Below are 72,089 nucleotides of genomic sequence, written 5' to 3' on the forward strand. Positions count from 1 at the left end.
GTGTGGTTGTTAGGAGCTCGTGGAAGAAGTGTTTTTTTACATGAGAGAGCGTAGTGATGGCGAATAGTCAGTGGTGCAACCTGTGGATAGACGTGTTTCAATGGGTACCACCAGTGCGGAAGGCACTAGGTGATTGGAAGTGGCTAATGGAGGAGTGGTGGTGTCTCCGGAGGCAATCTGTTGTCGAAGGTGGTGTCAGTCTATATGTCCATTCCGAGACACACATAGACAGTTGGAGAGTGTTGTGCAAGAGGCGTGTTTAACCAGACGCCAGCTATAAGATTTTCTCTGAGTGAATTTCGTAAGGGGAGGATATCAGTGATTCATTTCTAAGTCTGGAGCGTAGCGTGACATTGTTATAGTGCAGTTGGTTACAGATTTTGAAATAAAAGTGATTTTATTTGATATTGAAACAACATATGTTATGGAAGGAAGGAATGTTGATTAAATTATGGATTTTACGAGTTATATAACCATATAACCATATAAAAACTACAGCACGGAAACAAGCCATCTCGGCCCTTCTAGTCCGTGTCGAGCTCTTACTCTCACCTAGTCCCACAGACCTGCACTCAGCCCATAACCCTCCATTCCTTTCCTGTCCATATATCTATTCACTTTATCTTTAAACGACAACATCGAACATGCCTCAACCACTTCTGCTGGAAGTTCATTCCACACAGCCACCACTCTCTGAGTAAAGAAGTTACCCCTCGTGTTACCCCTAAACGTTTGCCCATTTAACTCTGAACGCATGCCCTCTTGTTTGAATCTCCCCCGCGCTCAATGGAAAAAACCTATACACGTCAACTCTATCTATCCCTCTCATAATCTTAAATACCTCTATCAAGCCCCACTCAACCTTCTACGTTCCAATGAATAAAGACCCAACTTGTTCAACTTTTCTGTGTAATTTAGGTGATGAAACCCAGGTAACATTCTAGTAAACCTTCTCTGTACTCTCTCCATTTTGTTAACATCTTTCCTATAATTTGGTGACCAAAACTGTACACAACACTCCAGATTTGGCCTCACCAATGCCTTGCACAATTTCAACATTACATCCCAATTTCTATACTCAATGCTCTGATTTATAAAGGCCAGCATACCAAAAGCTTTCTTCACCACCCTACCCACATGAGATCCCACCTTCAGGGAACTATGCACCATTATTACTAGATCCCTCTGTTCTACTGCATTCTTCAATGCCCTACCAATTACAATGTATGTCTTATTTTGATTAGTCCTACCAAATTGTAGCAACTCACATTTATCAGCATTAAAATCCATCTTCCATCTTTCTGCCCACTCTTCCAACAGACCTAAATCTCTCTGCAAGCTTTGAAAACCTACTTCATTATCCACAACTTCACCTATCTTAGTATCATCTGCATACTTACTCATCCAATTTAACACCCCATCATCCAGATCATTAATGTATATAACAAATAACATTGGACACAGTACAGATTCCTGTGGCACAGCACTAGTCAGCGGCCTCCAGTCTGACAAACAGTTTTCCACCACGACTCTCTGGCGTCGCCCATTCAGCCACTGCTGAATCCATTTTATTACTTCAATATGAATACCTAACGATTGAACCTTCCTTACCAACCTTCCGTGTGGGACCTTGTCAAAAGCCTTACTGAAGTCCATATAGACAACATCCAGCGCTTTATCCTCGTCAACATTCCGAGTAACCTCTTCAAAAAATTCAATAAGATTTGTCAAACATGACCTTCGACGCAAAAATCCATGTTGACTGTTCCTATTCAGACCCTGTCTATCCAGATCATTATATATACCATCTCTAAGAGCACTTTCCATCATTTTACCCACCACTGACGTCAAACTCACAGGCCGATAATTGCTTGGTTTACTCTTAGAACCCTTTTTAAACAATGGATCAACATGAGCGATACGCCGATCCTCTGGCACTATCCCCGTTTCTAATGACATTTGAAATATTTCTGTCAGGGCCCCTGCTATTTCCACACTAACTTCCCTTAATGTCCTCGGGAATATCCTGTCAGGACCCCGAAACTTATCCACTTTTATATTCCTTAAAAGCTCCCGTACTACTTCTTCTTTAATCATCATAGTTTCCATAACTTCCCTACCCGTTTCCCTTATCTTACACAATTCAATATCGTTCTCCTTACTGAATACAGAAGAAAAGAAGTTGTTCAGAATCTCCCCCATCTCTTTTGGCTCCACACATAGCCGACCACTCTGATTCTCTAAGAGGCCAATTTTATTCCTCACTATCCTTTTGCTATTTATATAACTGTGGAAACCCTTTGGATTTATTTTCGCCTTACTCGCCAAAGCAACCTCATATCTGCTTTTTGCTTTTCTAATTTCTTTCCTAGGATTATTTTTATATTCTTTATATTCCTCGAGCACCTTATTTACTCCATGAGTTGGGGTGTACATTTTTTTTTCTTTGTTTCATCTGGTCCGTCTATGTAAGGGTGCACAATTTATTTTCTTATATTTATAGCCGTCTATTTTTTATGCTTAAATATATTCTATATGATAGGCACTGGGTGGGTAAATCATTACATACAGATGGTGGAGTTTAATAGATTAGAGGCAGGAATTTGTATTTTACTAAGTAGGATGAAAGTATCAGTCAATAAGTTCAATCTATATGCACATAGATGAGGTTTTAAGGTTTCAGTCGCGAAAATGCAAGTTATATCTTTTACAAATAGTATTAATAGATACAAGTTATATCTTTTACAAGTAGTATTAATAGACCCGCAGCTTAGTTCAAACTCTTGACAACATCAGTAAAATAAGTGATAAATGTAAAGTGTAAAATGTAAAATATTTACAAATGTCAATGTCAATATTCTTGAGTTGCCACTCGAACATCTTTGTTGAACATCTAATTTTTGCTTAATTATATGTTTTTGATTATGGTTGTATGGCTTATGGATCAGATTAGTTTCTTCTTTAAAAAGTTTGGGTGTAATGCAATACAGGTTTTAGGATTGTGTTTTGATGAAGTAAGGTGTCTGGTTTGCTGGTTGTAATGGAACAGGTACATTTACAATTTCGGAGGTTGAAGTTGCTGTTAACATGCTGGATTAATTTGACAGGGGCAAAATAATGAATATTTTGTTAAAGGTGTGCTGGACGACTGATGGTAACATCACAAGAAGGTTTTATTTTTTTTTGGTTCTGGGTGGCTGGGATCAAATCATGCTAGGAATATGGGTATGTTGGGTTTTGAATTATGTCCCATTGTCCCATTCTCTGTAGCTCCACCTTCTTATTTTTCCAATGACTTCAGTTGATTGTAGTTTACACGATTCAATAAGGACTAAGGATTCCGTTATGCCTGATAGTATGTTGGTTTATCATCATGATCGGATCATTCGTGAGGCAGGGGCAGAAATAAACAGGAGTTACAGGGAGATAGTCGCTCCTAAAAGTCAGGAGACATGTAGTTTGGTGACTGTCAGGAGAGGAAAGGGGAACAGACAGAAAGAGCAGAGCACCTCTGTGGCCGTTTCCATCAATAATAAGTATACCGTTATGGATACTGTTGGTGGGGACGACCTACCAGGGACAAGTTGTAGTGGTCGCGTCTCTGGTAATGAGACTGGACCCTTAGCTCAGAACAGAAGGAGGGAAAAGAAGAGAACAGTTGTGATAGGGGATTCGATAGCTAGAGGGACAGATAGGTGGTTCTGTGGGAGAGATCGAAAGTCCCGGATGGTCTGTTGCCTCCCTGGTGCCAGGGTCCGCGATATCTCGGATCGAGTTCTCAGTATTCTCAGGAAGGAGGGTGAGCAGCCAAATGTCGTGGTCCATGCGGGGACCAATGACGTGTCTTGGAAGAAGGAGGAGGTCCTGCAAAGAGGTTTTAGGGAGTTAGGTGCAAATTTGAAGGACAGGACCTCCAGGGTTGCAATCTCAGGAAGGCTACCCGTGCCACGTGCTAGTGATGCTAGAAATAGGAAGATAATTCAGCTAAATACGTGGCTAAGGAGTTGGTGCAGGAGGGGGGACTGCATGTTTTTGGACAATTGGGCCTTGTTCCAGGGAAGGTGGGACCTGTTCCGATGGGACGGGTTGCACCTGAACTGGAGGGGGACTAACATCCTTGCGGGAACGTTTGCTTGTACTGCTCCAGCGGGTTTAAACTAGATTTGCAGGGGGAGGGGAACCAGAGTGTTAGAGCAGATAGTGAGGTGGAGGGTGATAAAGGTTACGCAAGAGCTGCAACTGTAGTGTATGGAGAAAAGCCGGATCGAAAATATAAAGAGGGTTTGATGAAAGAGAAACAGAATAAAGGGTGTAAATGCAGTTAGGTAGAAGGGCTAAAGTGCATGTACTTTAATGCAAGAAGCATCAGGGACAAAGGTGATGAACTGAGAGCTTGGATATATACATGAAATTATGATGCAGTGGCCATAACTGAGACTTGGCTGGCACCAGGGCAAGAATGGATTCACAATATTCCTGGATTTCAGTGTTTTAAAGGGGATAGAGGGGGCGGAAAAGGGGGATGAGGGGTGGCATTACTGGTCAGGGATACTATTACAGCTACAGAAAGGGTGGGTAATATGTCAGGATCCTCTTTTGAGTCAATATGGGTAGAAGTCAGGAACAGGAAGGGAGCAGTTACTCTATTGGGAGTATTCTGTAGGCCGCGTGGTAGCAACAGAGATACCGAGGAGCAGATTGGGAGGCAGTTTTTGGAAAGGTGCTAAAATAACAGGGTTGTTATCATGGGTAACTTTTAATTCCCTAATATTGATTGCCACCTGATTAGTTCCAATGATTTAGACGGGGCAGAAGAGGGATGAACAGAATAAGACATAAATACTTTAGAGAACAGTCAGATAAAACTTCTAAGGATATACTTTCATTAACAGAAACATGACTAACAACTCCAACGAACATATACTATTGTGATAGGAAGTACACGAAACTGAAATTAACTGAAAGCACAAAGATGAAAATGAAGGAAGTATCACTACAGTAGAAACTACCTGTGACGCCACTTTCAATAAATTATGGACTTGTACACCCAGCTCCCAGCTTCCTTTCTTCTACTGCATTCCCCAGTGCCCTACCGTTCAATCTCCCCGGTTATTTCTACCGAGGGCAACACCACGTTCTTCTCTGCTGTAAATTCCATCAGATATCTTTCAGCTCATTTTTCCAGCTGGTGCAGATCCTCGCTGTCCACTACAGCTCCAATCATACTGTCATCCGCAAATATCCAGGAAACAACATTATCATTCAGATGGTTGATATAGACGAGAAACTAAAATGTGTCCAGCACTGATCCCTGAGGGACTGTGGGAGGCACAGGTCTCCAGTCAGAGCTGCAATAATCTACCTCCACTCTCTGGCTTCTGCCACAAAGCCGGTGTCTTATCCTAGTTACTCCGTCATCGTGAATGCCCAGCGACTGAACCTTCGTGACCAACCTCCCACGCGGGAGTTCGTCATCTGGTTACTTACACAGACACAATCACGTGGCAAACTTCATTCACCAAAATCTTGCTTTAAAAGGTGCCATCCATTACTATAAATCCTCGTCATGTTTCATAGTCAGGGTCCTACAATAACATGACGACCGATCCAGTATTATCTGTAGGGCAATCCATAACACATGGGATAGCACAACAGGACACCCAGTCCGAAGCAGGAAGTAAAGGTGATAATGCCTGTGGATTTCAAAGATAGGTATACGGGTAGTAATATTATATTAATAATAATAATAAATAGTAATAATAGTAATAGTAATAATAATAATAATAATACTTGACGAACTTAGGGAGAAGAGCGAGAACATACATTTCAGTCAAAAATCTAAAAGGTGTGAACCCTACATTCGGTGGCATAAGGAAGGAACAATGGGATTAACATGCACGAAGCAGTGCACTCTAACGCCTTCACCCGTGTTTTGGGGGACGTCAGCCAGGCCAGTCTGGAAAAAAATCACGATGATTTACTGCCAACAGATTACTTGCAATAGCAGAGGAAACAACACACTGAAACACTGTCACACCATCATCAAGTATGCCTACCGTGCTATTCCACGCCCTCACTTATGGTCACTACCTCCTCATGGCTCCTTTACCTCGAGGGCCCGGATCAAATCCAGTTCATTGCACAACACTAAATCTAGAATTGCGTTCTCTCTGGTAGGCTCCAGTACAAGCTGTTTTAAGAATCCATCTCGGAGGGACTTCACAAACTCCCTTTCTTGGGATCCAGTACCAACCTAATTCCTCCAGTCTAACTGCATGTTGAAGTCCCCCATAACAAATGTAGAATTACCTTTGCGACATGCCAACTTCCTCCCCTCTGCCATCCGATTCCTAAATGGGCTCCGTATCCGTGAACACTGCCTCAATTTCTGTTTTGCCCGATGTTCTAGTCTATTCAATACACATACACTGTAATTGATTACTTAATGTTTTATTCTATGATATGTATTGCATTGAACTGCTGCTGCTAAGTTAACATGAGAGGGCGCACAGGAACGAGATACACCAACTAGTGGAGTGGTGTCTCAGCAACCACCTTGCACTCAACGTCAGTCAGACGAAAGGGCTGATTGTGAACTTCAGGAACGGCAAGACAAAGGATTAGATACCGATCCTCATAGAGAGATCGGAAGTGGAGAGAGCGAGCAGTTTCAAGTTCCTGGGTGTCGAGATCTCTGAGGACCTAACCTGGTCCCAACATATCGATGCAGCTATAAAGAAGACAAGACAGTGACTATACTTTAGTTTGCAGAGATTTGGTATGTCAACAAATACACGCAAATACTTCTATAGATGGGAGAGCATTCTGACAGGCTCTATCACTGTCTGATATGCAGGGTTGGGGGTTGTGGGGGGTTGCTACTGCACAGGACCGAAAGAAGCTGCAGATAGTCGTAAATTTAGGCAGCTCCATCTTGGGTACCAGCCGACGAAGTACCCAGGACATCTGCAAGGAGCAGCTCAGCGTCCATTATTAAGGACCCCCAGCACCCCGGGCATGGCCTTTTCTCATTGGTACCATACAGAAGCCTGAAGGCTCACAGTTAGCGATTCAGGAACAGCTTCGCCCCCTCTGCCATCCGATTCCTAAATATCACATATACTGTCATTGATTTACTTATTTCTTTCTTCTATATTATGCATTGCATTGAACTGCTGCTGCTAAGTTAACACATTTCACGGCACATGCCGGTGATAATAAACCTGATTCTGATTCTGTAAGTATCTGTTTGCATCCGGAGAGAGTGATGGACATGTCAAGACACAGATGACCTCACGGTTCTTCACTGGAAACAAGAAAGAGGTCAGTTTGTGACGGTTGTTTGTACCATTGAACAGAGACTTCTGAGGTCAAGAGAGTGGAACTGTTCCAATGCAACTGATTTTGCAATTTACAACACTGTCTGTCTCTCTCTCTCTCTCTCTCTCTCTCTCTCTCCCCCTCTCTCTCTCTCTCTCTCTCTCTCCTCCTCTTCTCAGTCTCTCTCTCTCCCCCTCTCTCTCTCTCAGCCAGACTCAAGCCCCTCTGCTTTACAATCATAAGATTCAAAAGAAATCTTATGAAACAAATATCGTTTTCTTTTTAAACGTGATTAATAAGGGAAACTACACATTTTACTTCATCTTCGAAATCTACTTTGCCTCATTTTTTGCTAAATCTGCTGAAAAGCGTCCAAGTAAATTATGAATATATAAAACTTTAATGCTGGAAGTTATTTGACAACAGCTCCCCACACCTGCTGCTCAGCTGCTGTGCAAAAGGGGTTAACTGCATCTGTTATTTCATTAAATGCCAATGACGTCATTTCCACAGAGGGTTTTGGAGACACAAGAGAGTTTCGCTCTATTACTAATAAGCATCGGAATCACTGACCTCTCACTGAACAGCCGCTCCGGAACTCACAGCGGTTCGCTGATCCACACAGCGGGACAGAGAGAGCACATCTGCGGAAGGAAGGCTTGCTCGTTCCGTAATGGATCAGAGTCCGGGAACAGCATCGTGGAATGCGACAGAAGCTCCGAAGAATGTCTTCTGGGCTGCTCAGTTGATCTTTGCGAAGTATGAATGGATGACCTTGGATCTTCGAATCGCGCACGCATTAAAAGTCATTCAAGTGATTTACTACCCTGGTCTCGCTATCATTGCTCTTCCCGGTGAGTGTCTCTTCAAAGCTCAACTATACAATGTTAAATTTACAATTCTAATGTTTATCACCCATTCGAAATTATTGCTACTGTCGCACACTCCAGGTAAGAAATCTCCAAACGTTCAAATTCTGCAACGATGCTGTTCACTGTGGCTCTTGTAATTGTGCGGGTGTAATGGTCAATGATCCAAACAGTAAACTCCGTTCAATCGTTGCTCACATCAGTTCATGAACGAGGTTCTGCTATTTTGCCTCTGGAAGCGTTGCTTCCTTTCAGTCGCTCCATCATCCGCTCGAAAATATCGACTTTTGAATCAAGTTGCTTCAAGCTCCTTGTGTTTGCAACGGAATTTAATCTGACTTCCAAATACGGATTATTCTCGCAGACAACCGCTCTGACTATCAACTACCCGCCATATTCACTGCGCACCCAGCGCCGCCAAGCTCCGTACGTGCCTGCCACGGCATCGAACAGAACATCCCGCCTTCCCACTTCTCCCAGAACCGACTGTCTATTCTAAAACTCTCGGGCTGTCATTTTTACTATATTATCGTTAAAATATCCTCACAATCATTCGCTCTCCTCTGACGATCCACCTCCAATCGATATCTGTATCGAATTTGACTCTATGATTGGAACTCAACAATTATAAAATGCCACTGTCCTTTCTGTGTGTTTTATTTTTTTTGAATTTTTGACCCGCGAAAATTGGCTGTGATCTCAGTAATTTAGAGTAGTCCTGGTACAAAACTGATTCCATTCTCCTATTGAAATTCAAAACCGTCCTCAACTGATGATGTTATTATCGTCGGCGTTTACATTTGACTGTCAACTCGGAGGAAGGGAGGGAGCGGGAAGCACCGGGGAGACATTCTGTAATTGGCAATAATTTTCAGCATCATTTTCGTCCGCCAGATCTGCAACCTGGTTCTCCGCTCTACCTTGACAATATCGTATTGTGCAAAACGCTTAGACTACCGAACTATATATATGTTTGCCAAAGACTTTTGCAGAGTAGTGTATAATGATCAGGGGAGGGAGTCTGCCCTTCATCTAAACAGTCATTGTTGAGAAAATTTATCAACTGGAATTTAAGTTTCTGTAGATTTCCTATTTGAAGTGCCATTTGCATCTTTCCCCTCAACATATACAAAGTTCCCAATTACCAGTGATCGTTATCTGTGTTATTCACTGCTGTTTCCTGTGCGATATCGGCCCGAAAATATTGCGGTTGATTTTTCATGATTTCACTTACGATTTGATTCTAATAATTAATTTTCTTGGTAGACTTCCCGAGGAACATTTATTCACTCATGTGACTAGACACAGAGAACAAATCCGATAAATTGTATGATAATAGAGAATGTTTCCGGGTGTGTCTCCATTCATTGTGATTTATGCTTCTTGCAGTGAACCTGGTGACGATTTTAATCCTGTCCAGAGGAAAGTGCGGTCTCTCCAGAGTTGTCACTCGCTACCTAGTTGCCATGGCAGCGGCAGATCTTATGGTTGTTGTCCTGGACCTGATATTGAGCAAGATTCCGAATATTTACGTGCCAATTGAACTTCTCATCTGGGCTGCGGACACACCAGTGTGTCAAATCCACGCCGTCCTGCTTTACGCCGCCACCGATTGTTCGGTCTGGTTCACCGTCACTTTCACATTTGACCGGTTTGTGGCCATTTGTTGCCAGAAGCTGAAAACAAAATATTGCACCGAGAAAACTGCGGCTGTGATTCTGGGGACAGTGACTGCGATCAGCTGTTTAAGGAACATTTATTTTCGACCCTCGGGGTATTATACAACGCTGATCGCTCCATTTATTTGTATAGATACCGCAGATTAAGTGTCTTTATTTGTCGCAATGTCAATTGACTTATTTCATTACCTTCTCACGATAATGACGGCGATAACGTTTTCAATCGAAAGTGGTGAAAGGGGACCCTGTAAGGCTGCAATTACGCGGCATCACGTTAGCATAGCTATTTTCGAGAGGTTGCCAGGTGCAGGCAAAAACCAAGGGGAAACATAACTGCAACACACATCAAAGTTGCTGGTGAACGCAGCAGGCCAGGCAGCATCTCTAGGAAGAGGTACAGTCGACGTTTCAGGCCGAGACCCTTCGACAGTGGCTTGCTGCGTTCACCAGCAACTTTGATGCGTGTTGCTTGAATTTCCAGCATCTGCAGAATTCCTGTTGTTTGCGGAAGCATAACTGACTGTATTTCCCGTTTCTGACTGCATTAATGGTAAGACTCTTGGGAGTGTGTAGGATCAGAGGGGCTTGGGGTCCGAGTAGACAGGACACTCATAGCTGCGGTGCAGGTTGACTCTGTGGTTCAGAAGGCATACGGTGTATTGGACTTCATCGATCGTGGGATTGAGTTTAAAAGCCGAGAGGTACTGTTGCAGCTTTCTAAGACCCTGGTCAGACCCCACTTGGAGTACTGTGCTCAATTCTCGTCGCGTCACTACAGCAAGGATGTGGAAAACATAGAACGGGTGCAGAGGAGATTTACAAGTATGTTGCCTGGATTGGGGAGCATGACGTACGAGAATAGGTTGAGTGAACCCGGCCTTTTCTCCTTGGAGCGACGGAGGATGAGAGGTGACCTTATAGAGGTGTATAAGATATTAAGAGGCAGTGTTCGTGTGAATAGTCAGAGTCTTTTTCCAAGGGCTGAAATGGCTAGAACGAGACGGCATAGTTTTAATGTGCTTGGAAGTAGATACAGAGGAGATGTCAGGGGTAATTTTTTTTTAGGCAGAGAGTGGTAAGTGCGTGGAATGGGCTGCCGGCGATGGTGGTAGAGGCGGATACAATTGCGTATTTTAAGAGACTCCTGGACAAGTACACGGAGCTCAGAAAAATAGAGGGCTATGTGTTACACTGGGTAATTTCTAAGGTAAGGAGATGTTCGGCACAGCTTTCTGGGCCGAACGACCTGTATTGTGCTGTAGGATTTGTATGTGTCTATGTATTTCCCGTTTCCCTGACAGATGTGAATCGTCTGCTGGAATAGTCTTGCAGGACAACTCTGCGCTGCCTTGCAGATGCTTAACGACGTTTATTATCTACAGCAGCTTATTCTGACATGCCAAACTCTGATGCATTTACATTGCACTGCCCGATATACTGAGACATCTCAGTCGAGCAATCACCAAAAAGTTCTTTCCGTGCGTAACAGAGCAGAAAGTCTTTCTATAAACGGTAGCATCTATTATGGTCCAGAGGGCATGGTGTCAGAAGTGTTTTTGAGTGAGCAACAGAATGAACAGTTTAAGTTGCCAAACTGAACCCGTCATGTCACTATAGTCATCAACCCCCCTGCAGCGCTTGAACCACGCGAACCCGTGCTGAAGACTTTACACGAGTTAAACCGCACACAATGTATAACTCTGCCTAATACTAACGCTTCTCTATAACTTCGTTCCTCTCAGGCTGGATGTATAATATTTCCTTCTTCATCGTTAAAACAAGGTTTGACCTATTTGTTCCCCCTGCTTTGCCTGAATATGTCGTACCCTTGTTGCTTTCGCAGGTTCCTCCCTCCCTGTGGACGATACACAAAAGTCACGTGGGACTTGTACATTCCGCCCCACCACACGAAGACTAGAGGGTATTTCTACCCTCTATATGATACGGCAATATGATTTGTCACTGGGGGCAATAGAAGGCATGGAACCTGTCATAAAAGCACTTTTCGATGAGGAAGGCTTTGTATCAACCTGTAGTCCCTGTAATTCTCTTATATTACCAGTTCCGAAACCAGGTCGTGATAATGAGTGACCTTTTCTTTCAATATTTGAGGGCGATTAGCACGATAACATCCCAAGGGTTTAGTAACGGCAATTTAACTGAACGACATGGGGCGGCAGACAACCCATTGCATAGTGTTCTGCACAATTACCAGCAGTTGTAATAGGATGCCCGGTTGTCTAACACCTGTCGCCGATCCTACAAATAGAAAATATAGAACATATAAACCTACAGCACGTTACCGGCCCTCGGGCCCATCATGTTGTACCCATCATGTAACCTACTGTAGAAACTGCCTTGTATTTACCTAGCGCATAGACCTCTAGCTTTCCATGTTCCATGTACCATATCTAAGAGGTTCTTAAAAGATCATATTGCATTCGCTTCTATCACCGCCGCCGGCAGTGTATTCCACGCACCCAGAACTCTCTGTGTGAAAACTTAACTCTGACATTCCCTCGGTACCCATTTCCAAGCACCTTAAAAGTATACCCCACGTGTTAGCTATTTCGTCCCAGTGAAAGAAGCCTCTGGTTATCCGCGTGATCAATGACCCTCATCATCTTATACATATAATTATGGTAGAAACGTTCAATCCTGTGAAATTGGATCTAGGACCAGATCTATCCTTGTCCATGATCAAGTTGAAACTAATGGTGTTATGATCACTGGAACCAAAGTGCTCCCCTACACAGACTTCCGCCACTTGTCCTAACTCGTTTCCTAACAGGAGATCCAATATTGCATCCCTTCTAGTTGGTCCCTCTATATATTGAAATAGAAAACTTTCCTGAACACTTATTACAAACTCTAAACCATCTAGACCCCTAACAGTATTGGAGTCCCGATCAATATATGGGAAATTATAATCCCCTACCACCACAACTTTATGTTTCCTGCAGTTGCCTGTTATCTCTCTGCAGAATTGCTCTTCCAATTCTCGTTGACTATTGGGTGGTCTGTAATACAATCCCACTAATGTGGCCATACCTTTCCTGTTTCTCAGCTCCACCCATAAAGACTCAGTAGACAAACCCTCTAATCTGTCCTGCCTGAGCACTGCTGTAATATTTTCCCTAACAAGCAATGCTACTCCCCCACCTTTCATTCCTCTGCCTCGATCACATCTGACACATCGGAACCCTGGATTATTAATCTGCCAGTCCTGCCCCTCCTGTAGCCAAGTTTCACTAATTGCTATAATGTCATAATTCCACGTGTCAATCCACGCCCTCAACTCATCCTCCTTCCCCGCAATACTCCTAGCATTGAAATATATGCACCACTCACAACCTTTCTATCAGCGGATTTGCTTGAACTTTTAACATCATTTATTTTCACCCCAGACACATCATCAGCTCTGGCACTCTGGTTCCCATCCCCCTGCAAATCTAGTTTAAAGCCTCCCCAATATCACTAACAAACTTCCCTGAAAGGATATTGATCCCTCTGTAGTTCAAGTGTAACCCGTCTCTCTTGTACAGGTCCCACCCGCCCCAGAATTGGTCCCAATTATCCTGAAATCTGAAACCCTGCCCCCTACACCAGTTCCTCAGCCACTTGTTTGAGGACAGTCTCAGTGCATCTGAAGTGGATAGGATGGAAATGGTTTGATTGTTTGCCTGGAGAGTTGTTGAAAGAAAGTGAAATTTCATTCTGGCAAGTATGAGATGTTGCAATTGGAAAAAGACCTTGAACAGCACAGATGTACAAAGTGATCAGCGGATCAAAGTTGTAACGTAGTTAGACAGAGCGGTAAAGGGCATCTATGGGAAGTTTTTCTTCATCGTTTAGGACACAAAGTATTAAGAGTCAAGAAATCAAACTTATGTAAAAGTGAAAGAGAAAGCATACAACAAAGCAACAATTAGTGCGAAGAAAGAAGATTAGGAAGCAGAGGGCAGATGAAAGAATCGTCGTGGCTATCCCTCGAGGTCGAGGCTGATGGTCTTCGTTCTGTTGATCTACTTACCGGCTCTCAAGTGGCTGATGACTCCAATCTTGGATTTGAAAGTTCTTCCGCATTCAGGACAGGTAGTTGCAGATGGCTTTGGTTGCGCTGCCTCTCTTTCCATTTTCTTTTCTTCTAATTCTGCACATCTGTTGGCTTCGAAAGTTGCTGTTCCTTCACGGATGATGGGTTGCCAGAGTTTCCTGTCCTTGGTATTGGTTTCCCAATTGTTGATGTCGATGTTACATTTTTTCATGTTGGCTTTTAAGACGTCATTGAATCTTTTCTGTTGTCCACCTCTTTTACGTTTGCCTTCTTTAAGCTGGGAGAAGAGGATTTGTTTCGGCAGACGTTCGTCTTTCATCCGAATAACATGACCGCTCCATCTTAGTTGGTTCTTGATGACGTAGGCTACAATGCTTGTTTATTTCTTGTTTGTTTTTTTGCTTGAATTTAGCACACTGACATTGGTTCTTCTATCTTCGCAGCTGATATTTAAGATGTTTCGAAGAAAGCGTTGATGGAACTTTTCAGGTGCCTTCAGATGTTGTCGGTATGTTGTCCAGGTTTCTGATGCATACAGGCGCGTTGGGATCACCACTGCTTTGTACACTAACATTTTGGTGCCTGTTCGGATGTCACCATCATGAGAGACCCTTGTCCGGAGACGTCCAAAAGCTGTTCCAGCGCATTTAAGACGATGTTGGCTCTCGTCATTAAGATCGACATTGGAAGAGAGGTGACTTCCAAGACACGGAAAGCGGTCCACGTTTCCCAGGGTTGTTTCGCCAAATTGAAACGATGGTTCTATCCGATTTGTCTCAATAGGTGACGGTTGATAGATGATCTGCGTCTTCCTGGAATTGATGATAAGTCCAAGTTTCGTGTATGCACGGTTGAAGGCAGTCAGAATCTTTTGTAGGTGGTTTTCTGAAAGAGCTGCAATACTGTTGTTATCTGCGTATTGGAACGCGATGAGGGAACTCGTGGATGTCTTCGTTTTGAATTTGAGACGGGCAAGATTGAAAAGTCTGCCATCTGTTCTGTAGACAATTTCGATTTTTGGGGGTAGGTCGCCCTTCATAATGTGGATGATTGTCCCAATGAAGATGGTAAACAAAGTTGGGGCAATCACGCATCCCTATTTAAATCCTGATCTGACTTGAAAAGGTTCACAGTTACTGTTGCCGACCATGAACGTGACAAGCATGCCATTATGGAGGAGTCTCAGGATTGCCTAGGAGCCTCATGAACCCTGCAGAGGGCAGCTGGAAGAATAATGAGTGGGAAAAGATGAAACACAGCCATTTAGAACAGCAAGAAGTTTTTAAAAAGAAGACAGATTTATAGAGCGTGTGTCAGAGCAGCGGGCGACAAAGCAGATGTAGACAGAGTAGGAGGGGTTTGACTTAACGGGGCTTAGGCGATAACAGTCGTGAAAGGTTAGTTACATGTGAAAAATACGAACAGGAACTATGGAAGTGAGGCTGATGTTCTGTACTGGGTGTCAGATGTGGGAAATCCGGGAGACTCCCATCCTCCCAGACGACCTCATCTGCGCCAGGTGCGTCAAGTTGCAGCTCCTTAGGGATCGGGTTAGGGAACTGGCGATGCAGCTCGATGATCTTCTTCTGGTCAAGGAGAGTGAGGAGGTGATAGAAAGGAGCTATAGGAGGTAGTCATACACGGGCCTTGGGAGATAGATAAGTGAGTAACAGTCAGGATAGGGAAGGACAAGAGTCGAATACCAACGAGTACCCCTGTGGCTGTCCCCCATAACAATAAGTACTCCTATTTGAGTACTGCCGGGGGAAGGCCCAGCTGAGGGAACCAACGGAGTCTGGCCCTGTGGCTCAGAAGGGTAGGGGAAGGATGGCAGCAGTGACAGGGGACTCTATAGTTAGGGGGTCAGACAGGCGATTCTCTGGACGCCAGAAAGAAACACGAATGGTAGCTTGCCTCCCAGGTGCCAGGGTCCGGGATGTTTCTGATCGTGTCCACGATATCTTCAGGTGGGAAGGAGAACAGCAAGAGATCATGGAACATATTGATACCGAAGACATAGGTAGGAAAAGGGAGGGTATCCTGAAAACAGATTACAGGGGGTTAGGAAGGAAGTTGAGTAACTTCGGGATTACTGCCTGTACCACGTGATTATAGGAATAAGATGAGGTGGAAGATGAAGACGTGGCTGAGGGGTTGTAGCAGGGAGCAGGGCTTCAGATTTCTGGATCATTGGTACCACTTTTGGGGCAGGCATGACCTGTATAAAAAAGAAGTGTTGTACTGGGCCCGAGTGGGACCAATATCCTGGCAGGCAGTTTTGCAAAGGCTATTGTGGTGCGGGAACTGAACTGAAGAGACGGAGGAAGGGGCGGTTGGCTCACAAAAGCTTGTAGATAGTGCAAAACGGAAGATAGGCAGGTGATCGAGAAGGGATGCGGTCAGACAGATCGTTTGAGTTGCGTCTTTTTTAATGCAAGGAGTATTATGGAGAAAGCAGATCAGCTTAGAGATTGGATCAGTATTTGTAATAATGATGTTGTGGCCATTACAAAGACTTCGATAGCTCAGAGGGGGAATGGTTACATAGAGTACCACGCTTTCTGCGACTGAATGCATTGAGAATGTGAAATACTGAACGAGAATTGGACATTTGTGAGTTCACTTGAAAAATAAAGAGAGGTAATTCTTGCGTGAATGAACGGAAGGCAGTCGTCTATTTGAGAGATTTGTATTGACAGGATGTTTGAATTAATCGTATCTTTTACAACAGGATATGACGGTTGATAATGTCTGTTTCGTTCAGTGAAATAAATTTTCTGGAACTGATGTGACATTCAGGGGTTGGGTTTCTTTCAGAAAGTACATGATGTATTAGTGCATGTGGGCCGCAAGCACCGGCCTCGTCCTCCCGTCTGTTCTTCAGGATATTTGATTAGGAATTTCACTCTAGCAATTAACTGTTTATTCTCTATACGCCAATAACCTGCAACGGTTTTGAACGCAGAAAAGTGTAAACTTGGATTTTTGTTTTGCCTTACCTGCGTATTTCAATTTTGTTCTTTTATTTGTCTGTTTTGGTATTGAGTTCAGAAGTAGACGCGGATTTCACAGATGCCCAGGTAAATCATGGTAAATGTATCGCGATATGAGCGTATCTATTCCAGGTACGATAAACCCGCTGTCCAACGGTAATTTGGCATTAGGAGTTCGATATTCTCATTTTGGAAGGCTGGTTCATTTGGAGAGCACCAACAGATGCTGCTGAAGACTTTGAAATGTTGACTTTGAGAGTACCATTGGAAAATATTGTTTCGATGTTATTGTAGCATCTGCCCCGTAATATGTCAGTGGGAGTTCAGATTGTATAGCGTGCAATTCCATTCTGAAATTTCGCATTTTGCGTACATCGTCTGCCCGAATTCAATAAATTACCCGAGCTGCAGGGTAGTCAAATTAAAGTTTGTCTCTCAGAACACTGTAATAGCAGAGCGGAGACATACTTGTAAACTGTACTAAAGTTTATACCTTCCTTGCGGAACATCACTGGCCTCTGACCTCCAGGGAGAAATCCCTCCATCTACTACCTGATCTGCCTTCTGTTAGTTAGCTAGTTCTGAGTCCACTCAACCCGGCTTCCCTAGATGCAATGACGTCTAACCCTCTGAACGTGCCACCATGTATAACCCGATCAAACTCTTCACAAAATTAATATCGACTGCTCTGACATCATCTGTATATTATTTCTGACTTTTTGCAAATAATTCATTCAGGCTCATAGGGATAATCTGACGACTATCCCGAACCAGAGTACGTATCTCCAGATACGCATGAATTCAATCTCTCAGCGTGCTCTACAATAGCTTGCCCACCACTGCCGGAAGATTCACTGGCCTGTAGCTCTCAGGACTATCCCCAGTACATTAATTGAACAAAGTGAAAACATTTACCATCCTCCGATCCCTTCGTACTACTCCTGCGGCCATTGAAGACGTAAATATCATGTTCAAAACCGCAGTAATATCCACGCCCGCTTTCACTAAGTACGTTGAGTGCATCCGTTCTAGCACCGGGAAAAGATCTATTTTAATGTTTTACAAGTTTCCAGCGCATAATTCGTAACGTCGGCATGTCCCAGCACTTATGCGTCTTTACGCTGTATCCACATTCATCAAGGTCTCGCGCACTGTTGAGTACGAAGCAAGATATAATTAGCCACCTTCACTGCCTCCTTGCACTCCAGACCCATGCTTCCCCTTTCATCCCTGATCCGTCCCACCCTCTCTCTCGTCATCCTCCTGTTCTTCCCGTACCTTAATGGAACTCTCCAAGGCTGTCTCATGTCCCGTTCTAACTCTTCCAATTACATTGTTCATTTATCTCCTGGCTACATTGTGAATTTCCATAGCCTTGTCTCATCTTTTCTTCTTGAGCCTTAAGTATTTTTCTTTCTTTTTCTTGTCGAGCTGTTTCATATCTCTTGGCAACGAGGGTTACTTTACACTAACCTCTGTTCCCCGCCTCGATGAGACAACTCTTTTCCGGCCCCCAATCAAGTATTCAATTCACAATCACTTGTTGCGCATTTCAAGGCGAGCACCAATTCCAAAATTCCTAACTACTAACACCAATTAGATACATTCCATAATGTCTGCTCCCATTCCAGTGTAATGTTATGGTAAACGTCGAATAGTTGACTTGCGACGAGATCTAAAAGGTACTAATGTCCTGGCGGGATTGTTTAATATAGGTATTAGGGAGGGTTTAAACTAACTTGGCAAGGGGAAGGAAACCAAGGTGTTAGGGTCGAAGAAGAGGAAAATAGAAATAAGTCAAAAATACTGTGCAGCAAAGATGGCAAGAAGGACAGGCCAGTGAATATACAGGATAATTTGCTGCAAAATAGAAATATGGCAAAATCGGCAACAGATACTGATCTAAATGTGCTGTAATTAAATGCAGACAGCATTAGAAATAAAGTGGATGACCTTGCTGCACAGTTGCAGGTCAAAACATATGACATTCTGGCCATCACCGAGTCATGCCTAAATGATGGATGTGATTGGGAGCTGAGTACCCAAGGATACACAGTGTACAGGAAAGATAGGAAGGTAGGCAAAGTGGGTGGCGTGTCCCTGATGTTTAGTAACGATATCAAATCAATAGAAAGAAGGGACATAGGATCAGAGGAGGTAGAATCCTTATGGGTAGAATTAAGAAATGGCAAGGGTAAAAAGACACTAATAGCAGTTATATACAGGCCTCCAAACAGCAGCTGGGATGTGGACTACAAGTTGCAGCTGGGAATAGAAAAAGCGTGCAGAAGAAACATGTCAAGATAATTATGGGGGATTTTAATATGAAAGTGGATTGGGAAAGTCAGGAAAGTAACGGATTTCAGGAGAGGGAGTATGTAGAATGCCTACAGGATGGCTTTTTGGAGCAGCTTGTCCAGAAGCCCACCAGGGGACCGGCTGTTTTGGATTGGGTGCTGTGTAACGAACCTGAGGCGATTAGGGAGCTGGAGGTAAAGGAACCCCTTGGAAGTAGTGATCATAATATGATTGAGTTCAGTTTCAAATTTGAAAAGGAGAAGCTGGTAATAGGAGTAACGATATTTCAGTGGAACAGGGGAAATTACAATGGCATGAGAGAGGAACTGACCCAAGTCAATTGGAAAAGTAAACTAAATGGAGGGACGGCAGAGCAGAATTGGATGAAATTCCTACAAGAAATAAGGAAAATGCAGGAAAAATATATTCCAAGAAAAAATAAAATCGTGAATGGAAAAATGGCACAAATGTGGCTAACGAGAGAGGGTAAGGCAAAAATAAAAGCAAAGGAAACGGCGTAGAAGGAAGCAAAAATTAGTGCGAAAAACGAGGACTGGAAGTCTTTTAAAAACTTAAAGGAGGAAACTAAGAACGTCATTAGGAAAGAAAAGATGAATTATGAAAGGAAGTGGATGATTAACATAAATAAGGATACGAATAGTTTCTTAAATATATGAAGAGTAAAGGAGTGACAAGAATAGATATGGGACCGATTGATAAGAAAGGGATGGCGGAGGAACTGAATGAGTATTTTGCATCAGTCTTCACAGTGGAAGACATCAGCAATATACCTGATAGCCAGAGGTATCAGGGAATAATATTAGGTACAGTCAAGATTACTAGAGAGAAAGTGCTTGGGAAGCTAAGTGGACTAAGAATAGATAAGTCTCCCGGTCCGAATGAGGTGCACCCAAGGGTTCTGAAGGAGGTGGCTTTGGAGATTGTGGAAGGTCGCAAATGTAGTACCGTTATTTAAGAAAGGAAGGAGGCAGCAAAATGGAAATTACAGACCTATTAGTCTGACACCTGTATTTGGAAAGATATTGGAGTCAATCCTCAAGGACGAGGTTATGAAATACCTCGAGGTGCATGACAAGATAGGCCGAAGCCAGCATGGTTTCATGAAGGGAAGATCCTGCCTCACCAACCTATTGGAATTTTTTGAGGTAATCTCGAATAAGATTGACAAGGGAGAGGCTGTGGATGTTGTGTATTTGGATTTTCAAAAGGTCTTCGATAAGGTGCCGCATATGAGGCTGCTTAATAAGATGAGAGGCCATGGAATTATAGGAAAGATATTGAAATAGGTGGAGCATTGGCTGATAGGCAGAAAGCAAAGGGTGGGAATAAAGGGATCTTATTCTGATTGGTTGCCGGTTACTAGTGGTGTTCCGCAGGGGTCGGTGTTGGGGCCGCTTCTTTTTACGATGTATATCGATGATTTGGATTATGAATTAAATGGTTTTGTGGCTAACTTTGCGGATGATACCAAGATTGGTGGAGGAGCAGGAAATGGTGAAGAAACGGAAAGGCTGCAGAAAGACTTAATCAGTTTAGTTGAGTGGGCAAAGAAATGGCAGATGAGATACAACGTTGACAAATGTACAGTTGTACATTTTGGAAGAAAAAATAATCGGACAGATTATTATTTAGATGGGGAGAAAATTCAAAAATCGGAAGTGCAAAGGAACTTGGGGGTCCTTGTGCAGGATACCCTAAAGGTTAACCACCAGGTTGGATTGGCGGTAAGGAAAGCGAATGCTATGTTGGCATTCATTTCAAGAGGAATAGTGTATAAGAGTAAGGAGGTGTTGATGAGGCTCTATCGCGGATTAGTGAGACCTCATTTGGAATACTGTGTGCAGCTTTCGGCCCCCTATCTTAGAAAGGATGTACTGATGTTGGAGAGAGTTCAGAGAAGCTTTACGAGGATGATTCCTGGAATGCAGGGGCTAACAAATGAGGAGCGTTTGTCAGCTCTTGGACTGTATTCATTCGCGTATAGAAGAATGAGAGGGGATCTCATAGAAACATTTCCAATGTTCAAAAGGTTGGACGGAGTAGATGTGGAAAGGTTGTTTCCCTTGGTGTGTGAGTCCAGGACAAGAGGCCATAGTCTTGGAATTAGAGGGTACCCAGTTAAAACAGAGATAAGGAGGATTTTTTTTTTTTTTTTTTTTTAGCCAGAAGGTCGTGGACTTGTGGAATTCGTTGCCACATACAGCTGTGGAGGCCCGATCATTGAGGGTGTTTAAGGAGGAGATTGACAGGTATCTAATTAGTCAGAGTATCAAGGGATATGGGGATAAAGCAGGAAGTTGGAACTAGATGGGTGAATAGTTTAGCTCATGGGGGAGCTGCGGAGCAGACTCGATCCGCCGAACGACCTACTTCTGCTCCTTTGTCTTGAGATCTTGTGAAATCTGCCATCGGATCTGTTTCATTTTCTGGTACTAGATCCTGGATGTACCGTTCTCCAGTTCATTGCCCGCTTCTTGTGCCAGAACACTGTCATATTTTAACCTGAAGAAGTGCCAATGAATATTAAGGAGATTAAGTTGCCTGTGATAACAACCATGTTAATATGGCAGATGTCCAAAATCTATCTCACGAACAGTTCTTTTTTTCGTTTTCTTTTTCTGTGATAGGGTGGGGTGGGGTAGGGGGTTTGGGTGTGCTGTCTCTATAGAATACTCCCAAACGAGTGATTGATCCCTTTCTGCTCCTGAAATCTACTCACAGTCTATCCATAGAATACCAAAGAACCATAGAAACTACAGCACAGAAACAGGCCTTTTGGCCCTTCTTGGCTGTGCCGAACCATTTTCTGCCTAGTCCCACTGACCTGCACACGAACCATATCCCTCCATACACCTCCCATCCATGTATTTGTCCACTTTATTCTTAAATGTTAAAAAAAAGAACCCGCATTTACCACCTCGTCTGGCAGCTCATTCCATACTCCCACCACTCTCTGTGTGAAGAAGCCCCCCCCCCACAATGTTCCCTTTAAACGTTTCTCCCCTCACTGTTAACCCATGTCCTCTGTTTTTTTTTTCTCCCCTTGCCTCATTAGAAAAAGTCTGCTTACATTCACGCTATCAATACCCATCATAATTTTATATACCTCTATCAAATCTCCCCTCATTCTTCTACGCTCCAGGGAATAAAGTCCTAATCTATTCAACTTTTCTCCGTAACTGTGCTTCTCAAGTCCCGGCAACATCCTTGTAAACCTTCTCTGCACTCTTTCAACCTTATTTATATCCTTCCCGTAATTTGGTGACCAAAACTGAACACAATACTCCAGATTCGGCCTCACCAATGCCTTATACAACCTCATCATAACATTCCAGCTCTTCTACTCAATGCTTTGATTAATAAAGGCCAATGTACCAAAAGCTCTCTTTACGACCCTATCTACCTGTGACGCCACTTTTAGGGAATTTTGTATCTGTATTCCCAGATCCCTCTGTTCCACTGCGCTCCGCAGTGCCTTACCATTAACACTGTATGTTCTACCTTGGTTTGTCCTTCCAACGTGCAATACCTCACACTTGTCTGTATTAAACTCCATCTGCCATTTTTCAGCCCATTTTTCCAGCTGGTCCAAGTCCCTCTGCAGGCTCTGAAAACCTTCCGCACTGTCTACTACACCTCCAATCTTTGTATCATCAGCAAATGTGCTGATCAAATTTGCCACATTATCATCCAGATCATTGATATAGATGACAAATAACAATGGACCCAGCACTGATCCCTGTGGCACACCACCAGTCACAGGCCTCCACTCGGAGAAACAATTCTCTACCACCACTCTTTGGCTTCTTCCATTGAGCCAATGTCTAATCCAATTTACCACCTCTCCATGTATACGTAGCGACTGAATTTTCCTAACTAACCTCCCATGCGGGACCTTGTCAAAGGCCTCACTGAAATCCATGATGACAATATCCACTGCCTTCCCTTCATCCACTTTCCTGGTAACCTCCTCGAAAAACTCCAATAGGTTGGTCAAACATGACCTACCACGCACAAAGCCATGTTGACTCTCCCTAATAAGTCCCTGTCTATCCAAATGTTTGCAGATTCTGTCTCTTAGCACTCCCTCCAATAACTTACCTACTACCTACGTTAAACTTGCTGGCCTATAATTTCCCGGATTACTTTTCAATCCTTTTTTAAACAACGGAACAACATGAGCCACTCTCCAACCTCCGGCACCTCACCTGTAGACAGCGACATTTTAAATACTTCTGCCAGGGCCCCTGCAATTTCAGCACTAGTCTCCTTCAAGTTCCGAGGGAGCACCCTGTCATGTCCCGGGGATTTATCCACTTTAATTTTCCTCAAGACAGCAAGGACCTCCTCCTTTTCGATCTGTACTGTTTCCATGATCTCACTACTTGTTTCCCATAAATCAATAGACTTCATGCCAGTTTCTTTGGTAAATGCCGACACAAAAAGTCTATTCAAAATCTCCCCCATTTCCCTTGGTTCCGCACATAGCCGACCACTCTGATCATTGAGAGGACCAATTTTATCCCTTACAATCCTTTTGCTCTTAATATACCTGTAAAAGCTCTTCGGATTATCCTTCGCTTTGACTGCCAAGGCAACCTCATGTCTTCTTTTAGTCCCTCTGATCTCTTTCTTCAGTATTTTCTTGCACTTCTTATACTCCTCAAGCACCTCATTTACTCCCTGCTTCCTATACGTGTCATACAACTCCCTCTTCTTCTTTATCAGAGTTGCAATATCCCTTGAGAACCAAGGTTCCTTATTCCTATTCACTTTGCCTTTAATCCTGACAGGAACATACAAATTCTGCACTCTCAAAATTTCTCCTTTGAAGGCTTCCCACCTACCGATCACATCCTTGCCAGAGAACAACCTCTCCCAATCCACGCTTTTCAGATCCTTTCTCATTTCTTCAAATTTGGCCTTCTTGCAGTTAAGAACCTCAACCCTAGGACCAGATCTATCCTTGTCTATGATCAAGTTTAAACTAATGGTGTTGTAATCACTGGAACCAAAGTGCTCCCCTACACAGACTTCTGTAACTTGCCCTAACTAGCTTCCTAACAGGAGATCCAATATTGCATCCCCTCTAGTTGGTCCCTTTATATATTGATTTAGAAAACATTCCTGAACACATTCTACAAACTCTAAACCATCTAGACCCCTAACAGTATGGGAGACCCAATCAATATATGGAAAATTAAAATCCCCTACCACCACAACTTTATGCTTCCTGCAGTTGCCTGCTATCTCTCTGCAGATTTGCTCTTCCATTTCCCGTTGACTGTTGGGTGGTCTGTAATACAATCCCACTAATGTGGCCATATCTTTCCTGTTTCTCAGCTCCACCCATAAGTACTCAGTAGACAAGCCCTCGAATCATCCGGCCTGAGCACTGCTGTAATATTTTCCCCAACAAACAATGCTACTCCCCCACCTTTCATTCCTCTGCCTCGATCACATCTGAAACATCGGAACCTTGGAATATTAAGCTGCCAGTCCTGCCCCTCCTGTAGCCAAGTTTCACTAATTGCTCTAACGTCATAATTCCACGTGTCAATGCATGCCCTCAACTCATCCGCCTTCCCCGCAATACTCCTAGCATTGAAATATATACACCTCAGAAGATTTTTACCACCACTCACAACCTTTCTATTAGCGGATTTGCTTGAACTTTTAACATCATTTATTTTCACCCCAGCCACACTGTCAGCTCTGGCACTCTGGTTCCCATCCCCCTGCAAATCTAGTTTAAAGCCTCCCCAATAGCACTAACAAACCTCCCTGAAAGGATATTGGTCCCCCTGTAGTTCAAGTGTAACCCGTCTCTCTTGTACAGGTCCCACCTGCGCCAGAAGAGGTCGCAATTATCCTGAAATCTGAAACCCTTCTCCCTACACCAGTCCCTCAGCCACTTGTTCATCCTCCAGAGCATCCTATTCCTACCCTCACTGGCATGTAGCACAGGTAGCAATCCTGAGATTGCCACCCTCGAGGTCCTGCTTTTCAACTTCCTACCAAGCTCTCTATACTCACTGTCCAGGACCTCCTCACTCTTCCTTGCTATGTCATTGGTACCGATGTGCACCACGACATCTGGCTGATAACCCTCCCACTTCAGAACGTCATGCAATTGATCAGAGACATCCTTGACCCTGGCACCCGGGAGGCAACAAACCATCCTGGATTCTCTGTCCAGAGACAATCTCTCCACGGTTTCTTCCCTCGCTGCTGTTGTGTAACTATCAATCACTCCCCGTTTTTCAACGGAACTCTCGCAATCCGACTCTCTCCATTTTGAAACTTCTGAACCCGGGTATGTCTGGAAGCCAATTCCGTCCTTGTGTTTGTCAATTTTCTGTGATAGATTGGAGTGTACTTCAATCGATGTAACAATCACGCCAGCCCATTGAAAGTTTACCCAGTTTCCATGAAGAATGCAATTTCAGGATGACCAGGTAAATGATTGTTTGAATTTATGACAAATCTACTCATGCTTAAAACTGTTTATTCGTTGACTCCGCTGAATTGCATTTGGAGGTGGACGTTATCTACAAAGAGGGCCATTTAATGTAAACACATACCTCAGTCCATTCTTTAGCTCTTTTCTGAATTTCCTCTGTGTTAGTGTATAGATACACGCATTAGTGCACATACTCAGAATCTGCAACATGAACCCAAATTGCTGTAGTATATATATCGGGGAACTCAAGTACCTGTCCTCATAATGATTGTTTTCCGCTTTCCATTTCAGGGTATGAACTACATAGGGCATCCAAAATAATATGAAATTAGCTGAAATTGCAAACAACAAGATCATCGATTTTCTGCGGTTTTCCGCCTCAGTATCTTTCTGATTATCACTGCTGTTCCGAAGCCCTCTGCGGACTCTATTTGCCGCAATGATATATCTTATTGTTAACCCATTGAACACTAACGTTAAGCCGACTGGTAGCAACGGTGTTAAAATGCTATCCATTAATTCGAATCCTTTCCACAGGGGTGAAGTAGCGTATTCATGTGTGAAGGCGCAATGCCAGGGGGTGTTGTCAATGATGACTTCGGGTTCAACGACAAAGTAAAATGGGAGACATTTCCCGCAGCTCACTATAACCGTGGTCACCATAACCGTCATTGCTGTTCTGTCAGTGCAGTATCGTTCCCGCAGCTTTCGACAACATATTGCAATGAAACGATCGAAGGTAAAACTGACCGTAAACCAAACAGAACATCTCTCGTCACCACTATAAATACAAGTGTCAGAGCGCATACAGGAGTGATAAACAAGAACCTAGAATAAATGTAGATATCGTTGGTCACTTTCACTAAACAGAATAATATAACCACCATCAGATCCGCTGTTGCCATTCCAACCAGGTAACGGGTGATGCATTTGGAAAGTCCGCATTTCCCCCGAGATAAGATCACAATCGCCGTTAAATTAACTACAAGAAATTTGGAGGAAAAAAAAGCACAGAATTATGGTTAGCTGCAAATGTCTGAATGTCCACCATTCTTTCGATGTTATGCACGGTATAGTTGTGTTTTTTTTTTGAGAAGTGAACAGAAGCGGCAGAGTGTTGGCGACTTTCCGACCATTTGAAGCCGGGAATATGATTTCCACTATTCACATACCGGTGAAAGGTCGATCGCTCCATAAACAACACCATTTCCATTATTTGAGGTGAAATAGCTGAAGGGATTATTTGTAGTGAAATCATGAGATTTAATGAATAAGTTATGATTTATTGGCTTATGGAAGAACAGACCAGAGTGTCGATATTCGACTGGCCGGTCAGTTGAAAAAGTTTCCACTCTCGCAAAGCGAGCATTAACAACAGAAAAAAAAAGCATAACATCGAAAAAATATGGAAAGTGAATAACAAAACTATCAGTTTCTCGAGCCCTCCATTCTGGAAATACCTTTCATCTGTGCTCAGTAGAAGTCCAAACAGCGCAGCAGAGCAAAAAGCAAACAAGACATGGCACCATACATATGGTGACCAGCTCCAGTGTCTTGCCAAACAGAACAGTCCCTCGTCACAACAAATACTACAAGTGTCAGAGCGCATACAGGAGTGATGAGCAGGGATCTGGAATAAATGTAGACATTGTTGGTCTGATCCACTAACGCGTAAACTATAACCGCCATCAGATCCGCTGTTGCCATTCCAACCAGATAACAAGTGACTCATTTGGTGAGTCCGCATTTTCACCGTGATAGGATCACAATGGCCGTTAAATTAACTATAAGAAATTTGGAGAGAAAAAGTAAGTCAACACAGAATTATCGTAGCTGAAAATGTCGGAATGCCCACTATTTTTCCAATGCTATGCAGGATATGATTTTTTTTTAGAAGTTAAAAGCATAAATTCAATTTGTGCGGACTCTGTCCGTGCTCTCCGGGTGGACAATACTGGACAGAAGTAGCAGTGGGTTGGCGACTTTCTGACAGATCAGAGCCGGGCATCTGATTTCCATGTCTCGTCCCGGTGAAGGTCGATGGCTCCATAAACAACACCATTTCCACTGTTTGAGGTGAGATAGCTGAAGGGATTATTTGTGGTGAAATCATGAGATTTAACGCATAAATTATAATTTAGTGGTATATGGATATTCGGCTGGCCGGTCAATTGAAATAGCTTTGGATCTGGAAAAGCGACCACTGGCGGTTCAGAAAGCCAAACAAGGTGAAACTATGGAACTATGGCAATATCGGCAACAACGCAATTGACAAAAGAAATAAAAGGTATCACATAGAAAAGATATGGAAGCTGAATAAAGAAACTATCAGATGCTTGAATCCTCAGTTCTGGAAACAGATTTCAGACGAAGGTAGCATCTGTGCTCAGTAAAAGTCCGAACAGTGCAACCGAACAAAAGCAAGGTGACGACGGCACCATACATTGAGTGACCAGCTCCAGTGCCTTACCAGGGATACCGATCGCTACAATTGCAGGATAGAAAATGCTCACGATGTAGTAAATCGCTGGATATCCCATAATCCGGCAGAGGCAGCGTTCAGTTGTACGGGAACGTTCCAACTGCCCATATGGACTGGTGGCAGGTTTTACAGAGTTATATACAGTTCAGAGTCATTCCACTGAGGTAATTAGCGTGGTTAGGACATCTGTCACATTAGTGACAACAAGCTACACAATACATGCATTAAACTGTTTTCTCACTCTGTCACTATGACATGACGTCGTCTCCCCAAGGTATGTTATAAGTTAATAACTTTCAAACAAATGATAATATGAAAATTGGCAATATAATTTCCAAGATACTTGGCTTCATTTGCTGGAATAGCACATCTTCTGGTCAGTGTTGTTTCTAACATAGTCAATCATCCTGAACAATCAACATAGATAACTAACTTCAAATTGATTTATTTTTTCAAATTCGGCCGAGCGAATTCGCTTCTGACACTGAGGGCGAGACATCAGCTCGGCAGGTGAAATGGAGTACACTTTATTGAAGGGGAAGTTAGGATCATTTTTTTCCTTTCGTTCGTTCTGGTCATTTCGAGTCATTTGAATGACGCAAATCACAGTAACCGCTGATGACATCTTTCACAATAAAACACGCTGTACGAATTTTCTTCTCCACATACAAAAGAGATCGAAATCAATATTGCAGAGACATTTCATGATAAGAAGTTCGGCGCCCGCACGATTTTAGCTGCGGCTTGTGGACGGGTTGATGAGCGTTCGTTTCTGGATTAGCAGAGAGCGGATGGCTGATTCTTTGACTCTAACAAGTTTTTCTTGCAGGATTGGTGTTAGGTCCTTTGTTATTATCATGTATTTTAATAATTTAGATGTCGATGTAGAAAACTGAATCAGAAGAATTGAGGTCGTATCCTAGGCTGCGAGCGTTGTGTATAGCCAGGAACTCTATCCATGCTTGTAGCTTGATTTTCACTGGCTGGAAAATTGCTTGAAAAGTGGCAGATGGAATTTAATATAGACAAGTGTGAGGTGTTCTGCGTATGAGGAAAGATACAACAAAATGAGCATATATTGAATAGACGAACTTTAGAGAGCAGGATTTAAAAAGAGACCTGGGAATGCAGATCGTTAATTCCAGGAAGGCGGCGTCACTGGCAGATCGGCTCGTATTGAGCCCTAATTACATTGGCCTTCAGAAACAGTTCTCTGAGTACAGGAGTTGGGCTGAAGCTGGACAACACGATGGCGAGGCCGTAGATGGAATATCGTGGGCAGTTGTGACCACCTAGCTACAGTTTTGAATTGTCAATGTGCTGCGATAAATTGAAAGGAAGGGCTCAGGAGCTGAGGACAAGAGTTAGAAGGAACTGTTGCATTAGAATTTATTTCCTTGACAGCATGAAAATGAATGTAGATCTCTCAGAATCATACAAAATTGTGCGAGCTGCAGACAGGATAAGTGCCTTCAGGTTCTCCCCATCCTCTGAGTGAAACTACAACTACTTGATAGGTTTTGGTTGAAACGTGAAATATGCAAGAAGGGTATGTGGTAAAGCATATTCGCTAAGAGGGTCAAGCAAGTGTGGAAAGAACTGTCACTGTAAGTGATAGATGCGGATTCAGAATCAGAATCAAAATCTGGTTTGTTATCAACGACATGTGACGTGAAATTTGTTAACTACCTGTATCATTTCAGTAAAGGTTGTCTAGGTAAGGGCATGACAGATGGTGCAGATAAATGGGACGAGGTGAAGGATCACAGAGGGATGTCCCAGCTGGGCGGGAGAGCCTACTTCTCTGTAGTAATAATCTCTGACTCCATGACTATCTCTGTCCCATTTCTCCATTCAGTGTCTTCTGATTTTACTCTTCGTCACCATTCTCAGTCTGTGCAGAACTGTGGATGTGTTCAAATTCACATTTCATAGAAACATAGAAACATAGAAAATAGGTGCAGGAGTAGGCCATTCGGCCCTTCGAGCCTGCATCGCCATTTATTATGATCATGGCTGCACATCCAACTCAGAACCCTGCACCAGCCTTCCCTCCATACCCCCTGATCCCCGTAGCCACAAGGGCCATATCTAACTCCCTCACTTCAACCACACTTGCTTCTGCTCTCGCAGTTCATCACTCTGTGCCTATTGAGGAGCTCGTAACGATGAGCAGCTCTCGGCTTAGGGACAGAAATTCTCATCACTCTGTATCCATTGTGGAGCTGGCATCGCTGTGCGAGCCTCTGATCACTCTGGGATGATTCACCTCTCTGTGTCCATTGTGGAGCTGGCATCGCTGTGCGAGCCTCTGATCACTCTGGGATGACTCACCTCTCTGTATCCACTGTGGTGCTGGTATCGATGAGCGGCCGTCGGCCACCCCGCATCCATTGTGGAGCTCAGACTGATGGGTGGCCCTCGGCGCATTTGAGAATATCTCAGCGCTGATAAACGCTTTCGGTTCTTACACTTCGAATACCATTTGTGAGGCTAACTGCGCCAGTCTAATCGTTTTACTCAACTTTTCTTGTGAATTATTTTCATCCCTCACTCGTGAAGAGCTGCTCTTTTTTTGCGACAGCTGTTCATTCAATTTCTACTCCGATTTTTTTTTTTTAATTGTCAACAGCGCCTTTAGTCCATACATCTGATTAATTGATTAATACATCCACGCCAACACTGGTTGTCTTGACTTCTGCGATATATATGTTGTTACGAAGGCATCGTTTATTATCCGTCTCCAATTGCTCCTTCTGTGTGGACAAAAAGAGTCGAGTTACAGAACAAGTCTCCACTGAATCTGTGCCTTCTGTTGCAAGACAGTCTGAACGTCAATTTACCAACCAGTCTGGGAATCACTGGATTCAATGCTTATAGACCGGCTGCAAATCCATTTGGATAGGAATACTGCGAATTATTTACACGTCCATTCGCTAATGCAAAGGCCGGGGATTGTAGAGGGTGACAGCAAACGATGGTGTTGCACAATGCCGCACCCTATCTACATTGGGTCTCACCACTGTGAGGGTTGCCATATCGGCAGAACCCGATATAACTGTCTGACCTGGAAGGACAGATTTCCCTGAATGGTGGCTGGTGAGGGAGGAGGTGTAGATGCTGGTGTGGCACTTGTCATAATTTCAGGGATAAGTGCCAAGATGGAGATCAGTAGGAAGGGATGCTGGGCAAGGGATTGATGTACAAAGCGATACCTACAGATAGCAGAGAAGGCGGTGGAGGTAGGATAAGGGATATGAATCAACGTAAGATCCTGTTGGAGACACAAGGGTTTACTGAGGACGAGATGCTCGTGGTGTGGTAGGTGACAGTTGGAAGAACCTTTTCCCAGTTGTGACGCGGGAGGGGTGGTACAACGGCATTTTTTTTTAAAAGGTGAGACATAGATATCAATAAATTCTCAACGAGTTCTGAGTGCTAATATCGTTAAACCAAGCCAAGGTCAGGCAAATTTTGGGGTGACATCCAAAACACTGGATCCTGCAAAATAATGGTGATTACTATCTGAGCAAACTGAGATTACGAAAAGTCCGGTCCTTAAATGGGTTTCCGAGGGATTTGGGCCGGACGGTAAATTTATCTGCGAGAAAGTATTGTTCACCCAACTCTGCAAAAATTCCAGGTGGTGTGTCTGAGTTAAATGCAATTATTGTCAATATTGGCGTGAATGTGATGATTTCCTATTGGTCCAACAAATATCGTAAACGTTTATTATGCTGAATATCATCAGCTGCAACCTGGATAAAATACAAATGGCTCGGGGAAACGTGGGTTTCCACCTTCAGGAACAGATATAATTCATTGTACCTGAAAATAAATTCCCTTTCTTTATCAAAGACAATTGGGAGCTGGCGAATTTTCATTCAGAACTGACACATACATGAATCTAATTGTTCATGTTATAAAATTATTAATTATTAGTTAAGAAATAAACAGCTGAATTTTCGTGCCAAAATAATATCTCCAAGGCCTTCATTGAAAATGTTTCAAACAAATAAAATAACAAAGTTTGTGATATTTTAAGGGACAAAATCCGTTGCTAATTGATCCAGTGAATAAAATTAATAATCATCATCGTCATCATCATCATCATCATCATTATCATCATAAAATCTCTCGTGTTTTTCAGTGTATTGTAACTGATGGGCCAGAGGACCAGGTCACACTAATTGAGACCGCTGCCGTTGCCTCTGTGTATAGAAACCCGTCAAACAAATCAATGTTGTCCGTTGGAAGATATTGAAAATTAGTAGCTACTTCGTATGGAATCTATGATAGGCATGGATTTACTACATGGGAAATATCTCCTACACTCTATTTGTAGCCGTCTGTAAGCAGGATGCAATTTGCATGCTTTCCCTTTCTTGCTATCCGCTGCATCCCAGAACAGTCGCCTTGAACCCAGCACAAATGTTTCTGTTGATACTTTCCAGCACTGTTCCGAATTCAAACATCAGCTTTTGTTTTTTATTGTATCATTGATTTTGTTTTTGTTCAGTTGCTTTGTTGAGTGCGTCAATTAAGTCAATGTAGTCTGTCCTCGCTCATGGTTTTCCCCGTTTTCCAAAGATAAGAAGATAGGTAAATTCCAGCCCCGCCGTAGTTTTATTGTTCACCAACGTGTTACAGTACCCAGGGAACTGAATAAAAAGGCAGCACGTCTCGGCGTCCGCACGAAATATAGATTCATTCGAGCTCCTTCGACTTCTAACTAAGTGCTCAGAGCGACAAAAGTTAATTTACCAATGATCTGAAAATGGACGACCTGATGCTGAACAATCCGGTAATAAGTAATCAACAATAGATGTGAGCCTACAATTAAGCAGTGACGTCCAGTAATTAAACGTCCAGTAATTAAAAATAAAATAACAAACATACCAGGAAGGACATAACAGAGAGCTAACATCAATATTTTTCCGGTGTTTTACCGTGCACCATTTTCACAAACATTGCAAATATGCATTTGTTTACTAGTTATGACTCTGCAAACGTTCCAAAGAAAACATCACCACGACTATTCCAAAGAAAGAGGTTTTCAGTTTATCACCAATGTAAGCGCTTAAATAAATAGATTGTTCGACATATAGATAGATGCTTTGACAGATAGATAGACAGAAAACTCGATAGGTAGATAGATAGTTAGATAGATAGATAGATAGATAGATAGATCTAAATGTCTAAACGTCTCTTCATTCGCCCGAAAACATCTCCGTCACCCGTTTTCTCACGCATCTTGTTAAATATGTCACACCAAATTCAACATTCTGTCAGTTTTCACTTCATTAGAGTTATCAGTGTTGATATGAGCATGTCAATGGAAAGGAACATTTTCAGTCTGGAGTCAGAGCCAATTGACCCCTTATTGATAATTATGCCGTGGACGTGAGATGGGGGCGAGCCCGTGGAAACTGCTGGCGTGATACTGGCGCAACAGCCACTCAGATCCACCGTTGAACTCTAACATGCAGACTGTGGAACAGTACCAGGCCACAAAACTCTGCGGAACTCTAAATATGCTCCAAGATCAACCCAACACACCGCTCTGTTTCTTTTCTTTTCATTAATGCGCCTACTACAGAGTCGCTGAAATGTAACTAATGCATCAGACTCGAACAGCACTCCGGACAGCGAGTTCCACTCCCACAGCATTCTGCTACCTTCTCCACATAATTTTTGACGCCCCTACTAATCAGGAGCCTATCAAGTTCCGCTTTAAATACTATGTTGAGTAACTTGTTTCCGCTGCCGCCTGTGGCAATGAATACCAGAGATTCACTACCGTCTGGTCAAACAAGCTCCTCCTCATCTCTGTACGAAATGGACGGCCCTAGTTTGGGACTCTATTATAATGAGGGGCACCAGAAATGAACTCAATACTGCAAGTGTGGTCTAAGCACAATTAATAGTTCTCGTCATTAATTCTCGACTGTTGAACGCAGTCTCCCGAATAATAAATGGCAACACATCATACGTCTTCTGAACAACACTATCAATGTGCGCGTTATCTCTGAATTATTCTCGTGGTCAGCAAAATGGTATGTTCCTCCTCACTGATAAGAATCCTGCCAATAACCCCATAGTCTTCCTTTAATTTCAGCCACAACAGGGTGTGACTTCACACTTGTCCGAAGTGAACTTCGACTTCCACTTCTCAGCTCAGTCCCTCTTCTTACTAATGTCTCATTTCAGTTAAACCAACCATATACACTAGGTAAACATGACCAACCTTACTGTCACTTATAAATGTACAAACCAATTTTTTTCACTTTCTCATACATCGTTTAATTAAAAAATGAAAGAGCAGGATACCCGGAACATATCCCCGCGAAACACCATGCAAAATATTTTCCATCTGCTACCACTCTCTTCCTTCTGTGGTCAAAACTGTTCTGAATCGACGCAGGTATCTTCTCGACTATTGCTAATCTTATTCGTGATGTGCAGTAAGTTTTTCTTGCTTTTCTACACAACTGGGTGGAAACAACGAAGCAGACGCATACATTGCAATGTATTCGAAAGAAAACGTTGTTTCAATTTGTTAAATGTCTGTTTAGAAAGAGACAGGATATATTGAAGAATACTTTTAAAGTATGCTTTACGACACGAAGCAGCAGACAGGTTCAGCTGTGCAGTATAAATTTCTACACACCATTGAACAGTCAGTGATACAGTAACAATATTTCTGAATTCATAATTTGGGACCAGCACCTCTAGTCTCTGAATACAAGTGGCGCATGTCTATGCAACTTCTGTTTCTGTTTTCACTGATGTGCACAAGTGTGTAGATTTAAATCTAAACGGATAAGTCACGGAACTGTATGTGAGAAGACATCAGTATAAGTGTACCGCATTCCATTTTGTCTTGCAAATGAAAATATCTGTCTGGAAGCTTGGAAGTGACAGATGGAAAAAGAAGAGATGGACAATAAGGATATCTCCTCTACATGGATTTACCTATCAGTTCCTTCCCCCTCCCACATATCTTTATTCTGGCATCTATCCCCGTTCGTTTCCAGTCCTAATATAGTGCCTCGGCCTGAAACGTCGACTGTTTATTCACTTCCATGGAAGTTGCCTGACCTACTGCTTTTTTCCAATATTGTGTGTGTGTGTGTGTGTGTGTGTGTGTGTGTGTTGCTCAGGGTATATAGCATCTGCGGAATCTCTTGTTTTTAAGTATTTGAAACATTGCCTGTGCTGAAACTGTAGTTGAATTGAGCAATATGTCCCAGTCGAGATTACATTATTGCGTTGTTAAATCACTTCGCTCCTTCGACAGCTCTATCATGAAACGTTATATTCATTGGTGTTATTTTAACACAATTTCCAATCTATAATATAGTGACTTATATCCATAGATACGAAACCAGCCTCATTCTGAGAAATTGGGATCTACTGACATTACGATCATGATACGTCAGTTTTATATTTAAGATCATAGCCGATTTATGGGATATGCAGTCATCCTGCATTTAAGATAGCGCTGCGGCTGCATGTAGTAGCATCTGAACTAATTCTGCATCTGGTTCATTTGCTCTATCGTTTAAGGGCAGTAATGTCAATATTGTCCACGTCGATGATAACCAAAAAGAGTAAGGTACAGAATACAGGCCTGCACTTAGTTGATCCCTTTGGCCTATCAGTTGACTGAAGGGATTACACAAGGACTTGGATAAATCTCCAGCTGAATTTTGTACAGAAAGGAGACATTAACAATAGATCTGTTTGAGGAATACTGTCAGTGAGTGACCAGGGCACGCTGTGGTACGACCACTTTGAACAGCTGAGGCTGCAGAAGCAACAACATTATCAGTAAGGTTAACGAAAGACAGTAATCATGTCATCAGCTTGGCCAGCAGTGATATTATCATTTCAGTTCAGTGATGGTTCAAGAGATGCACTGGTAACATCAGCGTGGTCAATGACATGTTTGTAATGCGCGGATCACTCTGCTTATCGAACGGATAGGTCTCTATGAACTATAAGCGAATGTCTGTAATTATTCTGACGTATCAGCATTACAGTCAAATGTGTCTGCTTCATAACTGCTATCGTCCAATCCAAATCCAGGTATTGGCTACCCTCTGTCCCTCTGAATATACCTCTTGCCCATCCTCTGGGTCCCCCCGCCCCCCCCTTGTCTTTCTTCCCGGACCTCCTGTCCCATGATTCTCTCGTATCCCCTTTTGCCTATCACCTGTCTAGCTCTTGGCTCTATCCCTCCCCCTCCTGTCTTCTCCTATCATTTTGGATCTCCCCCTCCCCCTCCAACTTTCAAATTCCTTACTCAGTCTTTCTTCAGTTAGTCCTGACGAAGGGTCTCGACCTGAAACGTCGACTGCACCTCTCCCTACAGATGCTGCTTGGCCTGCTGCGTTCACCAGCAACTTTGATGTGTGTTGGTTGAATTTCCAGCATCTGCAGAATTCCTGTTGTTTGCGTTTAAATTCACTACTGCGAAACCTCTTCCAGTGATGCCTACGCTGAAGAAGTTGAGATCCTCTCTTCGACGGGAGTTCAGTGAAACCATCTCTCAATGCTCCCCATCTGTAATTTCTTCGGCTCTTCAACTTTTCGACCACACTTTTACTCAGACTCGCTATCACAGCCATATATCCTTTCTTGGAACGTGCCTCCGTCGCCAACTTACTCCAGTTGCCTTTAGGATTCGTTTCCAAGCCTCTCAATTTGGACCTTCTGAGGATCCCAGGTACTCACATTTTATTGACTCTGCCTCTCGCCGCTTCTCCCGTCAAGCTCTGAAGGCGACTCTCTCCGCCATGAGGAGGTATTTGGTGTGCCTATCCCAGACCCTTCCACACCTTCGGGACACTTTCTTCGCCGTCTGTAATGGTCCTACCCGTTATTTCATCCTCCGTCGGATCCACGCCTGCAATCGCCGTTTTTTTTTGACTTTATCATGTAAGGCAAAGATCGCAAGATCCTACATCTACGGACTCCAGAGCCTGCCGGCCCCGACACTAGCAGACATCAACTTCAGATTGCGGCTCCTGCCACTGATCTCGCCGGCTCCAACACCTCAGGGCATATTCAAAGCCCGGACTCCAGCAACGACCATGGACACCTTCGCAGCGATTGCGCTACCACCAACTGCGACGCCAGCCTTGAACTCCAGGCCGGGTCTTCAAGTGCTGCTGTTGTGACTCCCGTCTTCCCTTCTCCCACCACCACTCCGCAGCCCCGTCTTCCTCAGATCCCACCGTCCACTCCTGGGCCCTCAGAGGCTCCATCTTCCTCTCACCCCAACCCTCCCCTCTCCATTGACACCCCCAGCCTTCCCCCTCCCCCCTCTGATCACAGCTCTCATCCGTGCCGGGTCTTTACCATCCCCTCCGACCTTCAACTGTCGGAGGCAGAACGCTCTGTTCTCAGTGAGGGCCTCACCTTTGTCCCCCTTCGCCCACACCTCAGCGAGTTCCGTGTTCGCCATGATGCGGAACTTTTCTTCCACCGTCTCCGTCTCCGAGCCTACTTCTTCGGCAACGACTTATCCACCCCCACCGATTACCCCTTCTCCCGTCTTCAACTCTCCTCTTCTTCATGGACACCCCGGTCTGGTCTTCTGCCTGCTCTGGATCTCTTTATCACTAACTACCGACGGGACATCAACCGTCTCGACTTCACCGCACCTTGTCCTTATTCCAACCTCACTCCTTCCGAATGCTCTGCTCTCCACTCCCTCCGCACTAATCCTAACCTTATTATTAAACCCGCCGATAAGGGAAGTGCTGTTGTAGTCTGGCGTACTGACCTCTACCTTGCCGAGGCACAGCGACAACTCGCGGATACCTCCTCTTATTTACCCCTCAATCGTGACCCCAATAAAGAGCACCAGGCCATTGTCTCCCACACCATCACAGACTTTATCCGCTCAGGGGATCTCCCATCCACTTCTACCAACCTTACAGTTCCCACATCCCGCACTTCCCGTTTCTACCTCCTACCCAAGATCCACAAACCTGCCTGTCCTGGCCGACCTATTGTCTCAGCTTGCTCCTGTCCCACCGAACTCATTTCTGCATACCTCGACACTGTTTTATCACCCCTTGTTCAATCCCTTACGACCTATGTTCGTGACACTTCTCACGCTCTTAAACTTTTCGATGATTTTAAGTTCCCTGGCCCCCACCGCTTTATTTTCACCATGGATGTCCAGTTCTTATATACTTCCATCCCCCATCAGGAAGGTCTCAACGCTTCTTTTTGGATTCCAGACCTAATCAGTTCCGCTCTACCATCACTCTGCTCCGTCTCGCAGATTTAGTCCTTACTCTTAATAATTTATCCTTTGGCTCCTCCCACTTCCTCCAAACTAAAGGTGTAGCTATGGGCACCCGTATGGGTCCTAGCTATGCCTGCCTTTTTGTTGGGTTTGTGGAACAATCTATGTTCCGTGACTATTCTGGTATCTGTCCCCCACTTTTCCTTCGCTACATCGACGACTGCATTGGCGCTGCTTCCTGCACGCATGCTGAGCTCGTTAACTTTATTAACTTTGCCTCCAACTTTCACCCTGCCCTCAAGTTTACCTGGTCCATTTCCGACACCTCCCCCCCCCCCTTCTAGATCTTTCTGTCTCTGTCTCTGGAGACAGCTTATCCACTGATGTCTACTATAAGCCTCTGACTCTCACAGCTATCTGGACTATTCTTCTTCTCACCCTGTCTCTTACAAAAGTGCCATCCCCTTCTCGCAATTCCTCCGTCTCGGCCGCATCTGCTCTCAGGATGAGGCTTTTCATTCCAGGACAAGGGAGATGTCCTTTTTTAAAGAAAGGGGCTTCCCTTCCTCCACTATCAACCCTGCTCTCAAACGCATCTCCCCTATTTCACGCACATCTGCTCTCACTCGATCCTCCTGCCAACCCACTAGGAATAGGGTTCCCCTGGTCCTCACCTACCACCCCACCAGCCTCCGGGTCCAACATATTATTCTCCTTAACTTCCGCCACCTCCAACGGGATCCCACCACTGAGCACATCTTTCCCTCGCCCCCCTCTCTGCTTTCCGCAGGGATCGCTCCCTACGTGACTCCCTGGTCCATTCGACCTCCCCCCCCCCCATCCCTTCCCACTGATCTCCCTCCTGGCATTTATCCTTGTATGCGGAACAAGTGCTACACATGCCCTTACACTTCCTCCCTTACCACCATTCAGGGCCCCAGACAGTCCTTCCAGGTGAGGCGACACTTCACCTGTGAGTCGGCTGGGGTGATATACTGCGTCCGGTGCTCCCGATGTGGCCTTCTATATATTGGCGAGACCAGACGCAGACTGGGAGACTGCTTTGCTGAACATCTACGCTCTGTCCGCCAGAGAAAGCAGGATCTCCCAGTGGCCACACATTTTAATTCCACTACCCATTCCCATTCTGACATGTCTATCCACGGCCTCCTCTACTGTAAAGATGAAGCCACACTCAGGTTGGAGGAACAACACCTTATATTCCGTCTGGGTAGCCTCCAACCTGATGGCATGAACATCGACTTCTCTAACTTCCGCTAAGGCCCCACTTCCCCCTCGTACCCCATCTGTTACTCATTTTTATGCACACATTCTTTCTCTCACTCTCCTTCTTCTCCCTCTGTCCCTCTGAATATACCTCTTGCCCATCCTCTGCCCCCCCCCCCTGTCTTTCTTCCTGGACCTCCTGTCCCATGATCCTCTCGTATCCCGTTTTGCCTATCACCTGTCCAGCTCTTGGCTCTATCCCTCCCCCTCCTGTCTTCTCCTATCATTTTGGACCTCCCCCTCCCCTCCAACTTTCAAATCCCTTACTCACTCTTCCTTCAGTTAGTCCTGACGAAGGGTCTCAGCCTGAAACGTCGATTGCACCTTTTCCTACAGATGCTGCTTGGCCTGCTGCGTTCACCAGCAACTTTGATGTGTGTTGCTTGAATTTCCAGCATCTGCAGAATTCCTGTTGTTTGAACCCGTTTTATTTTTTTTTTATCTATCAGCAGAAAGTCAGCAACAAATGAGTTGACAGCTCTACGCCGTGACAGTAACAGTAGTGTTTGTGGGCTTTGCGAGGTGCATCCCGTTTTTCTTTGTAGTGGAGCCTCATGTAATAATTAACAAAATACCGTGGCGTTGCGTCTTCATACCTGAATACTTCACTTCTCCAGCGTGGAAGGCCTACGAATTGCTTGACAGCATCACCACTCCGTTATTAACAATTTGGTTAATCCCTCTGTGTAACGTTTTAACAGCGAGACACAGTATAGCGGCAAATAAAGTCCGCAAGGGACTCCGGACTAACAGTGAAATTCAAAGAGATCCAGAAGTGGAGAACCGGAGAAAGTCTGTTATCCTGTTGTTTGCTCTGTCAGGTAATTTTATTTTACCGTGGATGCCCTACATGATACAGTCTATGAATTGGCAAGCGGTGAATTATTCCTTCACAGACAAACATCTGAATACTCCGATTTTCATTTTTCAAAAATGTGCTATTATGCTGACATCTCTCAGTACCTGCACCAACACTTGCATCTATGGGCTGACGCAGAGGAAGTTCAGAGAGGAGCTGAGCAATGGAGTGAAATATGTGTTGACATTAAATGGGTTGCTATGTAAATAACAGAAATAATATCCGACTAGAACATGGTGGAAATTGCAAATAAATATTCCAAAGCCATCATTAACTTCGTTAGCATTCCATAAATCTAGTAATGTATATGTGAGGTTTCGAAATATTGAAGAAAAAAAAAACACTCTAAGCAAATGGAATAAATTGTTTCATTGCTGTAACTTTGCCACTCTAACAACATTAGTCACGGGGTTGGTTATGAATAAGATCGTTTTTCATGCTGGTAACATTAACACCTGCAGTTGCAACACGATACGTCTTATTCTCTAATTCTACGATGCATTGACCGTCATCATTAAAATTGTATAATAATGAGAATAGAGATTGCTATCAAATTCATAATAATCATTATTCTCTGTAAATGGAGCAGCAGCCGATCTACGAATGTCGGATTCGAATGGCAACTATTTATAAGCAGACAAAGAGAAGATAGAGCGAATGGTCTCCTTCAACGTGTATTCTGCTTAATGTCCTATAGTGTTCTGTTACGTGATTACACAGCAGGGAAGAGATTAGCTGCATGGTGCAGAGATTTGCATGCATTGCAGAGCAACCGAGATTATTCTAGAGGGAAGACCATTGATATCTTGTTGCTGCTACTTTCATGTGCTTCCTATACCCAATCTGACCAATCTCAAATGCACTTGAAGAACAAGTCAAGCCTCTGCCTAAGCATTCCCCCGCCCCCATCATTGCAGAACTTTGCTAGTTCCAGTAACTGCTCTTATTCCTTCTGTCTGTATTGAAACTGATCATGTATGTCCATCTGCGAGTTTGATTCCGTTACGTATACAGCGATAAACAACGACAACGGGGTGACAAGATATTTTTTTTAATATTGTAATGTCAGTCACAGTACACGCTTTGCAAATTACAGTGCGGGAGTGACGGAGCGGATTCGCCGTCTGAAGGCAGGTGCACGACAGTCCGCACCGAAAGAGAGAACCTGTCGTGCGTAGGAGGCCTAATCGGTTCGCCGTGCTATAACTCGCACATACCGCGTTCTCGCAATCGATCCGATACAATTCGATCGCTAACTCTTAAGATGGGAGCCGCAGCGGAAGCCGGTAAGTGATGTAAACTGAGAAAAAAAATGAATTATCCATCCTGTTTCCTACCACTCAACTGGCTGGCGCATCCTAATGATCGCCGGGGGAGGGGGAGGGAGTTTCTCTCGTTTCACCCTCCTGGTTCACTGATGTCGAGAGCAGTGGACTTACTCTTGATGAGGCATCTGCCTGTTCATCTGCTGCACTTTGGCTACATTAGTCGCGGGCATTCCTTTAGCTTCCCCGATTCGCCCGTCATTTCGCTGACGTATGTGATCCAAAATGTCGACTGGCAATTTGACTCAAGTTCTGGCCTCTGATGACGCCTTAAGACAGCAGGAAGCCCGTTTTCTCTGGCACCACCTCGACCTTATTTGCGTATCGTATATATCTTGTCACTGTCCGTTTATTCCGACTTTTTGTTCCTGTCCAGCCGGCTGTTGGGTAACTAATCTGGTGATAATAGACAATAGACAATAGGTGCAGGAGTAGGCCATTCGGCCCTTCGAGCCAGCACCGCCATTCACTGTGATCATGACTGATCATCCACAATCAATACCCCGCTCCTGCCTTCTCCCCATATCCCTTGTCTCCAATATCTTTAAGAGCTCTATCTAACTCTTTCTTGAAAGCCCAGACAATTGGCCTCCACTGCCTTCTGAGGCAGAGCAGTCCACAGATCCTCAACTCTCTGGGTGGAAAAGTTTTTCCTCAACTCCGTTCTAAATGACCTACCCCTTATTCTTAAACCTTGGCCTCTGGTTCTGGACTCCCCCAACATCGGGAACATGTTTCCTGCCTCTAGCGTGTCCAATCCCTTAATAATCTTATATGTTTCAATCAGATCCCCTGATCCTTCTAAGTTCCAGTGTATACAAGCCCAGTCGCTCCAATCTTTCACATATGACAGTCCTGCCATCCCGGGAATTAACCTCGTGAACCTACGCTGCACTCCATCCATAGCAAGAATGCCCTTCCTCAAATTTGGAAACCAAAACTGTACATAGTACTCCACGTGTGGTCTCAGCAGGGCCCTGTTCAACTGCAGAAGGACCTCTTTCCTTCTGCACTCAACTCCCCTTGTTATGAAGGACAACATGCCACTAGCTTTCTTCACTGCCTGCTGTACCTGCATGCTTACTTTCAGTGACTGATGAACAAGGACACCTAGATCTTGTTGTACTTCTCCTTATCCTAACTTTATACCACTCAGATAGTAATCTGCCTTCCTGTTCTTGCCAACAAAGTGGATAACCTCACATTTATCCACATTAAACTGCTTCTGCCGCGCATCTACCCACTCACCCAACCTGTCCAAGTCACCCTACATTCTTATAACATCCTTCCCACATTTCACACTGCCACCCAGCTTGGAAGACAACTGTTCAACTCGTCTGACAGTTAGCATTAATTCTGCAGGTGATGTGCTGTAAATTCGTTTAGATGAACTGGATAATGGAAGAGAAAATGGCTTAATTTCCTCATCAAGGCACCTAGTTTTTATCTAAAAAAGCTAAATTTCAACGTTTGCACTGTACACTCTTCCAGGCCAATTCATACGGCTGTCATGGACCCTTCTGGCAATCCCCGAGCATGCCATTTACCTCAGCAATTGGGCCTCAATCACCTCTTTTAATTTGCAATCATTCCCAGGTTCCACTACCTACGCCCACCTGCTTCCCATCAGAAACTACAGGATAAAGACCCTGTGCTCACAACAAGGAGTTGCCAGTTCGTTGGTCGACCCTTGCATGAGTAACCTCGGTCTGTGTTTCTTAAGACTATCTTTTCTAAGTCTAGCATCGTTCCTGAATTCGCTACTAAAACCAAGACTTCTGCTAATGACTCTCTCTGGACACCAATTCCACGCTCGCTACGACCATAACGCCTCCCGACTCTGCCTCCGCGCCTGTGTTCAACATATGGGTCCGTACCACCGCCATGCTTTTGCAAAAACGGCGTTAAATGAAAGTTTTTTTTTTTTTTCAGATGCTTCATGCCATTCTACATGAGCAGTCTTCAAATGCTCCAATTGTGAAGGCTGGACTTTTGTCGATAAGATTGAATCGGAAGAGTAAATGTGATGACGTCTCTGTTCATTTCGGCTGAATATCCATAGTAGCCAGAGGCACGTGTGGTGTATTACGGTCCAAATATTCATGTTAATACGCTTCGATAGGAAACCAGGCCAGGCTCATAGTTTCAGGGCAACGTTATTTTGTGTCTGCTGACAAATACATCAGATGCACACCACGTTGTTAATATCGATGTCCACTTTAGCCAAACGCGGACAGCATCTTGCTAATTCTAACCACAATCGGGTAGGTATTTGCAGATCACTGAGTACCCAATTACTGTATTGGGCAGATCGCGGGTAAGTGTTAGGACTGCCCCATAATATGCAGTCATACTGCAAAGTCAGTTCATATTGTTGATTTGTGAATGGTTTAAATTCACGGGACAGACCTGTAGACCAGCAAACATGGAGTGCTCTCTTTTTCTGTGACAGGAGTGGATACCGGGTGGTCCGCTGCCTAACGAGACGACTTTAGGTGCGTTTTTTTTTTTCTCTAGTCGTTGTAGCACGTGAACTACTTCGAATTCTGATGTGACTGATGCGGTGTCTTCCGCTACTGATAATCTGCTCAAGGTTTCTGCCATCACGTTTTCTATTCCGGGGGTGAACCATGGTGTAAGAGTTGGCGGGTAAAGTCAATCCCATCATTGCATTCCAGGTAATGACATCAATTGGGTATCTCGTGTCTGCCCCATTAGCCCGAGAGAAGTTCACAGAACAAATATCTTTATTATCAATGTACATATATCATCATATACAATCCTTAGATCCATTTTCTTGTGCGCATACTCAAGAAACGATAATAGAATAATAACCTCCACAGAATCAATGAAAGATCGCAACAAACGGTGCATCTACAAAAACAATAAAATTAGAGCATATGAGTTGAAGAATCTTTGAAAAAGAGTCCATAGCTTGTGGGAATATTTCAATGTAGAGGCAAGCAAAGGTGGGTGAATTTATCTCCTTTGGTTCAACATAGTGACTACGGATGGTTAATTGCTGTTCCTGAACCTGTGCTGTGAGTCATAAGGCTCCTGTACCTTCTTCCTGAGGGCAGCAGCGAGAAGAGATCATGACCTGAGAAGTGGGAGATCCCAGATAATATATGCTGCTTTCCTGTGTTGCGGAAGGCTTAATACGTGATGGTTTGGACCTTACGTACCAATTTTTGTAGGATTTTCCGTTCAAGACATTGAGTTTTCCATCCCAGGCGATGATGAAGCTGCTCAATATAGTCTCCAACACACATCTGTAAAACTTGTCAAACCTTTAGATATCATGCCGAATCTTGACAAACTCCCAAGGAAGCACATGCGCTGCAGTGTTCTTATAATTGCGCTTCCGTGCTGTACCTAGGGCAGTTCGTCTGGAATGATAACACTGAGTAACTTACAGTTGTTCATACCTTTTACCTTTAAAACTCCAGTGAAGGCTGATCCATGGATCCCTGGTGTCCTTCTCCAGAAGTCAATTATCAGCTCCTTCGACTTGCTGACATTGAGTAAGAGGATGTTGTTCTGGCACTTGGCTAGATTTTCAAATCTCCCACCTACCTGCTGATTCGTGACGACCACTGAGGCCCGACAACAGTGATGTTTCCAGCAAATTAGGAAATGTCATAAACGAAGACTTATGATCTGTACGGATTTCGAAAGGACGCCAGAATTGAAAGAAATTGAAGTGCGTAATACCAGACATGGCCCCCTGCGAAAACTTCAGCTCAGTCTCAGACAATCTACCTGAAGCAAAGGCGATGGGCATTATTGTTCTGTAATACATTTGATGTAGGATGTGGTACCGGCTCCTTCTGGTGAGGCATCACTTCTTATCATTATCGGCTTTGCTGTATCATTATTCACGAATACAAAGAACTGAGGTCGATTTGTACCTCTTCGTATGCCTCCCGCTGGACATCCGACAATAGTCAGCGTTGTTCCCTCGGTGGCCAATTGAATCAGGTACCAATTGTAATGGGCGAATCTCTCTAGGATTGAGTAAATGCGCTACGTTTTGAGAACTCTTTGAAGACTTTGTTTTCGTGCTTCAGCGGATGGAAACCTCGTTTGTCGACTTTGAAGCCCGGGTAAACGACTAAATCAGCCAAAAACATGTATTTCTCCGTCTCCAGAGTCCCATTTAATAAAATGCATCAAGGTAGACACGGACTTGTGGAATACTGGTTATCAAAAAGGCAATATAATATACCCAGAGCCGAACACACATTGTCTGGCAGTCGCATGTATGGAAAACTGCTCTGCCCTGTTGCTTGCAGTAAACTTTCGAAAGTCTGTATCATAGTCATCGTAGTTGCCTAAATGTTATTGTGTTTCAGATCTCGTGTGGAAAACTGTTGAAATCTAAGTCTAGCGTCCCGTGAGCAGCAGCAAGAAAAGAGGAAGAGAGTATGGTCTTGACGTTGGTTGCCCTTGAAAATAGATGCAGTTTTCTTGAGGTTGCGCTGCTTGTAGATATGCTGAATGGTGGTGAGAGCTTTGCCCGTGTTGCCCCGCATTGCGTTGATAAATTCACCTACGAAGTGAGTGTTGACCCGATAACCAGCTCCAATATCATTGGTTGGTTAACCACTGTGAGTGCAAACGTGTGAGGAATTTGGACTCTGTGCCCACTGTCATGGTTTTGGAAATAGCACCCACTTCTTCACTGCTTCTGTCAGTTTACCAAATGGTTATGGTCGAGCCTGCCGTTAACTCACGGCGCTTTGCAAAGCGAGGCGCACATCTCAGGGCCTCCCCTATACGACTGACAGAAACGGCAGACTGGCGTTGGTGCTGGCAGTCGGATGATTAATTGTGACTTTCCGCAGAGCGATGGTAAATTGTATTGCCGATGCGTTCCAATTCTTTGGTGACACCGAACGTGGAATATTCTGAGCAGTTTTGGAACCCTTCTCCAAGAAAGATTGCACTGGTGCTCGAAAGTGCCCAAAGGAGGAACACGAGAATGATCCTGGTAATGAAAAGGTTAACGTGTGTGGGCTTGTGGTGGCTCTGAGCTCGTACTCGCTGTAGTTTAGAGGAATGTGGAGTAGTGCTATTAAACCCTATATAAAATATATATGATTATAGTATGTAGAGTTGCAGACAAAGAGGACCTTAGAGAAATGATTTCAAGAATGGGAGTGTATAGGACTAGAGGTCACAGTCTCATAAAACAAGGGCATACCTGCATAACAAAGAAGAGCAGGGAACTCCCTATTGAGTGTGGTGAATTGTTGGGATTATTTAGCATCTGTGGTGCCATGTGATTGGGCATACTTGAAGCAGGCGTTGGTGGTTTCTCGATTTGAAACTGAACCAATTGATACGGGCAGATAGCAGGTGAATGTGGCTGACAGCAAGGAGGGAATGGTGGAGCAAAGTCGATGGGCCGAAAGGGCTAATACTAGTAATATGTTTCATTGAAGCTTTCTGCGTTCATAGCATCTCTATGGAACTTTATGTGAAGTCGCTTAGGGGCTGCAGGGTCCATATAGAGTGGTAACCACTAATGTTTCCGAGAGTGGCCTCTTGCTCTAGTACTGCGTGATTCAGTGGTGATGGTGGTGGCTAGTTCTCTGAAAGTCCTTCCTTGATCGCCTCCCGGTGGCGAGGTTTTGAGGATGCTTTATCCCAGAACAAAATCGCGCTATCAGGCAGAAGTCTCCACTGTGTCCTCCAATCAGGGCCTCCATCAATCACCGCTTGGAGAAACATCGTTTTTTAGAAGTTAGTCACGGTAATGTCCTTTGTACCCGCGATAATCTACCAGCCTCCCTCCCCACTCTGATCCCAGATCGCAAGACTCCAGCCTTGAACTCCAGGCCGGGTCTTCACGTTCTGCTATTGTGACTCCCGTCTCCCCTTCCCCCATCACCACTCTACAAACCCGTCTCACTCAGATCCCATCATCTGCTGCTGGGCCCTCAGAGGCTCCATCTTCCTCTCACCCCAACCCTCTCCTCGCCGCTGAAACTACCAGCCTCTCTCCCCCTGCCCCCTCTGATCCCAGCTCTCGTCTGTGCCGGGTCTTTACCATCCCCTCCGACATTCAACTCTGAGGTAGAACGCTCTGTCGTGAGTAAGGGCTTTACCGTTGTCCCCCTTCGCCCACACCTCAGCGAGCTCCGCGTTCGCCATGACGCTGGACTCTTCTTCTGTTGGCTACATCTTCTAGCCTACTTCTTCGGCAAGGACTCTCCCACCCCCACCGATGACCCCTTCTCTCGTCTTCGGACCTCCTCCTCATCATGGACATTCCGCTCTGGTCTTTTGCCTGTTCTGGATCTCTTTATTGCTAACTGCCGACGGGACATCAACTGTCTCGATTTTACCACACCTTGTTCCAATTCCAACCTCACTCCTTCTGAACGCTCTGCTCTACAGTCGCTCCGCACCAATCCTAACTTTACTATAAAACCCGCCGATAAGTGGGTTGCTGTTGTAGTCTTGCATACTGACCTCTACCTTGCCGAGGCACAGTGACAACTCGCGGATACCTCCTCTTATTTACCTCTCGATCATGACCCCACTAAGGAGCACCAGGCCATTGTCTCCCACACCATCACGAACTTCATTGGCTCACGGGATCTTCCATCCACTGCTACCAACCTTATAGTTCCCACACCCCGCACTTCCCGTTTCTACCTCCTACCCAAGATCCACAAACCTACCTGTCCAGGTAGACCCACCCATCGTCTGAATTTGTTCCTGAACCACCGAACTCATTTCTGCATACCTCGACACTATTTTATCCCCCCTTGTTGAAACCCTTCCCACCTATGTTCGTGACACTTCTCACGTTCTGGATTTTTTCAAGAATTTTAAGTTCCCAAGCCCCCACCGTTTTACTTTTCTCCATGGATGTCCAGTCCCTAGATACTTCCATCCCCCATCAGGAAGGTCTCAAAGATCTTCGCTTCTTTTTGAATTACAGACCTAACCAGTTCCCCTCTACCACCACTCTCCTCCGTCTAGCAGAATTAGTCCTTACTCTGAATAATTTATCCCTTGGCTCCTCCCACTTCCTCCAAACTAAAGGTGTAGCTGTGGGCACCCGTATGGGTCCTAGCTATGCCTGCCTTTTTGTTGGGTTTGCGGAACAGTCCATATTCCGTGCCTATTCTGGTATCTGTCCCCCACTTTTCCTTCGCTACATTGACGACGGCATTGGCGCTGTGTCCTGCACGCATGCTGAGCTCGTTGACTTCATTAACTTTGCCTCCAACTTCCACCCTGCCCTCGAATTTACCTGGTCCATTTCCGACACCTCCCTCCCCTTCTTGATCTTTCTGTCTCTATCTCTGGAGACAATTTATCTACTGATGTCTACTCTAAGCCTACTGACTCTCACAGCTAACTGGACTATTCCTCATCCCACCCTGTCTCTTGCAAAAATGCCATTTCCTTCTCGCAATTCCTCCGTCTCCGCCGCATCTGCTCTCAGGATGAGGCCTTTCATTCCAGGACGAAGGAGTTGTCTTCATTTTTTAAAGAAAGTGGTTTCCCTTCCTCCACCATCAACTCTGCTCTCAAACGTGTCTCCCCTATTTCACGCACATCTGCTCTCACTCCATCCTCCCGCAACCCCACTAGGAATAGGGTTCCCCTGGTCCTCACCTACCACCCCACCAGCCTCCGGGTGCAACATATTATTCTCCGTAACTTCCGCCACCTCCAACGGGATCCCACCACCAAGCACATCTCTCTCCCTCACACCCCCCCCCCGCCCCCGCCCAATTTCTGCTTTCAGCAGGGATCGCTCCCTAGGGGACTCCCTTGTCCATTCGTACCCCTCACCCCCATCCATTCCCCCCGATCTCCCTCCCGGCACTTATCCTTGTAAACGGAACAATGCTACACATGTCCTTACACTTCCTCCCTCACCACCATTAAGGGCCCCAAACAATCATCCCAGGTGAGGCTCAACTTCACCTGTGAATCGACTGGTGTGATATACTGTGTCCGGTGCTCCCCGTGCGGCTTTCTCTATATTGGTGACACCCAACGCAGACTGGGGGACCGCTTTGCTGAATACCTACGCTCTGTCTGCCAGAGAAAGCAGAATCTCCCAGTGACCCCAGATTTTAATTAGCAGTCCCACCCCCATTCTGACATGTCTATCCATGGCCTCCTCTATTGTAAAGATGAAGCCACACTCAGGTTGGAGAAGCAACACCTTATATTCCGTCTTGGTAGCCTCCAACCGAATTGCATAAACTTTGACTTCCCTGACTGCCGTTACTGATCCTCCTCCCCTCCATACCCCTTCTCTTATTTATTTATTTATGTATTTGTTTGTTTGTTTGTTTGTTTGTTTATTCATTATCTTCTTATCTTCCTCCCCCCTTTTTTTTTCTTTCTCTCTCAGTCCCTCTCACTATAACTCCTCTGGTGCTCCCATCCCCTTTTCTTTCTCCCTAGTCCTCCCGTCCCATGATTCTCTCTCTTCACCTGCCTTGTATCCCCTTTGCCAATCAATTTTCCGGCTCTTGCCTTTATCCCTCCCACCAACCCCACCCCAACCCCCGTCTTCTGCTATCACTTCGGATCTTCGCCTCCACCCCTACTTTCAAATATTTTACTATCTTTTCTTTCAGTTAGTCCTGACGATGGGTCTGGACACGGAACGTCGACTGTGCTTTTTCCTATGGATGCTGTCTGACCTGCTGCGTTCCACCAGCATTTTCTGGGTGTTGCTTGAATTTCCAGCACCTGCAGATTTCCTCGTGTCTGCAATAGTCAACCTTGTATTGAAATCAGCTACGTTCTTGTCGGATGTCGGGGATTCGGTATCTGCGACTACCTTATTCGTTTCGTAGATACATTGTTCTGCAACTGCGAAACGTCGTGCAAAGCGTCAAAAGAGTCTGTCAGTACAGATCCGATCTGTACGTGCGCAGAATCGAAGTGTTTCCGCCCGAGTTCCCCAGAGTACCGAGAAAATTATTATTCTGATGCTTGTCACCAAATGTTACGTCTGCATGGAACAAAAAAAAAAACGACAACCACGTGTTAGGATTAAGCGTCTTTACCGAGAACTGGGGCACGGTGTCGAATAATTGACCCGGATGCTGCCTGGTTGAGAAAGTCTGTGCTACAAGGAGAGGTTGGACAAACTTTGAATTTTTGCGCTGGATTGACAGAGGCGGAGGAGAGACCTGTTGGAGGATATGAGAGGCCTAAACAGTACAGACAACCAGCATATTTCCTCCAACGTTGATGTGCAGAAGGATAGAGAATTTCAATAGTTCAACTCGAGCAAGTTCAAATGAGATTTTCGGGGCCACCTTTCACACTGACTGTGGTGGGGGGTGGGAGGGTGCTGGAATGCATTTACTTGGAGATGTTGAATGCAATCACGACAGAGGCGCTCGAATGGCTTCTTTCCAGTTCCAAAATGTGAGATTTGCAGTCGAGTTCATTTACTCCATTCCAAATTACCACAATGCCAGTCTTTCTTTTTCTATTTGGCCTAAAATGAACCCGACTGCATCTCTCGGAAGATGCAAAGTAAAACCATTTGCCTCCAACTCACATTTTATTCACATTTTTCGCTGGTTCGCTTGTTAATGATCCCAGTGAGGTTGCATTATGAAGTGTCCGGAGCATGACTAACCATCTGGTAGGAACAGTTTGGAATAAAAACCAAACGCGTTCATGTCGTGGCACGGCAATAGATTTCTAATCAGTGCCAATACAATGTTTGTCAGAATTAAATTACTATCGCCTATACTGGAGAATGGACTCCACCCGCGATGTTAGAGCGGAACTAGTCCTGGTCAGGAGAATTCCATAAAATGGAAACAGGGCAGTGTCACGAAAGCAAGATGTTTCTTTTTATTCTTGAATCAGGCACGTTCCCAATCCAGGCAACGTCCTTGTAAGTCTTCTCTGCACCCTTTCTGCGTCTTCCACATCCTTCCTGTAGTGAGGCGACCAAAACTGAGCATGGAACTCCAGAGTACTGAGAAAAATATTCGACGCATTACGGGTGTGACTGGCATTTGGAACCGATTCGTACGTGGCACGCACGTTTTGCTAACCCTTACATAGTCTGAGCTGTGTGATGACCACTTCCTCGTCGAAAGGTTAGTTGCTTTCAGAAGTCGTATACTGCGTCATATCTTCGGAGAAAGCATTTCGTCTGGGAGCTGCGTCAGCAGTGTCGGCTTTACGTCGGGAGAGGCGTGAATGCTGGGTTTACGAAGTTTCCCCTCTCTAAAGTTTTGATAATCACTTGGACTTATTAAAGTACCACTCGAGGATTGTGCTTATGCAATATCAATCAAGAATCATCGATGAGTTAAAGTTCGATTGTTTAATGCTGATAGACGCTTAACGCATTTTACCATCGTTTAAGTTAGTCGTTCGTTTACTGCTCTATGATTTTGAGTAGTTTTAATATTTGTTTATAAAACCCCGACTCATTTCTATATTCATTGCTGCTGACCATGGAACAGCAGCTTAATAAACACTTTATCTCCTTCCATTCATCAATTGCCTTGTATAGGGACTGTACTTCGCTCAATCGCAGGACTCTTTAGAGAGTGGTGTAGATAGCCCAGCGGATCTGTGGATGTAAACTTCCCACTATTCAGGACATTTACAAAGACAGGGGCGTAAAAAAAGCCCGAAGGATCACTGGGGACCCGAGTCACCACAACCACCAACTGTTTCAGATGATACCATCTGGGAAAAGGTACCGCAGCAGAAAAGCCAGGACGAACAGGCTCCTGGATAGCTTTTCCACCAGGCCATCAGACTTAGAGGAAAGATTTATAAGTATTTGGAGAGGTAAAATATGATTAGTAATGGTCAGCATTGCTTTGTGAAAGGCAGGTCGTGCCTTACCAGCCTAAATGAATTTTCGGAGGATGTGACTAAACACATTGTTGAAGGTAAAGCAGTAGATGTAGTGTATATGGAATTTTGCAAGGCACTTGACAAAGTACCCCTTGCAAGGCTTATTGAGAAAGTAAGGAGGCATGGGATCCAACCGGCATTGCTTTGTGGATCCAGAACTAGCTTGCCCGCAGAAGGCAAAGAGTTGTTGTAGACGGGTCATATTCTGCATGGAGGTCCGAGATTAGTGGTATGCCTCAGGGATCTGTTTTGTGATCCCTACACTTCGTGATTTTTATAAATCACCTGGACGAAGAAGTGAAGGGATAGGTTGGTAAATTTGCTGATGACACAAATGTTGGATGTGTTGTGGATAGTGTGGAGGGCTGTCGGAGGTTACAGTGGGACAATGATACGATGCAAAGCTGGGCTGAGAAGCGGCAGATGGAGTTCAACGCAAATAACCGTGAGGTGGTTCATTTTGGTAGGTCAACAGATAACAGAATATAGTAGTAATGGTAAGACTTTTGACAATGCGGAGGAAATAGAGGGATCTTGGGGTCCGAGTCCATTGGACATTCAAATCTGCAGCGCAGGTTGACTTTGTTGTTAAGAAAGCATTCGGTGCACTGGCCTTCATCAATCGTGATACTGAGTTCAGGAGTCGAGAGGTAATGTTGCAGCTATATAGGACCCTGGTCAGACCTAACGTAGTACTGTGATCAGTTCTGATCGCCTCACTCTAGGACAGATATAGAAACAATAGAACTGGGGCAGAGGATATTTACAAGGACGTTGCTGGATTGGCAACAATTCCTTCTAAAAATAGGTTGAGTGAACTTGATCCTTTCTCCTTGGAGCTTCGGACGTTCAGAGGTGTGTAAGATGATGAGGGGCATTGATCATGTGGATTGTCAGATGCTTTTTCCCAGAGTTCAAATGGCTAGCATGAAACGGCATATTTTTAAGGCGCTTGGAAGCAGGTACAGAGGAGATGTCAGGGGTAAGTTGTTTTTTTTTATACAGAAGAGTTGTTAGTGCGTGGAATGGGCTGCCGGCGATTTTTCTGGAGGCCGATACAATAGAGTGTTTTAAGACACTGTTAACAGGTATATGGAGCTCAGAAAAATAGAGGGCTATGGGTAACTGTAGGTGATTTATCAGGTAAGGACATGTTTGGCAGTGATTTGTGGGAAGAAGGACCTGTATTGTGCTGTAGGTTTCTATGTTTGTCTGATTAATTCATGTTGATATAATTGTATGTCTGTGTTATATTGACTGTCCTGTTATAAATGTTAATTATTATAAATTACTATAAATGGCACATTGCATATTTAGACGGAGACGTAACGTAAACATATTTACTCCTCTGTATATGAAGATTGTAAGTAATAAAGTTAATTCCATTCAATTCAGTTTATTGCAATTTAATTCTTAGTCGGTGCAGTCAAGGTATCATGCAGAGGATGAGAAATATTGTCCAAAATTGCCAGGATTTTCAGCAGGGTTCTGTCTTCGACCATGACCTCCGGTGTTTCCAGTTTGATTCCTACGATATATCCAGAAAAAAAAAAAAAACATTTGCCAGAACAAAGTAACTGTGAAGCGCATTAAAGATGCATCATCGCAGTGAAACAACAAGGGAATGTTGACTTTATTGTTTAATATATGTTACCATAGTTTGTGCTGGAGCAGAGACTCGACTCACAATGTTAGCGTGGAATATAGTGGAATCCGATGAGATGGACACACCACAGAACGAGGTGCACTGCCGGCGGAGGTGGTGGAACAAATACAATAGGGTCTTTAAGAGCATCTTAGATAGGCACATAGAGCTTAGAGAAAATACAGGGCTATGCCCTAGGGAAAATCTAGGCAGTTTCTAGAGCAGGTTACATGGTCAGAACAACATTGTGGGACGAAGAGCCTGTAATGTGCTGGCAACTAATGTAATATCTGCTATGAACGCAGACTACTGTCGCGACCAACGATGTTTTGGTAATGTCTGTCATTACACAGGCTTCTTCTTATCGTGGCCACGGATAGTCTATACATGGCCCAGCCCGAACTGGACATAGTTTTGCGCCTTCTTGTTGAATTCGGCAGGCTCTGCAGCATTACAGGGTTCCTCTAGCGATGGGCATTGCAAGAGATGTCGCATAGTTTGTGGCTCAGTTCCACATTCACAAGGGCCGAGACGTCAACGCTTCTACCTTGGCCCCATTACACAGGCTATTTTGACAAGATAGCTTTTGGCGTTGCAATCCCAGTGTCGGCCGTCTCTCGAGTCTTCATGACGGGTGCTACGTTCAGTTCTATAAACTATGACGTGTTGTTTCCCCAGTGGCGTTGCGGTTCGCTAAGCGGAGCAATAATTGATAATTAGCAGTAATTAATACCTATCACTGTACAAATTGTTTTTGTTATCGGTAACCAATTATTCTATAAAAGCATGTCATTCTGTGATTCAGCTACATTTAGGATGAAGACATCCAGACCCAGTGAACGCTCGCCGTCTGATCCGTGATGTATTTTATCCAGTAGACGCAGAAGAAATTTGATAAATGAACTTTGTTTTGAAGTTATTTACGCTTGCCATCTTTAATGAAAATTTGGAAATTAGAAAATCAGCAGGACAATTTGAACTTCTAACAGCCCGGGATTAACAATGTTAGACTTACAGGCTATTTGTTACACAGTAATTGGGATTGTCGGCGTCCCGGGTAAGTACATTTCGGTTACTTGTACGGAGGCAGGGATATCACGCCGCTCTCACCAACTGCTGCTGCAACTTTATTCTGTGTTAGTTAAAAAAAAAAGTTCACAACACAGTTTCCTAACGAGGCGACCTTCTGGTTCTCACTCATAATCCACGGTAGAACCGTGCGTACACGGGCCTCCTTTAAACGCGTTTGTTCGTAAATCACCTGACTCTTTGAAACAATTTGCAGAACCAGAGCTGTTTACTGATAACCTGATCTATCAGCCCTCGCTTTCTGATCTTCAACTCGTGTTCCAGTCCATCCGCACAATGCTGTCTCCAACCTCTCAATCTTCTGTCGTGTGTTAATACCAGTTGATATATTAACCTGGGTCATGCAGACTTGGCACTAGAATGGTTTGCAGGCTTTTCATTTGTAACGTTAGAGATCGAACTGTACAGAGACAGCTCACACTGTCCATGTCTATCAACACACCCTGTCATTAGAGGAACTCATTCATTAAAACATTTCCACGGTGCAATCGATTGAGAGATTTTAAATCAAAGCTAATAACTTCGATTTCAATTTATGAAAATACTTTCACCGTTCTTTTCCGGCAATTATGATATTATTATCCCCCTCTAACCCGCTGATTAGCAGATTAAAATAGCAATTCACAAGATCTTTGGATCTACAGTCACATAAAATCCAGGCAAGGCCGATTGTTCTCCATCCCGGAGCCACATTGTTGAAACAGTTGATGGTTTGCAATAACCTGGTAGTTTCTTGTGATCCGTCGCCGAGACCGACATTTGTTTCGCGGGAGGCGAAAGTGACTCGTCTAATGATAGGCTTTCGAATGATGCAGGATTTCCTCTCTCATCCCGCGATAAATAACGCTCCGCTCCAGCTGTGGTCGTTCCACAAACTGGAACGCACGCAGTCTCAAAACTGAAGCGTCCAATTGCATTTGTTTCCAATTTTCAACAGATACCTTTCTTTCTTCTTTATGAAAAATAAACTCAGCTCCTCCCCTTTCATTTCTCCCGCCTGTGTTGAAATAACCCATAGTATAATATCCATTCTTTGACAATTCTCAAAATTTTCACATCACCAAATTCTCATCGTGTTCCTTGGTGTCAGCACTGATCTCTCTGGAGCATGCGGGAGCATATCCCGCGCGCATAGTGTTCATTGCTCCACAGCTAGAGTGTTATTTGATGTAACGTTAATATAATTTTAAAATCTTTGTTGATATTATTGTAAAATACCCAGAAATTTTCTCAATAGTGACATACGTTTACCTTTAGTTTGAAAAATGTTAGGGCGTCAACATATTTATATTGTCCGTGTTTCAAGTTAGGACGCTGTTACAAATACCAGCAATGACGAGAAAGAAAGGCAGTAGCTCATTTTTCTTAATAAATTGCCGGCGCTGAACACCGAAGCCATCTAATCAAAATATCTTATTTTTACCGTTGTTTTGACAGCCTGACATTATTTATTAGAGTTTGGAGTTGTGGTTTAGATTTGCTTCATGTGTACATTACGAAAGAAAACTGGAAACTGACGCTCAGTTTTCGGACCGTCTGAAAATTTCGTGACCAGAACAATGGTTAGCCCGAGTAGCTATGAAAAAGGAGGGAACGTTGCTGATGTGCAATTTCGTACCTTCAGAATCTGACCTTGCAATTGAATAATAACTTCGGCTTTTTGAAAGAAACGCAGATGGATCGATCTGGGATTGATGAGAAAGGCATCCAGATACTTCTTCCAAAAAATCTCTAGCTCTTCGCTTGTTGAGGCAGTTTTGTATAAATCTCCATATACACATAAATTGCACTATCTCCGTCTTTGGAGGTGCCACGCTCGGAATATTGCACAGAGATTTATTCGCCCGGTTTACAAACGTCAGAAGTACCCTGAAAGAAATGTGGACAGTATTTACGAAAATGCTGAGACAGCTCTAGTGTCTGATTTATAAGGAGAGGTTCGGCCGAGTGGCATTGTATTACATATGGTAGACGATTGGAGGATGACTTTATAGAAATGTGTGAAATCATGAAGATCTCTATATACAATGTGTAGAGTATTCTTGTTCGCCATATGGTTGTAGAAACGTGAACTAGGGGTGTATGTTTAGTTGAAGAGGGCAGAGATATGTGGTTGGATTTGGAGGGTCATTTTATCACACTGAATATGGTCTGCATTTGTAACAGCCTGGCAAAGGAGGTAGGTGATGCACAGTCATTAACAATACTTAATAGACACCTTGGCAGTTTCATGAATGGAGAGGTTTAGAGATATGTGATGCAAACGCGGACAAACGGGACCAGCTTAGACGGCCATGTAGATATTAGCCAAAAAGATCCGATTTTGTGTTCTATCATTTTTGGTCTCTACTCATAGCTGCTGCATCCATGAACGTGAAGAGATAATGTGAAGATATACGCCTGTAAGGCACTTTGTGTTGTGGTCAGGTATACATTTAAACAGCAAAAACACAGACATATCCTTACTCCCAGCGCAACGTTAATTAGAGAAGAACAGTGAATTTTAATTCATGCGAACGGAAGATGATTGTACTTCCACACAAACTGCGGTTTGATTTTTTTTGTGGTGTACGCAGCAGGCCAGGAGCATCTCCAGGAAGAGGTACAATCGACGTTTCGGGCCGAGTCCCTTCGTCAGGGCAAACTAAAAGAAGAGATAGTAAGAGATTTGAAAGTGGGACTGACGAAGAGTCTCGGCCTGAAACGTCGACTGCACCTCTTCCAACAGATGCTTCCTGGCCTGCTGCGTTCACCAGCAACTTTTATGTGTGTTGCTTGAATTTCCAGCATCTGCAGATCTCCTCGTGTGTGTTTGATTATTATTATTATTTTTTATTTCTGTTTTTGAGCCTTTTGTCTTTCACTGCAGTTAACCTCGTGGCAATAATTATTCTCTGCCGAGGAAATTGTGGTATCTCCAAATGCGTCACGCATTACCTGGTGGCGATGGCAGCAGCGGATTTAATGGTGGTGATTATTGAAGTCATGTTCAATCAGATGGGTGAAGCATACGGACTTTACAGTGTCCTAGACAACGCTCCGTTCTGCCTTGTCCACTATGTCCTGTGTCACGTGGCCATTGATTGTTCCGTGTGGTTTACTGTCATTTTCACTTTTGATCGCTTTGTGGCCATTTGCTTGGCTGAATTTAAAACGAAATACTGCATAACAAAAATTGCCGATTTGGTGATTGGCGCAGTATCCATCGGTTTCTGTATAAAAAACATTCCATTTTATTTCCTGTATATGGAAGAAGCAACGTCGTTCAGGAACAGTAACTGGTTCTGTCTCGGTAGACCCATACTTCCATTTTCGAAATCGTTAGAGTGGTTTTATTGGGTGGACCGTTTGTTGAATCCGCTACTTCCTTTCTTCCTCATTCTGACCCTCAATGCCCTGACTATCAGTCAGATTCTGGCGGCGAGCAGAGTCCGGTTGGGTCTCAAGGGACGGGGCAATCACGGACAGCAGCGAGACCCGGAGATGAAGAGCCGAAGACAATCGATCATTCTGCTCTTCAGCCTGTCGGCGAGTTTCCTTCTCTGTTGGGCGACCACCACTCTGGTCTTCATTCTCATGCGATGCCTCTACACAGACCTGGAAATGTCTATTCGGCTTTTTTGGGCACGGTTTTGGGGTTCTGTGATTCAGAATTTCAGCAGCTGCACAAATACATTTATTTACGGAGTGACCCAGACCAGATTCAGAGAGCAGCTGAAGGTTGTTCTTCTCTCTCCCGTTAATTTACTTTTGACGATTTTTAGAAGCCTGTACCGCTCAGATGAAAGGGTCAAGTAATTTTCCAATTTCGGAAATGAACCCACATCTGTTCTGCAAACAAATTTAAAACCTTCGATACGTTGTTTTTTTTTTTTTTTTCTGTATCAATGCATTTATTTCCAACAGCTCTCTCTGCAGTTTTTCAGTAAAGTACTCTATTTTCGTCTTATAGATTAAGATGCTTAGTTAATCCGCTTCTGTAAAATGTATTTTACCTTGTATGTAAATTCGTCTTAATATCCAATATTGAAAACTCATCGATCCATTCTCGAAGTGTGTGTTTCATAAAACTTTGGAGTGACCCGTCCGTGTCTACTGATGCAGACATCAATTCTCTTTCTCATCTGTTCAGTGTTTTCTCATTGTTTAATGTTTCAGTTTGCCTTCTGTACCGATGTGTTGCTAGTGAATTTTCGGCCTTGTTCTGTCGAGCTAAAACATTTTAGTTTTAGCTCATGCCGAAGCCCACAGTACGAATGAGGCTATAATTATGTTTCGGCCGATCTTGCTCTGCTTGGACAACACATCGATACATCGTTCCTACTGGCCTGACAGTATTTTTACACCGTAAATGCATGTTGTCCTTGGTATTCCAGTTTTACACATTGCCCATTCACAAGCAATAATGTCGAACAGAAGGAACATTAGAAGGTAGGTAAAAGAGCTTACGTTGTATATGTTCCACCAATTTAACAATGCATATTTTCACAGTTCCTATATTGAGTGCGACCGATTATTATGTTTGTCATTCAAGCTATTGTTCTGCTTTGCACATTCTGGTGTTTCGATATTTTTTTTCTTGGGATGTTAAGCTGGAATAGTGTTGATCTGGTGTCATGTGCCGCAAGGATCTGTGCTGTAAACGATTGGCGTGAATTGATTGCTCCGGGTCTGTACTCGCTGTAGTGACGAAGAATGAGGGAAGAACTCATTGCAACCTATCGACCAGTGAAATGTTTAAATAAGGAGGCTGTGGAGAGGGTGTCTCCGAAAGTGGGTGAGTCCAGGTCCAAGGAACACATCCTGAGTACTGAAGGACACCCACTGACACACAACAAAATAAATAGATCGGAGCAAGATGCTGAGAGAGGAGTAGGAATATCGCAGAGAAGACATTTCTTTTACACTGCAAGGGAAGAAGAGGCTAGAATGCGCAGGCGCGTGACGTAGATCTCGGAAGGTTTAAAAAAATACCACCATATACAGCGGGGGGAGGGGGAGCAGAGTCGGACGGTTTTAGCTCAACAGGCTTCGGCGTGAACAGGCACAGGCGAGGGTCGGTTCCGGTAACTTTTGTTTTGTTTCTTTAGAGTAGAGAGAATGCCAGGCAGAATGCTGGATTGCTCCTCTTGCAGGATGTGGGAAGTCAGGGAGACCTCCGGTGTCCCTGACAACGACACCTGCAAGAAGTGCATCCAGCTGAAGAGCCTAACAAACCGCGTCGGGGAACTGGAGCAGGAGCTGGAGGACCTGCGGATCATTCGGGAGCATGAGGAGTTTATAGATAGTAGCTTCAGGGAGGTAGTCACGCCAAAGGAGCAGCGCACAGGTAATTGGGTTACCGCAAGGCGAGGGAAGGGTAAAGGGCAGACAGATCAAGGTTCCCCTGTGGCCATTCCTCTCAACAAGTGTACCGATTTAGAACCATAGAACCATAGAAACTACAGCACAGAAACAGGCCCTTTGGCCCTTCTTGGCTGTGCCGAACCATTTTCTGCCTAGTCCCATTGACCTGCACACGGACCATATCCCTCCATACACCTCCCATCCATGTATCTGTCCAATTTATTCTGAAATGTTAAAAAAAAACATCATTTACCACCTCGTCTGGCAGCTCATTCCATACTCCCACCACTCTGTGTGTGAAGAAGCCCCCCCCCCCTTTGGTTACAGATTTGGATGCTGTTGCGAGGTGGGGTGGGTAGGGTGGTGAGTTGACTTACCTGGGCAGCTGGATCTCTGGCACTGAGTTTGGCTGTGCAGTGCAGAGGGGAGGGTGGAAGAAGAGGGGAGCGGTAGTGATAGGGGACTCGATAGTTAAAGGTGCAGAAGGGAGGTATGTGATCGTGACAGAGAATCCCGGATGGTTTGTTGCCAGGATCAGGGATGCATCTGATCGCGTGCACAGCATTTTGAAGTGGGAGGGTGATCAGCCAGATGTCATGGTACACACCGGTACCAATGACGTAGGAAGAAAAAGTGAGGAGGTCCTGAAGAGTGAGTATAGAGAGCTTGGTAGGAAGTTAAAAAGCAGGACCTCGAGGGTGGTAATCTCAGGATTGCTACCTGTGCCAGGTGCCAGTGAGGGTCAGCATACGATGCTCTGGCGGATGAACACGTGGCTGAGGAACTGGTGTAGGGAGCAGGGTTTCAGATTTCAGGATCATTGGGACGTCTTCTGGGGCAAGTGGGACCTGCACAAAAGGGACGGAAATCACCTGAACTATAAGGGGTCCAATATCCTTGCAGGGAGGTTTGTTAGTGATTTTGGGGAGGGTTTAAACTGGATTTACAGGAGGATGGGAACCAGAGTGCCAGAGCGGATAGTGGAGCGGTGGTGTAAATAAATGATGTTAAAAGTTCAAGCAAAGCCGCAAATAGAAGGGTTTGTCTGGTGGTAAAAATCTCCTGAGGTGTGCCTATTTCAATGCAAGGATTATGTGGGGAAGGCTGACGAGCTGTGGGCGTGGATTGACACATGGAATTACGACGTTATAGCCATTAGTGAAACTTGGCTACAGGAGTGGCAGGACTGGCAGCTTAATATTCCAGGATTCCGATGTTTCAGACTTGATAGAGGCAGAAGAATGAAGGGTGGGAGGGGGTGTAGGGGTTGCATTGCTAGTCAGGAAATTGTTACAGCAGTGTTCAGGCAGGACAGATTAGAGGGCTTGTCTACCGAGGCCATATGGTTGGAGCAGAGAAACAGGAAAGGTATGACCACATTGATGGTGTTGTATTATAGACCACCCAATAGTCAGTGAGAATTGGAGGAGCAAATCTGCAGATAGGTAGCAGACTACTGCAGGAACCATAAAGTTGTGATAGTAGGGGATTTTAATTTTCCACATATTGATTGGGATTCCCATACTGTTAAAGGCCTAGCCGGGTTAGAGTTTGTAAAATGTGTTCACGAAGGTTTTCTAAATCAATATATAGTGGGAACAATTCTCTTTCACCAGAGGGAAGGGAATCTATGGAATTCATTGACATAGACGAGTGTGCAGGCCACGTTATAAGGCATGGGTGGAGGTTCATAGGCTGTTGATTAAAAAGTTAAGGGGAGAAGACAGGTGAATGGGGTTGATAGGAATAACGATGAAATTGCGGAGCGAAATCGAACCGAACGGTCTAATTCTGCTGCTATGTCTTATCGACTTCTGGTCTTGTGGACTGAATAAATATGCAATCATCCTCCAATTATCCTCAAAGCTTTTCAGTAATAAAATGTTCCTGTTTTTTTTTTTTTTTTGGTGACGCCAACTTCGATCCGAACCTCTGTTCCAATCACGTTCACTCCTGTCACTGCGTCATGCTCCAGGCATCATCAGGCTGTCGTAAATAGAGCGCAATACGTCTGGAAATCCAGACTTCTGTCCTTGCCCCAGTAAGACATTGTCTGCCGTTATGTTACAATTAGAGTGCACAGTCGAAATTAGTCGAGGAAATTGCACTCAATTAACTTTTCTTAACTCTACCTACCTAAAATTAGCTCAAAATGAAACTGACACGTTGATAGTGAAATGCCCAGTTAATCGAATAAATTAATACCATTCAAAATCACTACTTCCAAGGCTTCCTAATCAGTTGGGCAACCTCATATTTTGATCGCGTACCAACCATTGCAATCGCCCCTTCTTTTTTTAGAGGGAGATATTTGGAAACATACCGTGCAACCCAGAAATGTTGTATCAATTAAACAACATTAGGTTATTAACAAGTCCTTTCCACTTACTGAATTACCAGAATTGTCTCAAATCCCTCTGTATGATTAGTCACTTTGATTGACATTAGCCTTTTCGATAACATGTTGCGGAAGGGTAATTTAGGTTTGCTCTAAATTCAGTTTATAACTTGATGTGAAGCAAAATCCGAAATACACTTCCATTTTCAGCTGTAATCAGTGGTTGGTTATTGCCATAAAATACAAGCAGATGCTTTTGCGAATTTGGGTCCGAACGTGAGAAGTCAGTCTCTGGCGGACAAAGCCGTGTCTCATTTTTTTTCTTGTTGAGACAGACATCTTTGAAGAGCTGAAACTACTGGAAGCTACTGGGTATCCCGCTGCGGCTTTAATAATTTAACTTGCATGATCTCCCGGTTAAATGAGCTGGGCACAATCTCTCATGGCGCTGCGCAATGACCCAGTGTCATTTACCGAAGATTTCTCATTCAGAATTTAACAAGTTGAGCAAGCGATCGGTCAGTTGTAATGCTGACCTCTCTCTGAGTTTGTGCGCACGGATAGAATTTGAAAATGAGAAGGTCTGTGCGATGGCAATAAATGTAAACCCATTCTACTTGGGTATTTTCCGACAATAAAACTGGTCAACATTGAGCAGACCTGGAGAATGTACAAAATTCATTTTAAAACCGAGAATCTGGCCCCATATTTGACACACAAGACAGCCTACGCAAATTAATTTCAGATAGTGTATTCCGGAAAAAGTTCGCACGCTTGCAATTTTCTTCCCGTTTCCTTGCTCACCAATGCCATGGTTTCCCCCTTAATCCATCACTCAGCCCCCATCGCAGCACGCTACGGGGTGTGTGAATGTTGACGCCGTCGACAACAGTAACACAGACCAATCGCAAATGAGCTGAATAAATTGCTTGCATATAAAGTGGCATGCAAAATTTCTGTTACTGTTAATAGTTAACTGAGTCGAAGATGAACTGATCTCCAGAAGTCATAAGGGTAAAGATGAAACATTCTTTTCAACATTTTAAGCAAGATTAGTGTATTATTTTTGTGCTGTACAATTTTAGAGTGAAAAACGAAAAGGAGCACCACGCAAAAAATGTTACCTTCCGAAGAGATTTGAGCTCTCAGATAACTTTTATCAAGGTTTCACACCTTAATTAGCTTTTTAGGGCTATGGCTTGTTCACAGACATCTTTAGGAAAGACCAGGTGATGCAAATTTCAAAGCTTATAAATACCCTGAATCCTCAAAACTTGTTCCAACAATCAGCAGCCATGGGCTCCTCTAAGTAGTTTCCTAGCACTCTGAAAATTAAAATAAATGATGTCCACAAAGCAGGAGAAGGGTATAAGAAAATAGCAAAGCATTTTCGGTAGCCGGTTCTGCAGTTCGTAATGTAATTAAGAAATGGCAGTTAACAGGAACGTTGGCGGTGAAGTTGAGTTTTGAAGGAACAAGAAAACTTTCCGAGAGAACTGCTCGTAGGATTGCTAGAAAGGCAAATCAAAACCTGCGTTTGACAGCAAAAGACCTTCAGGAAGATTTAGCAGACTCTGGAGTGGTGGTGCACTGTTCCACTCTGCAGCGACACCTGCACAAATATGACCTTCATGGAAGTGTCATCAGAAGCAAACCTTTCCTGCTTCCTCACCACAACATTCAGCGTCAGAAGTTTGCAAAGGAACATATAAACAGGCCTGATGCATTTTGGAAACACGTCCTGTGAACTGATGAAGTTAAAATAGAACGCGTTGCCCTCAATGAGCAAAGGTAGGCTTAGAGAAAAAAATAGGTGCAGAATTTCATGAAAAGAGCACCTCTCCGACTGTTAAGCACAGCGGTGGATCGATCATGCTTTGGGCCTGTGTTGCAGCCAGTGCCATGGGGAACATTTCACTGGTGGAGCGAAGAATGAATTCAATTAAATAAAAGCAAATGCTGCAAGCAAACATCACACAGTGTGTAAGAAAGAGCTGAAGATGAAAAGAGGATGGCTTCTACAACAGGATAATGATCCTAACTACACCTCAAAATCCACAATGGACTACCTCAAGGGGCGCAAGCTGAAGGTTTTGCCATGGCCCTCACAGTCCCCGGACCTAAACATCATTGAAAATCTGTGGATAGACCACAAAAGAGCAGTGTATGCAAGACGGCCCAAGAATCTCACAGAACTAGAAGCCTTTTGCAAGGAAGAATGGGCGAAAATCCCCCAAACAAGAATTGAAAGACTCTTAGCTGGCTACAGAAAGCGTTTACAAGCTGTGATACTTGCCAAAGGGGGTGTTACTAAGTATTGACAACTTGACTGAGTGGTTTACTGACATCAGCCTCTCATTCAATGTTAATAAGACCAAGGAAATGATTGTAGATATCAGGTGGGGGGACGCAGAGTCCATAAGCCAGTTCTCATCGGAGGACCAGAGGTACAGGAGGCTAACAAATTTAAATTCCTGTGCGTCACTATCTCAGAGGTCCTGTCCTGGATCCATCATACAAATTTTTGCGAAGAAAGCACGACAGCGCTTTACTTCCTCAGGAGTCTGAGTAGATTCGGATGTCATCGAAAACCTTGGCAAACTTCTCTGGATGTGTAATGGAAAGTGTGCTGACTGGCTGCACGCTTTCAAAGTCTTTGATAACTCTCATACAGGCAGGTGACCAGAACATATACGAAACTCCATGTTAGGCATTACCATCATCTTGTACAACTTCAAAATGGCATCATAGCTCCTGTACGAAGAGAGTAAGTTTTCAGTGCCTTCCAAAGGACCGTCTTCGCCGCGATTAAAAGTTTCGTTTAAATTTCCACGGGAGACAAACGCCAGAGTAAAGTTGTATGGACACGTCCCATGGCGCATCAGCTACAATGCACTGAACAAACACGAAAGAAAATTATCGTTGTTTGATTAAAATATGTATCTTTGAGCGAAGTATTTTACCCCTAAAGATCATTACAATCTTTCCTATTTTTATTAAAGTTTATTGGAGAAAATATTTTTTTCTGTATTTTTTCATTAGTATGGCACGAGACTTCTGCTGCTTAAATTGAACAATTTTTAAAAATTGTAATCTATATAACATGAACAATCAGCTCCAAACATTTTTCAGTTCTTATATTCAGCAGACCACAATGATTCCCTGTTAAAGAAAGGGAGTTTTTTGCCAGGTGTTCTTGAAGGTGGAAGACCCACGTTTCTCTGTGTTGTAAGTAATTTACTGCTAATTCTATTTGATGATATTCATCATAATGAGTGTTTAAGATATTGATTTGACCAGTACGGGATTAACTCATTCACACCGACAATGACAGCAATTGTATTCAACACCATGACGTCATCTGAAATTTAAGGAGAGTTGGCAGAACAACACTTTCTGCCACATAAATATACCCTTCGGCCCGACGGCCTCTGAAATCTCCCATTGAAGGACTAGACAAACAATCGTCATATGCTTGAAGATCGGAAAGGTTTCCTATATTATCATTCACCACAGATAGTAATCACCATTATTTTGCAGATACCAGTGGTTTGATTTTACCCCAGAAATTTGCCTGGCCTTGCCTTGAATGAAGGAAATTATCATCTTGAATCAGTGGAAATTTTGTCGATATCCATGTCTTAAGTTCTGGAGAGTTTACCCTCATACCATCCTTCTGCGTCACAGCTGGGGAAAGGTTCAACATGTCGAACCTAACATACTTACAGCATTTGGTCTTCCGTAACTTCCCCTTTCTCAAATGGCATCTTACAACAATGCACATTTTGGACCCCGTCACCATCGCCTTCTCTGGTTTCTGCCAATATCACATTCCACTTTACACCCTTGTCCACTACCCCTCCCGACTGACCTCCTTCCTGACACCTGTCCCTGCAGGAGATGCAGGTGCCCTACCTGCATCTGCACCTCCCCCCTCAACAACTACCATTCACGGAAACCTCCCCTTTCCGTTCAGACAGTTATGTCCTGTACTCCCGGTGTGGGAGCCTCCACATTGGTGAGACCCAACTCAGATTCAATATCAAAGACTTTATAGATTCGTCAGGGCTGCGAGATACGAAAACTATCCACCAAATATATGATTTCTAGCTGTAAATTGACTCGATAAAATGTTGATTAATTTTAGCCCTTGTAGCACCATTCACAGTTCTGACATAAACGCGGTTTAGTGCTGACCCCTAAGCTGGTTTCATTTGGCTAGCACATCTGGTGGAATCTTCTATTAATACCCAGAAGTAACTTACCGGATTCCTTAATTCTTCACTTGCTCCACTATCCTTGTATTTTATGCAAAGTCGAGTATTAATAATGTAATTCGGAGGCTTTAAAGGGAAGCTCTGTGTTATGGTCTTGTGATGTGTTCACGAAGAAACACAGTCCAATCAATTTCCTTTGCTCCGCGGTACCTAGACAGTTTACTGCTCCCCGGTAGTCAGTTGCCTACAACAGCTCACTATGATCATCCGTGGGCACTTATGTCCCAATTTCCTGAGCAATGTCTTTCAGATGCTGAAGCACAAACGACGCGGTGCATGTTATATTCTTGTGTCAGTTTCCGGCCCCTGTTTCCTTCCGTTGCGACTTCTCTCTAGTTACAAATGTGGAAAGCGATGGGAGTATCGGCGCCGACAGTAATATGGAGTTCTCTCGCTTGTATGCTGGAAGGAGATGTTTGGAAGGAGGCTGCCTATCATTGTCCTAACATTACGGAGCTGCGTCAGTGCGTCCATCACTAACGTCGCCTCCTATTTCAGATCCTTATTGTTTCACTCTGAATGGGAAGCTTAGCCCTGCAGCTTTTCCATCTGCTTTAGACACTTCGTGTGATGTCTAGTGTTAGGTTTCTTTAAAAAAAAACCGTAGTAACATTTAATATCAGACAAATGTATACAATATACATCCTGAAATACTTCTGCTTCACAACCATCTACGAAAACGACATTGAAAAGTTAGAAACTCAAAGCCCGGCCCAACTCCCAACCCTCCCGCGTGTAAGCAGCAGCAAGCAACAACCGCCCCTTCCCCCACCACCACCAAAAAACGTCGGCACCCGCCACCGAGCACTGAAGCGTGAGCAAAACAACATTAAAGACACAGATTTGTTGTACTCAAAAGACTACGTTGTTCACCTGGCATTCGACATCCCGGACTTTCCCTCTCCCTCATAAGGGAGAAAGTGATGTCTCCGTTTCACAGCGAGAGGGGGAACATAATAAACATCTCAATGGTTTCCGATATTAAAAAGTAGGTTAGGTCACTTTTTTCAGAGCTCTGTGCCCAAAGATCTCGGGTCTCTGGGCACACAGCCGTAGATCTTCGGTCTCCCCCGACGGTACAAGGATCTCCTGTCGTGATACTTCGCTGCGCCCATCTCCAGACCCCAGAGATCCTAGACCTCCAAAGGCCAGCGGAACTTATAGGATTCTAATTTAGAAAGTTTCTCATATAGGTGGATATCTTCTCTTCAAGCCGGTTCTTCACATCATGCTTCGGTCTAATCAGTCCCGTTGTACCTTAGCTTGCTGTTGACAATTTATCCAGTCCTCAATTAAACATCCATCTACTCTGGTTTCGTTTAAATTCCATACATCACATCTTCCCGTGGGTAATCATCCAAATCTTTATCATAGCGTTTTTATTTTCTTTCATACTCCCATGACGAGCGTGGTCTCCACTCTGAGTAGAATTCCTCGTTTTGTACTTCTCCATCAGAATATTACAGAAATAAGTTGCTCTCAGGGTGATGTATAGTTATGGGTGACATTAATTTCCCAAATTCTGAGTGGGCGAACCTCGTGACTAATAGATTACAGGAATATGAATTTATTGCGAAGATAAATAATTTTTTGACCCATTATGTCTGTGCACCAACAAGAGGAGAGTTCGATCAAGATTTGATATTCTGTTGCAATCAGGATAGAAATTTGAGTACGAAAGTTGTTGCGCATTTAGAACAAGTGATAACAACAGGGCTAGTCTCGAAGTTTTTTTTTCGGTGAGAGTATATCAGTAAAAGCCAAAACAAGTAAATTTAATTTAAAAAAGTCAATGTTTGAAAAGATGCAGCGAAGACATTAGGAGGTGAACAGGAAGGTACTTCTTGATATTGAGTCAGTTTAGCAATAATGGGGCCATCTAAAGGGGTAATACACGTAGTGCAGGAAACGGTCTTACCCAGGGTCGGAAGAAGCAATAAAAGACTATAGATCAATGTTCGAAGTTCAGAGTAAAATTTATTACAGAGTACGTATAAAACACCATATACAGCCCTGTGATTCTATTCCTGTAGCTATACGTAGCAAATCTATAGAAGACTACGTGGATGAATAAAGATATGCTTAAAATATTGAGGAAAAGACAGCTATATAAGAAATACAGAAAAAAATGTGTCTGGCCGCCTCATCTATCTCATTGACATCTGGTCAAAAGCTTGAAAGCTTTATTCCAGCGTTTTCCTAAGAAACGATTTCGAAATTGAACATTTTTCTTGCATAAGTTCTGTCAGACATGTCTAACGTTGCAGAACTCGTTCATTATTATATTTTTTTTTTCATTTTTTAGCTGAAGCTGATAAGCCTTGTAGTACAGCCAAAGCTAAGCACGCTCATGTCTCGATTTCTAGGAAGTTCCGGATTATTCTGGTGGTGTTAGTAGTGTTGCTTTCTGAAGATTACCAGAGAGGGAGCCAAAGGATCGCCAGACTCATTATGGAACAGAGTCAAAGAGTCACCAGACTAACAGTGGTACGAACCGAGAGCCAAAGAGTTACCAAAGTAATAGTGGAATGGAAAGAGAACAAAAGTGACCAGACTAATAGTGGAACAGAGTCATTAAGCATCATGTTTTTTTTAATTGCTGTGGCAATGATGTCAAGAATGACCAGCCGATTGCAGGATAATAACTTATTGTATGTTTTTTTTTATTACCACCTTCAGTCCTCTTTGCACCTCGACGGTTTTAGGGAAAGCTGGAGTTTCCCTAGATATTTGTATTGCCAATAACGGAAAATAACCTTGTTGATAAAGTTCCCATGATCTCCCACATTCACTTCGGCTCTCTATTGTTCGACATTAAATCTGGATACTATTTCGTGGAACAGTTGATTCCAAGCCTCAAGTGTCATGTAACTGTAGCTTGGTTCCAGTGCCTTGGTCGTAGTGATGGTCGGGAAACCTCGCCATGAGGAAATATGTTCACACACAGAGCTGCTCTTTTCTGGTGTCTCATCCCGGTGTTTACACTTTGCACACTTCAAAAACTACGTTAAAAGACAACATATGCGTTTAACAGACTGAACACGTTGTGATGGATAATACGAATACTAATGCATTCTTTTATCTTTTTTTTTGAACTGTCTGAAAACAACCACAAGAAACATATATACTGGAAATCCCAGTGGAGATTACTTACAGACAAGAAGTGATGCCGTTAACCCGTTGCGTGTCGGTACTCACAGGCTGACAGACTATACCTTGTTGCTGACTTCTGCAAAATGAAAATGAAACGATGAAATACGATTCCCGATATATTTCGTAAAAGAGAATCTTTTCCAAAGTACAAACGTTCAGAGTGTTTATTATCAATGTATCAATATTTTGCCATTTACTACTATTGTTAGTTCCATTGTTTGTAGGAACTAATAGGAGAAAAGTGGGAATGCATTTGTTTAAACTACCGAAGAATGCTGTACTTGACCAAAATGGACTGCTGAACAAGGCGTGCGAAAGAAGCCAAACTGTGCAAGTAACACGTAACTCCGATAACATTGGCTGTAAAATGTTCCTGAAAGCTTCTACTTTGCAAGGAACCGAACAGAGGGAGATTTGTCGAAGGAGAAGGGCGTGAGCCACTGCCTTCTGGATATGCCCAAGCTCTCCATTCAGCACACTGACCCTCATCTATGTGATGCCCATCTGTGTTATCACCGGGATTGAGCTGTATAACAGCAAGGAACACAACGCTGGAGACTGGCAGACTTCACAGGCATATATTTGACTGACATTCAGATACTTCATACCAATAAACAGATTAGTCCGGGTCTCTACAAAGATATCAGTGAGAATATTGTTATTATCAGTGCTTTTCCACAATGATCACTGAGCAGAGATGAAAATAACGGTATTGACCATACTGAGTAATTAATTGATAATCCAGGCCCAATGTTGCTGCTTCTGCAATTCGTCACTGGCCACTATGATGATGTCACTGTACACATGGAGATTCATTCAAATGCATTCCCGAAACTCATATTTTAATTCTTTTACTCTGTAAATAATTCCGCTGGAGTTTAATATAGTCCTTGATGTGTTCACTGCAAATATATAGTAACAGTATATCGACGGTATGAAGCAAGTATATCCGCCCAACGTGTACATTCCCGTTTTAACATGTTAACTCACTCGAACACAGAGAATGCTGTTCCACGTTGTATTGGAACTAAGAATACAGATACATCATTAATGCTGTTTCCGCTGCCGAGCAGAGGCGCCTCCGACCACTAACACACACTCGCTGTCCTCTCCTTACACGATGGCCCGTAAATACTGACCGCAATTATGACTCGTTATAAAGACCAATTCAGAACACACTTGTAACATACTGAATTGTCAATACCTGATCACAGCCCAGCATAGCAGAAAAAATGTTCTTCGTCTGTAAGAAATAACATGCACCAACAACACCTCACCCGTCACAAGAATTGATGGCATTTATTGTACTCTACACACCAGCTGATTACCGCATCCAGGGGGCGAAGTCTCGTTCTTGATCATTACGGTTCGGAGGAGACAAATATTTAATGCGTTACCAATGAGTGAACAAACTAACAGGGGAAGTGACAGGAGGTAAGC

This window comes from Mobula birostris, chromosome 13 (genome assembly GCF_030028105.1).
Source record: "Mobula birostris isolate sMobBir1 chromosome 13, sMobBir1.hap1, whole genome shotgun sequence".
NCBI lineage: Eukaryota > Metazoa > Chordata > Chondrichthyes > Myliobatiformes > Myliobatidae > Mobula > Mobula birostris.